The sequence below is a fragment of the Podarcis filfolensis genome (assembly GCF_964270895.1).
Source record: "Podarcis filfolensis genome assembly, chromosome: 7".
Taxonomy (NCBI): Eukaryota; Metazoa; Chordata; class Lepidosauria; order Squamata; family Lacertidae; genus Podarcis; species Podarcis filfolensis.
Genome location: NC_139603.1, coordinates 75,576,767 through 75,628,629, shown reverse-complemented (window position 1 = coordinate 75,628,629; position 51,863 = coordinate 75,576,767). Strand labels below are relative to the sequence as shown.

General features: G+C 44.4%; 1 protein-coding gene across 2 annotated transcripts; it reads left to right on the top strand.

Annotated features, from left to right (window-relative positions):
* Window positions 1-24,136: 24,136 nt before the first annotated feature.
* TNFRSF11B (TNF receptor superfamily member 11b) lies at window positions 24,137-44,703 on the top strand. Of its 2 annotated transcripts, none has more exons than XM_083622179.1 (6): window positions 24,137-24,154; window positions 30,740-30,796; window positions 34,844-35,213; window positions 40,847-41,044; window positions 42,822-43,046; window positions 43,269-44,703. In XM_083622179.1, exons 2-6 carry the CDS (start codon window positions 30,767-30,769, stop codon window positions 43,655-43,657), a joined length of 1,212 nt encoding a protein of 403 aa, XP_083478305.1. In that variant the 5' UTR covers window positions 24,137-24,154; window positions 30,740-30,766; the 3' UTR covers window positions 43,658-44,703. The 2 variants fall into 2 exon arrangements, 1 of the variants encoding a protein (XP_083478305.1); XR_014549947.1 differs by lacking the exon at window positions 24,137-24,154 and having other exon boundaries at window positions 30,540-30,796; window positions 43,269-44,268; window positions 44,404-44,703.
* Window positions 44,704-51,863: the final 7,160 nt, after the last annotated feature.

The following is a 51,863-nucleotide window of genomic DNA, read 5'->3' as shown; positions in this document are numbered from 1 at the left end:
CAGACTCCATGCTGCCCAAACGGTCCGCCCGCTGCCTCTCCCCCAGCTGTTCTCACATGAAGAAACAGGATAAAACTGGGAAAGTTGAGGGATGGGTATGCAATTTGTGAGGAAGTTCATCTCTTCCATCTCTAGCTGCAACCAACTCCAAAATAGCAACCCATAGATATGGGGCTTAGTTTGTTCTTTTCCAAAAGTTCTCATTGGCTTCTTAAGGACATAATGTTCATGGTCTTGGTGGAGTCCCGTTCCAGATTGCAAAGTGCAACACACGTTAGAGAGTTTTAGGGAGGCCTAGAGAGCCAACTGTAAGCACTTGGAGAGGCTGAGAGCACTTAGCTGGCCTGGTAGGAGCCAGAGACCCTGCAGGGGGTCCACCCAGCTGCTTTGGGAACGTGACGCTTGTTTCCTGCTTGCTCCCTTTAGGCTCTCTTTGTATATATTTGCCAATTAAGCAAATATTACAAAGGCGCCATTGTTCCAGAGCTCTCTCTCCCACATCCAAATGAAGCCCAGCAGAATTATCTTTGGACTTCTCGATGACTGGGGAGTAGTTATATAGCACGGCTAATTAAATTTGTTCACAAGAGGGATGCTTTCTCAAAAGACTTGCAGTGTTTGCAGCGCAGGTCTAATTTTATAAGATATAAATGCTGGCAAATGTGTTCCAAATGGCTACAGATCCTTCTTTTCCTTTGTTTCAGTTCATTGGCTTCCCTCCGGTTTCCTTCCCTTAAGCATTCCTGCTTCTTAGCATCCTTTCAGGCACATCTTGTTTTTGGCTCTGATATGGTATGAAAAGCAGAAAACATTCATTGTTAATGTGGACAAGCGTCCCTAAGGATGTGAGTATTTAATGTGAATGAACTGGCTGGAGCTCATTATTCTGAAATAGTCTATGTGGATTGGTGGAGGAGGTAATGAATGCTTTCCTTCCAGATGTTGTTGTAACACCCATCGTCCCTGGTCATTAGCTAAGCTGGCCGGAGCTGAATGGGAACTGGAGTCCAACAACTTCTAGAGAGGACCACATTCACTAAAGGCCTAGACCAGTGTTTCTCAAACTTGGGTCTCTAGCGGTTGTTGGACAACAACTCCCATCATCCCTGACCACTGGTCCTGCTAGCTTGGGATTTTGGGGGTTGTAGTCCAGGGGTCGGCAACAGGAGAAGGAGGAGGAGGAGGAGGAGGAGGAGGAGGAGGAGGAGGAGGAGTAGTAGTTTGGATTTGATATCCAGCTTTATCACTACCCGAAGGAGTCTCAAAGCGGCTAACATTCTCCTTTCCCTTCCTCCCCCACAACAAACACTCTGTGAGGTGAGTGGGGCTGAGAGACTTCAGAGAAGTGTGACTAGCCCAAGGTCACCCAGCAGCTGCATGTGGAGGAGCGGAGACCCGAACCCGGTCCACCAGATTACGAGTCTATCGCTCTGAACCACTACACCACACTGGCCAATGGGGGTCATTTAACCGGCTCACGAGCTGCCCCTGAACCAAGCCGCCCACTCAGTGAGTCCCCGTGTGCTGTGCTAAACCGGTAAACCTTGCCAACCCCTGTATGTAGTCCAACAACACCTGGAGACCCAAGCTTGAGGAACATGGTCTAGGCTAAGGGTTTAATCTAGGTTTAGAAAACAGTGCTACAGGAAGTAGAGCTGCTGGCATTGGTGGCTATTGCTCGTTGGGACTGGTAGGGCAGGAAACCAGGAACCCAACAGTAGGTGGCGCCAGAGGCGATTGCAGGCAGAGCCAGCTAATTCTAGTTTTGTCCCCACCCTCCTTCTCCTTGCTGAATTCTACAGGGGCGACACTGAGACCAAGAAGGAAGGTGTTGACAAGCAGTGTAACCCCTGGACTGGTTGTAGGTCAGAAGTCAGGCAGGTGGGGGCTGGCTGAGGGCAGACAGGTTGGTGTAGCAGTGCCTCATTTGCCCTAATGGACAGGCTGTTGGTGATTCAGATGCTAACCACATGAACCCAGCAATGGCAGCTTCCTTTGTTTCTGTGGGTGGGCGGCGACTTTCAGGTGAGTTGTGAAAAATGAGATCCTGACTCCGAAACCACTTCACAGGAGATCAGACAACTTGCGCTTGCAAGAATAGCAGTGTCTGTCCTGGTCTCCTGGCCAGCATTACGCTATGGAAAAATCACCTCAATTCTTTTATTGCTTTAGCAGGCCAGGGCTCGCTCGTCTTTATTTCCTTCCCATCCATTTGTGTGGTATTGCTGGCACCATGATAATAGCTGCTTGTGTTCCTAAAACAGCCTGGCTATTCTCAAGGGTAGCTGGCTATAATTTAATAGTTGGTGGAGCGATTTATGGGCACCCTGTTTCTCTCTCCCCGAGGCTTGCAGGCTTTCTGAAACAAGAATAGCTGGGAAAGGGTCTACAGTAGCTGAGAGTTTCGAGCAAGCATTACGACGCAGCAACAAGATGGGCTTTAATCCATCACATGGACACCCTCCCACATGGAAATGTTACATGGGGGCCTCACAATTTCTCAGATGCTAGATTTCAGGCAGCTCCAAAGAAGTTGCCTGGGCAACTCATAACCATGGAATTTTGGAGGCACTTGGGTGAATGTTTGAAGAATCACAACTTCAAAAAGAAAATGTCCACCCTGGGGTTGTATTAAAGGACCCCTGACCATTAGGTCCAGTCGTGGCCGACTCTGGGGTTGCGGCGCTCATCTCACTTTATTGGCCGAGGGAGCCGGCGTACAGCTTCCGGGTCATGTGACCAGCATGACTAAGCCGCTTCTGGCGAACCAGAGCAGCGCACGGAAACGCCGTTTTCCTTCCTGCCGGAGCGGTACCTATTTATCTACTTGCACTTTTATGTGCTTTCGAACTGCTAGGTTGGCAGGAGCAGGGACCGAGCAATGGGAGCTCACCCCGTCGTGGGGATTCAAACCGCCGACCTTCTGATCGGCAAGTCCTAGGCTCTGTGGTTTAACCCACAGCACCACCTGCGTCCCAGGGGGGTTGTATTAAGGCACAGTAAAATAACTGCATTCTCTCATTAGGTAGGCTAATCATTCAGAATAACCTTCAGACAGGAAGAGCTGTTCTACTGTGGAAGGGACTCCCTCAGAAGCTAGTGGACTCTCGTTCGTTGGAGGTTTTTAAACAGAAGTTGGATGGCCATTTCTTAAACTAGGAGCAATCCATGCCATACATTTAAAGTACATCTAATGCGCATCGTAAGCACATGACTTCCCCCAAGAGAATCCTGGGAATGTACCCCTCACAGGGCTACAACTTTCAGCAGCCTTAACAAACTCTAAACCTGTATTAGAGCTCTCCCAGAATATAATCCCTTTAAAGGAAACTGTTGGTTAGCGATATGTGTAGTCAAGGTTAAGACAGACAAGAGAAAAGCCTGTTCTTTGAAATGAGCAAAAATGCAAAGGAATCCAGATTAGTTAAGCTTCTGAACCAAGCCTGATTTTAGCGTGCAAACCTAAGCTTGCAGTATGTCTGGCTGTGCACTTAACGCACTAATGAATAATAAGCAAAGACTTGTGAAAAAGCAGGTATGATGGGGAGGGGAGCGAAAGGAATCACAGCACTGTGAAGTTACGTCTCCTTTTTCCAACTTCCTTGTGCTAGCCCAGCCGGTAGTAAGAGTAACTGCGAGATTTCCAGTATCCACGCCCCCTTAGTTTACAGCCTACAGTTCTTGGAACCAGGAACACTATTTGAATTCATGCTAAAACTGGAGAATAGGAGCTGGGATTTAGTCACTTCAGTCACTGCTATTTATAACGTCTATTTGTGGAGGACACAGGTGGGTGCTTTGACTCACTGCACACCATCACTAAATATAGCCAGGAGCCTTTTGGAAAATCCCATAATGATGTCTCTCTGGTGTCCCTGGAAGACAGCGAAGGAACCGACAAATGAATGCAAATTGCACCATGTGAATGCAGAAACCTCTTGTTGCCAAGATACATGTGGCCAGGTGGGAAATATTTTTTAAAAAGCAGCATGAAGGAGACTGACGTTCACTGGGTCATATTTTTTTCCAAATCTCTTTCTTCTTCTTCTGAGAATGCACCTGTTTTTTTGGCTCTAATTGTAGTCTGTCACGGACTTTACACTTGCCAGGAAAGGGAGTTTTCATTCCTCTATTGATCTAAGGAAATGAGGAATATAGGATGTCTGGAATGCTGCTTGATTAGGGGATATAGCTCATATAGCAGGGATGGGGGTCGCCTTCTTCTCTGGGCAACCTATCAAGGGCCAGAGCCAGAGGCCAAAGTGGATGGAGCAACTCATGTAAAATGTTCCTTTATCCCGTAGCCTAGCTTCTTCACACACTTGCACACCCTTTTCTGTCCTCCATGCAGGCATTCCAGAGAGGCAATAAATGCTCAGGGTGCAATGCAGGGCCAGTAAGGGGTGTGGCCTGGGCAGAGCGGGAGTGGCCTAGGGAGAGTATTGAAGGCCGGGCAGAGAGGACTGGAGGGCCACATTCAGTCTCCAGGGGCAGGTCTACACTCGTGGTTTTTAACATTAAGGAAGGGTTAAGGAATGGTTTTGATAATGTAGATGGACACATGATGTCCTACTTTTTACAGTCATAACGTGTTATTACCTTGTCTTTTTTATTGCTTAATTTTTTTAATCGTTTTATGCTGCTAAATCAGTGAAACACTGCTCATATGCAGTGTTTTACCTTTTTTTTACTGCATTCAAACTCCGACACACACACCCATGGTATTCGAGGGGCAGATAATAAAGGACACGGGAGGGGAAGGAGGGAGGGAGGAAGAATTAAAATATGACGCCAGATAGATAGACAGACAGACAGACAGACAGATGATAGATAGATAGATGATGATGATGATAGATAGATAGATAGATGATAGATGATAGATGATAGATGATAGATGATAGATGATAGATGATAGATGATAGATGATAGACGATAGACGATAGATAGATAGATAGATAGATAGATAGATAGATGATAGATAGATAGATAGATAGATAGATAGATAGATAGATAGATAGATGATAGATATGAAGAACTCTCCCGTCCTTGGCTATATTGAGACCCAGGTAGCCTGAACTCTGACAGGATCTACCTCTCCTGGCTCAGACTCAGCCCTGCCAGAACATTCCTGTCTTTCCCAGACCCCCAACCCAGTCTCCCTATCCAAGCTGCAAGGCTCTTGCTATGGATAGTCTCCTCTGTGTGTATGGTTTTTTTTTTTTAAAATAATATTTATTAAAGTTTTAAGGGTTACAAAAAGAAAATGTAAAAAACATCATTTTAAACAAAAAACAATACAACACATCACAATAAGTAAAGAAAAAAGGATGAGATACAAAAAAAGAAAAAAACAGAAAAATAAAATCCATTAAACAAAAAAAAAAGAAAAATACAACAAATCTTCCCATTACTTATCTTTCATTAGCTTATTTCCTTGACCGCCTCACACCTCCCTTTTTTGTATTCTAGTTCGATTATCTATTTCAGCAAATCCTTTCCATCTTTTCAAATTTTAGTCCTGTAATTTATCTTAGTATAATGTAGCTTTACTTTCCCTCCTTTCACCAATTAACAGTCAGTTTTTCCCAAATCCTTTGTATCATTTCTGCTAAAGCCACATAACACCATTCCAACATCCTTCTAACATTCATTAATTTTACAATGTTTCTGTAAATAGTCTTTAAATTTCTTCCAATCTTCCTCCACCGACTCTTCTCCCTGGTCTCGGATTCTGCCAGTCATTTCCGCCAGTTCCATGTAGTCCATCAACTTCATCTGCCATTCTTCCCGGGTGGGTAAATCTTGTGTCTTCCAATGCTTTGCGATAAGTATTCTTGCTGCTGTTGTAGCATACATAAAGAAAGTTCTATCCTTCTTTAACACCAACTGGCCGACCATGCCCAGGAGAAAGGCCTCTGGTTTCTTCAAAAAGGTATATTTAAATACCTTTTTCATTTCATTATAGATCATCTCCCAGAAAGTCTTAATCCTTGGGCATGTCCACCAAAGGTGAAAGAATGTACATTCAGTATCTTTACATTTCCAACATTTATTATCGGGCAAATGGTAGATTTTTGCAAGCTTGACTGGTGTCATGTACCACCTGTAGATCATTTTCATTATATTCTCTCTTAAGGCATTACATGCTGTGAACTTCATACCTGTGGCTCTGTGTGTATGTTTAACTTAACTCAGAACCAGTTGTCCCTCAGTCAAACCCTATCCTTCTCCCAATCTCACTCCCTAACTGCCCTCTCCAAGACTTGTCCTATCCAACTCTCTCCCTCAGCAACTGCTCCTTTTATTCTCCCCCAAAGTGCTGTTTCTTTCCCTCTCTGTAGCCAGCTGACTCTGTAGCCGATCTGCGAGAGGCTAAGCACCCTGGTTTCAGAGGAACAGCATCACCAGACCCATAGTCCAGCTCTGCTGTCCATCACAGCTCCCCTACTGGTCAACATGCTGCTAGAGGATATTTCTGGAGGACAACACAGCTGATTGGTGCAAAAATTCACCATAGCGAGAAAGACTGACCAGGTGACTTGCGTACCTTGGCAGTCTGCTGTTCAGAAGATGGGCAGCTCCCTTCTTGTGGTTCTTTATCTCTAAGCGGATTTGGAGCAAATACTTTTTTGGATAGAGGACACCAAGAAATATAGGACTGTTGTCTGTTAGGTAAGACACATGGTCACCACAGTTCTATTGATCCAACCAGGGACTGAATCTGGAGTCTTCTGCATGCTAGACCAATGCTCTGCAGTCTTTCCCGATCCCCTTGACCCTTCACACATTCTTCTGAATGTCTGAAGCAGGCTAGTGTGTGTGTATGCTCCACTAGCCTTAAGACGTCACATTTGGAACACATTCTAAAAGGATTGGCTAAAAAAATAACTGCTTCAACTAACATGCAGGGAAAACAGTAATATATGCAAGACTTAAATGCAAGCCAATAAGATAAGAATTTTCCAGAGAATGCGGAAGGAAAGGGAAATCATTATGAAAATGGGGTTGAATGGGAAATGTTGCCTCATGATCTCCACAGGGCAACTACAGCAACCTTGTCCTCTTGTTTTGATAACCAGAACCCTGCTTCTTATCAGGCTACATTTCTCACGGGTGCATTCAAACACGTGGCCCCTTTTCTGCATTGTGCAGGGATGTGGTCCCAAAAACACAGGGGCATTGCCAAGGACTCAAAAGACTTGAGGAACAGGTCCAACATGACACAGATTTGTGGAGGGGAAGGAGCAGGAGATCTGGAGACCAGCATAAATGACCTGGGGACTTGGGCTCTGGGTTTACCCCATATAGACACCCCTTTCAAGAGGACTGCACCACATGCCTTTTCTAAACCTGATTATTGGTTGTTGGAAATGGATTGTTGCCTTACTGTGCGCCTCTGCCAGTGCTCAGAGCTGCAGACTCATTCGGTGCAATCACAAAACCATTCTGAGAAAATGCTGACCCAGGAGAGAAGGCTGTTTGTTTGCTTCTTTCTTTGTCTCTCGGATTGCCAAGGATGGTCAGGACCACCAAGGGAGTTCTAGAGACATCATCATCCCTGAAGATGGATAATAGGCTTTGGTAGCATCAGAGGGGGACAAACTTAGCCATATCAACCTTATTACACATGTTGAATTACAAGGACCACACATGCTAGGACTTACTCAGTACCTAGTATTGAAAATTGAAGGACTGATTTTGGTGTCATCTCTGTAACGTCTTGGATGGGTTATGAGTTTGAGGTTATGGGTGGCGTTGCTTTTTCACGGCTTTGTTTTTAATATGTAACCTGCCACAGGAACTTTTGGTGTAGGATGGGAAAGGAATACTATACTATTTTTATTTATTTATTTATTTCAATCAATCAATCAATCAATTTATATCCCACTCTTCCTCCTGAAGGAGACATGGGTAGTAAACTTATCAATGACGTAAGACATTTTTAAACAGCGTTCTAAAAACAGTTAAAACCTAATAATTAAGAATACTGGGTGTTATCCAATTAACGTGTCCCATTAGCCTAAGGATTTCTGCTTGCACAACAGAACATTCTCCCCTCTCTTCCCCCTACATATGCCCCATGCACTCCGCAAATCTGCTGTGGAGGGCTGGGGGAACCCCTAGAGGGAACCCCCAGGGAACCCTCTAGAAGAGATTTAGAGGTTGAGGGGGGAGGGAAGGGAAGAAAGTTCTGTTACACAAATAGAAATACTTTGGCTGATGATACAACTTACTTAATACTACTTTGGATACGGCCAATAAAGCGAGATGAGCACCGCAACCCCAGAGTCGGCCACAACTGGACCTAATGGTCAGGGGTCCTTTACTTTGGATACAAACCATTATGTTGATGTTGATTATTCCATGGGGTGTATGGAATGTTAGGGAGGAGGAGTATCTCTGGTGTGGGACATGTCATCCTCCTTCTGGGGTAGTTTGTCCACCTTTGGTCCCCACTCAGCACTCACCTGTGGCTCCTAGAAGCTGTCAGCGTGCAACAGCAGCCACACACTGGGGAATGGCTTTGACTGGCCGGCTAAACCAGGTGAGGATAGCCGATGGATCTCAAACCCTCGGTGAGTTAGGGATTTCCCCTGCATGCAAAGACAGGCTCCAGCAGATTGACCGGACCAGACCAATAGTGGGTCCAATGGTCAAGAAGGCTGTAGAGAGAAGTGAGGGGCAGATGTGGCTTGTCAGCCTAGGAAGGTAGCCCATCTAGGAGAAGGAAGGCTCTTGTGGGATTTCTTCAGGAGAAGAAAAGGCTAAGGAGTAAACCCTACACAAGACCAGAGTGGAGTCCCTAAGACAGTTGGATGGCACCTCCTTCTGGCAACTCCTGCAGCCAAGCTGGTGCCAAATGTATTCCTTTGGACCACATCAGTGAGACCAAGAGGGGGGTCATGTTGTTTTTGTTAGGTTTCTGTTATGCGACTGTGCAGTTCTTGGAGTCATAAGACTCTGTTGACATTCCAGACTGTTGGAAGTCTCACGGGAGACGGGAGACAGATGTTGCAGTTACTGGTTTCCTGTTTCTTTGTTCTGTTGTTTTCTGTCTCTCACAGAGAGCAGACGCATATTCTTTTCTGTCTTAGTAGAAATAAAGGAGCAATGTAGCACATATTTCTGGCTCCTTCTGCTGCTGTCTGATTACTCTGCGCAATGGACAGCGTGCCTGAAGTCTCATTCAAAGACCTAGGTCATTAATCACTGTCAGAGGAGAGCCTGGATGGGGTTCTGAAGATACGTCCGGAGGAGTAGCCATTACAGCTCGGTCGTATGGAGGCTCCAACAGTCTTGGCAGCCCAGGACCCCCTTACACACTGCCCAAGCTTGCGTACCATGGAAGGTCAATTCACTACTGCTAATGGAGCAGTTTGACTTCACCTGTGGAAGAGCACTCCATTGTCTCTGGACAGACAGATGTCAACAACATATTATTCCGCATTATAATATAATATGTGGGCACCCAAAGTCTCCACCTTTCTTGCATGCAAGCCCTTATTCATCTGCCTAGAGTTATATGCCCCACCATACCCAAAGCTCCTGCCTGAAGTACAACTGTGTGCAGCACATTGGAAAGGAAAGAAACAGCAGTTATGGATGGACAGAATAAGTCTGGAGGCTGGCCTGCTATTTTTATAAATAGGGATCATCAAAGCATTTACATGAATATTCTGTGGCATAAAACAAATGAACCATTTTGCCAAAACAATTCCCCCATAGCAAGATATGTTTTGGCCATTTCTAAGCAGAGGCAGATCACTAGCAAAAATACCTTTGTCAAGACATAATAAGCTTTTGAGTCATAACTATCTTCTGCGTATAACTCTTGCACAAATATTTGAATAGCCACATAGAGTGGGAATCTGAGGGCCAAGCTACACATTTCATACAAAGGCCCATAGTCATAGTCCGACATCCGTTTAAAAAAATACTCTGGAAGGCCATTTGAGGAAGGGACAATTGAGGATCAGGAAGCAAAAGAGACAAAGGTGCATTTACTCACCTCTTTTCCTAAATGTTGTTTCCCTGCTCCAAATCATGGCAACCAGCAATAGCTCCCGCTGCTCAGAACTGTTACCAAATATTTGCAAAGTTGAACATGCGCCAGGAGAAGCCAAAAGTAGTTGGGGAAAGTGTTTGGACAACCACACTGTCCCCCCCAGCACCCTTGAAGGACCCCTCTAGGAATGCCAAAATCTACCCTGGGCAAACCATGCTGGGTGTTGTATGAGTCAGCGTGTGATTTATCTATTTATGGAAATGATTTGTCATTGTTCACACTACCACAGAGCCTGGAACGACCCTAAAAGGCAAGAAAATTGTTATTTCCTTTTGATATTTATTATTTCAACCTAGCAGTTCGAAAGCACGCCAAAAAGCGCAAGTAGATAAATAGGTACCGCTCCAGCAGGAAGGAAAACAACGTTTTCATGCGCTGCTCTCGTTTCAGTGTTCCATTGCGCCAGAAGTGGCTTAGTCATGCTGGCCACATGACCCGGAAAAACTGTCTGCGGACAAGTGCCGGCTCCCTCAGCCTGTAAAGCAGGATAAGTGCCGCAACCCCAGAGTCGTGGACTTAACCGTCAGGGGTCCTTGACCTTGACCTTTTTATTTATTTATTTACTTATCTATCACCCACTCACAGAACACAACAAGGCTGTGCAGGACATAATGTATCATGAAAGAATGCAAAGCTGTCACAAGAATGACTGACTCATCTAAACAAAGAAAATCTAACAACTGAATGGGCCTGTGGGCAATAGAAAAAAAGTCTTCAAGAAACGTCTGAAGGTTAAAAGGGAGGATACAACTTAATGTAAAAAACAGCTACTGTGCAATTCCCAGATTTCCATGTGAAGAGAAATTGATTGTTAAATCACATTGGGAGGGGGGAAAGGAGCCCCCTAACAACCCTCAGCTCCCTTAACAAACTAGAGTTCCCAGAATTCTTTGGGGGAAGACATGAATGTTTAAAGTGGCATCAACAGTGCTTTAAATGCTTGGTGCTAATGTGGCCATATGCAATCTGTGCCTGCAGGCGTTGAATAAAGCTTACTTACTTTCTGACATGTAAGAGCATCTGCTGAAGCAGTGGGCAGGGAGCCAAGGTAGTATTTCAAGGTTTTCTGTGTCAAAAAACAAGCGCTGTAAAGCTGGCTTGGTAATGTACTGCCCACTGTGTGCCCCATTGGCCTAGGGAATTGTGGGAAATTTAAATGGCGGCTCCGAGCTTTGATTGCAGTTCTGCTGTTCCTGCCCCTCAGCTGCCATTGCTGCGAAGGAAACCCCCCCTTCTCAACCCTGGGCGACTGCCCCCCAACTCTACTGGTGGTCTGCGTGTAAGTGCCCCTACCCAAAAATTATTTTTGCCCAATAATAAGACACCATTAGATGACAGTTTCAGGGAATTACATGCAAGGTGCCATTTGGCCTGAATTGCCAGGCAGCAAAGTTCCTGGGAAGCAGAAGTTAACTTGGTGCTACAAAAGTGGATTTCAGGTTTCGGTGACATTTTCCCATTAAGAGAGACCTATCAAATCTACACGTCTGACTTCCTCGGTTCCCTAAATGCCTTTTTTTATTTACAGCTAAACCAACAATGCGAAATAATGAACCGTTGTTATTTTTTAATGGGCATCAACCGAGACGCCCAGAGTCAATATTTGCTTTCCATTTGTGGAATATTCCCACCCCCTTTAGTTGGGAAAGGTAGAACGAGTTTATGTCAGCCCATAAAAGAAGAAGCAGTTTCGAGGAAGATGTAGCCTACCAGCTAAGAGAGCAATACAAACCTTCTCTTGCACTGGACTGGAGGGGTGTGTGTTAGGCTAAGCCAGCTTTCTGCTGTTAAATCCTCAGCTGTTTTCACTGCTGTTGTGCAACGACATCCGACCCATTCCAGGTCTGGCGGCTATACCAGCTCCAGCCTGGTGTGGTTATGTTCCTAGTCCCCCACCTTCCATCCTGGCCATTGTGTGGGGCAGCGCTTCTGATGGGGTATCGGCCCTGCTGTGCTTGCTGAGCTCTGATAGTTGGAAGCCAAGGTTTGGACTGCAGCCAGTGAGGTTTAACCGCCAACCACCAAGCCCCTAATAATGAATTTTTGCCTCAACCATGAACTCAAAACTACATCTAATCAATTTGACATGGGTTTCCATTCCTAACTTTTATAAATGCTTCTCTTGAGAGCGCCTGACCTTCAACTAGCCATGCTGGGTTTTGGAGCGGCTATATCAGATAGCTGTTTCCCATATTGCTCATCTGATTTTAATGTTCATCACTTCCTCCCCAATCATATCCTTTGACATACTTTTCCAATCATTTACTTTAACAACGACCCATGAGGGATCTGTAACCATTTGTTTCCTTACTGTTGGTTTTTTTTAATTGTACTACAATTTACAAAATAAAGTTATGAAAACGCCGCCATCACCATGAGCTCAGGGCAAAATTCCATGCAATGTTTAACACTGTGCATACCTTTTAAAGTTACAAAGAGCAAATTGTAGTACAATTTATATATACAGTGGTACCTTGGTTTAAGAACAGCTTAGTTTATGAACAACTTGGATTAAGAACGCTGCAAACCCGGAAGCAGGTGTTTTGGTTTGTGAACTTTGCCTTGGAATAAGAACATGTTTTGCTTCCTGTTGAGTGTGTTCCATTTCTAAATTGAGTCCCCCGCTGCTATGGGAAAGCACACTTTGCTTTAAGAATACTTTGGTTTAAGAATGGACTTCTGGAATGGATTAAATTTGTAAACCAAGGTACCACTGTGTATATAAAATTGGTGGGGATGCGTTATACCCTTGTAAGGCAAATGACAGTTTCTGAGAGGCGGCATTGATTTCCGATCGACCAACAGCAGAGGATGAAACATTGGATGCCCCTGCCAGTCTGTCACAACCATGATCCTGACTGATGGCTGCTGTTTGCATGTGTTAAGAGTCACATGCAGTTTGGACCTCAGTAGATTGTCTTGAAGTGATTATGGAAGTGATATTGAAGTAGATTATGGAAGTGAGAGCTGGACCATAAAGAAGGCTGATTACCGAAGAATTGATGCTTTTGAATTATGGTGCTGGAGGAGACTCTTGAGAGTCCCATGGACTGCAAGAAGATCAAACCTATCCATTCTGAAGGAAATCAGCCCTGAGTGCTCACTGGAAGGACAGATCCTGAAGCTGAGGCTCCAATACTTTGGCCACCTCATGAGAAGAGAAGACTCCCTGGAAGAGACCCTGATGTTGAGAAAGATGGAGGGCACAAGGAGAAGGGGACGACAGAGGACGAGATGGTTGGACAGTGTTCTTGAAGCTACCAGCATGAGTTTGACCAAGCTGCGGGAGGCAGTGGAAGACAGGAGTGCCTGGCGTGCTCTGGTCCATGGGGTCACAAAAAGTCGGACACGACTAAACGACTAAACAACGACAACAACAGATTGTCTTGAATGTGCTGCTGGTCCTCAGCCGAGCCCACTCCCTCAAATGCTACACAGAAGGGGTTATTGGAGATCAGAATCCCAGATCAATGATGCAGGGAGCTAAGACGGCAATTTACGCATTGTATGCAAAAACAATAGGAAGTGTGCTACTTTTTAAAAAATGGAAGGGGATGAAAGAGGGTAAACATTTACATATGTTTTTCCCTCCTTGTCATCCTCATGAGATGGGCCACATGAAGACCTATCTTTGCCCATTTTTTCCCACTTTGCTTGGAAGTTTCAGAGAAAACGTACCTTTTTAACTGACTGGGTTTTTCCAAAAGATTCAGTTCCTCTAGGGGTTTTTTATTATTAAAAAACCCCCAAAAGTTTGGGTAGTTTATACTAGAACACACACACACACACACACACACACACACAGAGAGAGAGAGAGAGAGAGAGAGAGAGAGAGAGAGAGAGAGAGAGAGCAAATACCCTCCCTTGTCTATTCCAAATGGAAATGAAAAGTATACCTGCTATTCTTCTGCAAAACAAAGTATACCACAAGACACAGAAATCTACTGTAGGAGGGACCCACATACATGCCCACCAACAGGCAGCTGAAACCGAACATAATTAGGCTTAAAGCAAACATTTTTTTATAGCTGTCTAACAGAGGCAAAATGACTGCGTTGCTTCTTCCGCTTCTAAACTTTCACGAACAATCCTTTTCTCTATTACCAGCAACGGGCTGTGAATGCTATTGCTATGTGGATCCAAAATGACAGCGCCCATTTTGGGCTTGGGAGAACCCCAAGGTTTGCAGAAGTACAGAAAATCCTTAGGGGAGACATATCGATGGGGTGGGGGACACCCACAAAAGAGCCAAGGGAGTACTTAGCATGCTACAAGGGACCTCTGAATGCCAGGCTGCAGAGACTGGGTTGACCACGTATGCCTTGCCAAAATAAATAAAGGAAAGGGATCACCCAAAAAGAGGATCAAAGAAGATGCATGTGTGCTTAAATTTTACATTTTGTTCTAATTTGCATGTATTGTTGTGGTTGTTTAGTCATTTAGTTGTGTCCGACTCTTTGTGACCCCATGGACCAGAGCACGCCAGGCACTCCTGTCTTCCACTGCCTCCCGCAGTTTGGTCAAACTCATGCTGGTGGCTTCGAGAACACTGTCCAACCATCTCGTCCTCTGCCGTCCCCTTCTCCTTGTGCCCTCAATCTTTCCCAACATCAGGGTCTTTTCCAGGGAGTCTTCTCTTCTCATGAGGTGGTCAAAGTATAATAATAATAATAATAATAATAATAATAATAATAATAATAATAATAATAATTTATTATTTGTACCCCGCCCATCTGGCTGGGTTTCCCCAGCCACTCTGGGCGGCTTCCATAGAAACCAAAAATACACTAAAATATCACAGATTAAAAACTTCCCTGAACAGGGCTGCCTTAAGATGTCTTCTGAATGTCAGGTAGTTATTTATCGCTTTGACATCTGATGGGAGGGCGTTCCACAGGGCAGGCGCCACTACCGAGAAGGCCCTCTGCCTGGTTCCCTGTAGCTTTGCTTCTCGCAATGAGGGAACCGCCAGAAGGCCCTCGGCGCTGGACCTCAGCATCCGGGCAGAACGATGGGGGTGGAGACGCTCCTTCAGGTATACTGGGCCGAGGCCGTTTAGGGCTTTAAAGGTCAACACCAGCACTTTGAATTGTGCTCGGAAACATACTGGGAGCCAATGTAGGTCTTTCAAGACCGGTGTTATGTGGTCTCGGCGGCCACCCCCAGTCACCAGTCTAGCTGCCACATTCTGGATTAGTTGTAGTTTCCGAGTCACCTTCAAAGGTAGCCCCACGTAGAGCGCATTTCAGTAGTCCAAGCGGGAGATAACCAGAGCATGCACCACTCTGGCGAGACAGTCCGCGGGCAGGTAGGGTCTCAGCCTGCGTACCAGGTGGAGTTGGTAGACAGCTGCCCTGGACACAGAATTGACCTGCGCCTCCATGGACAGCTGTGAGTCCAAAATGACTCCCAGGCTGCGCACCTGGTCCTTCAGGGGCACAGTTACCCTATTCAGGACCAGGGAGTCCTCCACACCAGCCCGCCCCCTGTCCCCCAAAAACAGTACTTCTGTCTTGTCAGGATTCAACCTCAATCCATTAGCCGCCATCCATCCTCCAACTGCCTCCAGGCACTCACACAGGACCTTCACCGCCTTCACTGGTTCTGATTTGAAAGAGCGGTAGAGCTGGGTATCATCTGCATATTGATGGACACCCAGTCCAAACCCCCTGATGATCTCTCCCAGTGGCTTCATATAGATGTTAAAAAGCATGGGGGAGAGGACGGAACCCTGAGGCACCCCACAAGTGAGGGCCCAGGGGTCTGAACACTCATCCCCCACCACCACTTTCTGAACACGGCCCAGGAGGAAGGAGCGAAACCACTGCATAACAGTGCCCCCAGCTCCCAGCCCCTCTAGACGGTCCAGAAGGATGTTATGGTCGATTGTATCAAAGGCCGCTGAGAGATCCAGCAGAACTAGGAAACAACTCTCACCTTTGTCCCTAGCTCGCCGGAGATCATCAACCAGCGCGACCAAGGCAGTTTCAGTCCCATGATGAGGCCTGAATCCTGATTGGAAGGGATCCAAATGGTCCGCATCCTCCAGGCGTGCCTGGAGTTGTTCAGCAACCACGCGCTCAATCATTGGAGCCTCAGCTTCAGGATCTGTCCTTCCAGTGAGCACTCAGGGCTGATTTCCTTAAGAATGGATAGGTTTGATCTTCTTGCAGTCCATGGGACTCTCAAGAGTCTCTTCCATCACCATAATTCAAAAGCATCAATTCTTTGGCGATCGGCCTTCTTTATGGTCCAGCTCTCACTTCCATGCATCACTACATACATGATGTATGTATTTGCATGTATGTATGTATTTGCATGTATAGTTGTACATTTAGAAACAAATTCATCTCAGAATGGAGACCATGGGTTCCTGTGCAGGTACTGCTAACTGCTGATCAACAACTTCAAGGGATCTGTTCTCCTTTCCTTGGGTTCTTTGGCATTAGACCTGACAGCCCTACAAACAGAGGAGAAAAGTGAAGAAAATGGTAACCTTGGGTATGAGGAGCAAGTGGGAAGGAAGTGTCTGGAACCCTGAACAGAAGCACGTCACAGAAGAGGAAGACGAAGAAGTTTTCATTGGAAATGCAGCAATATGTACTTGAATAGCACATGGAGGCAGAAGGGAAATTTCTAAAGGCGCCTTCTTATCTTGCTTTCAACGCATCCATATAAAAAGGAGATGCCTGCAGCAAATGCAGCATCCCAGTTTCTTCTCTCCATCTAAGGCAGAAGGAGAGACGCCAGATGTTGCTTGACAGCAAACTGCATTTCATAGCTGTTTCTCCTGCCCTTGTAACAGGGCAGTTTGGGGGGGGGTTCTGGAGAAGTGCAGCATGATTCATGGTTTAAGAAAGATTCTTTCCACCTTGACCTGTAAAAACAAAGTGAGTGCTATGGTTTGTTTTTAGCCTGTTTTCCTTTGTGTAGCCCATTTGTGTGCAGCTTAAAGGTAAAGGTAAAGGGACCCCTGACCATTAGGTCCAGTCGTGGCCGACTCTGGGGTTGCAGCGCTCATCTCGCTTTATTGGCCAAGGGAGCTGCCATACAGCTTCTGGGTCATGTGGCCAGCATGACTAAGCCGCATCTGACAAATCAGAGCAGCGCACGGAAACGCCATTTACCTTCCCACCGGAGCGGTACCTCTTTATCTACTTGCACTTTTTGGTGTGCTTTCAAACTGCTAGGTGGGCAGGAGCTGGGACTGAGCAACGGGAGCTCACCCCATCATGGGGATTCGAACCGCCGACCTTCTGATCGGCAAGCCCTGGGCTCTGTGGTTTAGACCACAGCGCCACCCGCGTCCCTACTGTGTGCAGCTTAGGGTGCAACAGATCTCCATCTCAGCTGAGCTCAGTGGCATTCAGTCCCCAGTCTATCCTGAATCAGAGAAACAGAGTAGGGTTTCATCAGCATACTGATAACACATTGTCCCAAACTTCTTCATGACCACTTCCAAAGCCTTCCTTTAGATGGGGATAAAATAGTGCCCTGTGGAATGCCATAACATAACTGATGTGGGTCCAAGGAACAGTCTCCAAATTTTACTCTCTGAAAATAAGAATGGAACCACTGAAAACAGCACCCTTAATACTCATCCCACAGAGCTGGCCCAGGAGGATACCATGGTCAATGGTATCAAAAGCCACCAAAATTTCAAGCAAGAGAGGCAGGGCCACACTCCTCTGGTCTCTTTCCCAATAATGGTCATCCATCAGAGTGACCAAGGCTGGTTCAGTTCCAAATCCAGGTCTCAAATGAGCTCCTCCCGTTATCCTAATGCAACTGATCTGATGCCCCCAAAGAAGAAAGGTATAGATTATAACTGTTCCCGAAATAACAGAACTCTGCTGCAGCTGGTTAACCAAATCACAGCCTCATGAAGCATAATTTAGCCAGAGATGAAAGGAGGTGGCGGCGGGAGAAATCTGTCAAGAAAATGTACTGGTCAGAGCTTATCTTGTATCACTTCCAACGTCCATAACTTGCAATAGATTTAGAAAAAGATAACACTTTGCTGCTTCTTTTGGATCAATGGCTTGTAACTGGAGGAGATGTTGAAACTGGCACCAGCCAAATCTGGCTTATCAGATACAGCCATGAATAATGAGCTTTCAGTGTCAAAGTGGGTCTTTGCGCAAGCGATTAAAGCTGTCTGGATGGATGGAGACTCTTTGAATCATATTGCAGGAATACTCCTGCCCACTTCAATAGCGCTCATTATAGAGTAAGCAAACCGAGGCCAAGAAGATCAAGAGGGCACTGAGCAAACATAGCAGTCGTTTCCCTGGAATTGGATTTCTCGGATATTTGTGCCATCTCACCAAAGCCAATGCACTATTTGACCTTCTAGATGGGTAGATTGGAGAAGAATGTTCTGGAAGAAGGTCCTTTCCCATAAGGGCACTTAGGAATTCAGCCTCTAATGGCAGAACAAGGTCGACCACATCAGTTGAGTCCCTTGGTGAGGAACATCTCTGAGCAGCTCTTTGATCCTGAAGGGTGAGAGTTCATGCCTGCCATGCATACATAACCAATCTCTTGGATTAAGTGGTAGGCTATCACTTTGAGTCTAGAATGGAATGGGCATTGCCCAGTCAAAAAGCCCAAAATAGTGGCCGACCAGATGCCTATAGAAAACCAAGTTGGTGGACATTGCTACATCTTGTGGGAGTTAATCCCATGTTTGTTTGGGGTTTTTTTGAAATAATTTTTATTTGATTTTACAAGTACAGAGCTATAACAATACAAAATACATATCCATATTTGGAGATTACTCTGAATCTCTAGACTTCCCACCATCCCCTCCATGGGTCCTATTATAAACCTTTTCAACTGCATATTATTTCATCATCCAAATTATATGCTTCTACTTTTTATCCATAATATCTTCTACATTATAAGTGTTATTGCAATCCTGCTACTGTTTTCATCTGCTTACAGTGGTTGCTCAAGTAAATTATAATTTCCCCCCATTCTTTACTGAAGTTTTGGTGTTCTTGGTTCCTGAGCTTTCTGGTCAGTTTTGCCATTTCGACATAGTCCAACAGCTTATTTTGCCATTCTTCTCTGGTAAAGATAATCCCATGGTTTAACTATACAGTGTGGAGAAGTGCTTTCTCTTATTTGTCCTGAATTTTCCAGATTCAGATTCATTGGATGTCTACAAGTTGTAGTGTTATGAGGGAGGGAGAGAAACTATTCTGCATGACTCAAGGGGCATGCATTGCCGTTCAAATGGTGTGTGTGTGTGTGTGTGTGTGTGTGTGTGTTGTGTTGTGTTGTGTGGGGTAGAGCTGACCTGCCCTCCCCAATATTTTATTCAAGTTGGCACCCCTGGTAAGAATCATTAACCCAGTTTCAAAGCAGTTCAAAATGCCAGCGTAGATTTATTCTAAAACATTTTTAAACTACCTTTCCAAAGCTCAAGGGTTTTATTTTTTTAAGTGAAAGCACAATTACAGCAGGAAAACAGGCCTTTGCACCTGAAGACTTTTCAAAGAAGAAAGGTTTTTCATTATTATTATCTCCAAAATGCCAAGAGGGGTAAAGAGGTCCAAACTCCTTTAGGAAAGCCTGTCTCAGCAATGGGGTGAGCACTCAGCAAAATGTCTTGTCCTCATCACTTACTATCTTGGCAAAGCAATAGTATTGGGAGCAGGACTCAGTCAGACGAATGCCAATGGTAGGAGATCTCCTATACAGTGGTACCTCGGGTTAAGAACTTAATTCATTCTGGAGGTCCATTCTTAACCTGAAACTGTTCTTAACCTGAGGTACCACTTTAGCTAATGGGGCCTCCCGCTGCCGCCGCACCATTTCTGTTCTCATCCGGAAGCAAAGTTCTTAACCCAAGGTACTATTTCTGGGTTAGCGGAGTCTGTAACCTGAAGTGTATGTAACCTGAAGCATATGTAACCCGAGGTACCACTGTACTAGGGAGAGGCAGCCTCTATTTAGTCCTCAGATGAATGGTAAGCACATTTGCCAGAACTTAAGGACCTTACACCAGTGTGGTGTAGTGGTTAAGAGCGGTAGTCTCGTAATCTGGGGAACCGGGTTCGCGTCTCCGCTCCTCCACATGCAGCTGCTGGGTCACCTTGGGCCAGTCACACTTCTTTGAAGTCTCTCAGCCCCACTCACCTCACAGAGTGTTTGTTGTGGGGGAGGAAGGGAAAGGAGAATGTTAGCCGCTTTGAGACTCCTTTGGGTAGTGATAAAGCAGGATATCAAATCCAAACTCCTCCTCCTCCTCCTCCTCCTCCTCCTCCTCCTCCTCCTCCTCTTCTTCTTCTTCTTTTGTATGGCTCTGCCACAGAGCTTCCATTTGGGAAGGAAGAAACATTGCATGTTCTAATCCCAATAAGGGCTTCCCATGAAAATGGCTCTGCCAACCACATGCCATGCCTTCAGATCCTTCTTCCAAGCTTCCCAGGGGCATCTGGTTGGCCACTGTGGGAACAGGATACTGGCCTAGATGGGCCATTGGCCAGATCCAGCAGGACTCTCCTTATGTTCTTATGTTACCATGTTGGCCCGCAAGCATCTGAGTTGGCCTTGGCTTGCTAAGTTATTTTTAAGGATGCGGCCGGATTCAGGAAAGCTGTTGTTTGGCTGCTGCTTGTTGATAGAGCTCCAGAAATATCCTTCTGGAAAAAAAACTTAGTTGCCTGGATGATACAATATTCACCTGCCGCCGTACATTGACTCACTGTTTTCAGCTTCCACATTCCCTTCACCGCGAGCGAAGGAAGGATTAAAGCGCAGGTCCATTTATAGATTCAGTTATTATAATGACAGGCCGGACGGAAAATAGATTTTCTTAACGATCATAACAGGCAAGACGGGAAGGCAAATACTGGGAGCAAGAAGAAGAGGAAAAGAAGAGGCTGCTGGCAACATGGATAGTTCTGAATCAATAAGGAGGTTCTTCTATGGACAACACTTCAGAGCAAAAGCAGGAATTTTCAACTTTCACGCTTCTGTTGTTTTCTGCCTTCGCTTGTGCATCCCAAATAGCCATCCCTGTAGGTATGAAGAAACAAGTGAAATGGGTTGATGAAGGCTTTCCTTTTCCCAGACTCCCCCATCTCCACATCATCCAGTGATCAAGCAAGAGAAAGTAGGGTTTTATTGAGTTTACATCAATAAGAAGCTAGTTAGAAACATCTACAACATTGTGTCCTAAGGTTAAGGACTTCTGGGAAAAGATCTTTAATGAGTTGAAAAAAATGTTGAAATACAGTGGTACCTCGGGTTACATACGCTTCAGGTTACATACGCTTCAGGTTACAGACTCCGCTAACCCTGAAATAGTGCTTCAGGTTAAGAACTTTGCTTCAGGATGAGAACAGAAATTGTGCTCCGGCGGCGCGGCAGCAGCAGGAGGCCCCATTAGCTAAAGTGGTGCTTCAGGTTAAGAACAGTTTCAGGTTAAGAACAGACCTCCGGAATGAATTAAGTACTTAACCCGAGGTACCACTGTATACATTTGTAAAGAAACCAGAAGCCTTTTTACTTGGAATAATAGGATTGGAATTGCCCCAAAAAGATGTTAGGTTATTTTTGTATGCCACCACAGCGGCAAGACTGCTGTTAGCTAAAAATTGGAAATCTCAAGAAATACCAACGGTAGAAGAATGGCAGATGAAGATGTTGGAGTTTTTGGAGCTGGCTGACCTGACTGGAAGAATCCGTGATCAGAAAGAAGAGGAACACCAAGAAGATTGGAAGAAATTTAAAGATTACTTAGCTAAATATTGTAATATAAGATAATTCGAAAGTACTTGAAAGTATCAAACAGGCCTAGGATTAGAATAAGAATGTTGTATAGTAATATGGATTTAAGTCAATAAGAAAAGAGATGAAGATAGTAAATTGAAGGAGTTAACTGTAGTAGAAAGATGATCTTGGAGAATTGTTACAAGGTGATACAATGAAACTCAGTTAGGGGGGATTTGAGGAAGTTGGTTAACAATGGAATTTAAAATGAACTTTAGAAGGAATATGTGTTTTTATTTTTGTTTTTTCTTTCTTTTTTGTAGTATTGTAATATGTTTTCTTTTGTATGTTTTATATGTTATATCTGTTAAAATCAATTAAAAAAAATTGGGGAAAAAGGAACATCTACAATGTTGCGATCATTACATTCTTACTGTATTGTGCTCTTTGTACAGTGGTACCTTGGTTCTCAAACTTAATCTGTTGTGAAAGTCCATTCCAAAACCAAAGTGTTCCAAAACCAAGTCGTGCTTTCCCATAGAAAGTAATGCAAAATGGATTAATCCATTCCAGACTTTTAAAAACATCCCCTAAAACAGCAATTTAACATGAATTTTACTATCTAACGAGACGACTAATCTATAAAATGAACAATGTACTGCAGTTGCACAATCAATCAATCAGTAGCTGAACTGGGTTCCACACAGTCACACACACACACAAAAGCCGCAAAAACAAAAAAGCAAAATAAATAGCAAAAACAGAAAGACCTCAGCATAACACTCAAAATGGAAGTGTGGCACTCAGAACGGAAGCTCTCAGAATGGAGCACATTCAGCTTCCGAAAAAAGTTTGCAAACCGGGACACTTACTTCCGGGTTTGCAGTGTTTGGGTTCCAAGTTGTTTGAGTACCAAGGCGTTTGAGAACCAAGGTACCACTGTATTCTTTTGTAACCACCCTGGAGTCAAGTGATGGAAAGCCCTTTCCTTGTAGATTTGTCCCTTGCAAATACGGTTTTTATTTACTCAGGCATTTAGTCCCTTTGGGGCAATGCAGAAAATTTGGTGCCGTCATCCTCCGCATCCCCACCTGTGGCTGCATCCCTTACTCTTTCCTGCTCTGCTACTTGGAAATTGTTCAGTAGCCCTGGTCTGCTACTGCTTTGCTATCATATTCTACTTAAACGATTGTCCGTTTCAAACTGCAGCCTCAATTGCAAAGCTGTTCAGAGGACACCTGGGGTTGTCAGGGTAGTTCTAGCCATTGTGAGAAAAGGGAGATCAACTGGAAGAGCTCCTACAGACAGTCTATATTCACCCTGATTTTCTTGCACAAAGCTTACACTGAGGTTAGACTATGCCTGGTCTTTATTGAGCACTAACTCTGATTTGCTCGCTGGGAGGTTGCACGACAATGAACATTTACACCGAATTCATCCCGATTCACTTGCAGGGTGTTTATCTGTGTCTTCCCATTAATCATTCATTCATCCCACATTCATTTCTTTCTTTTTTAAAAATAATAATAATCTTTTAAAAAAATTTCAGTCATAGAAACATTCAAAAAAGTTAACTTAAAACATAAATAAAATTTCAAATGTAACTGAATCTCCACGTTTTTCAGTCAATTCCCCCATCACTTTCTGAAGCACAAAAAGTTCTAATTTTTTACGTGGATTTGTTGTGCTTTAAAATCCACTCTAATTGTGCAACCCTAAATTTCCGATATGGATCCCTCCTGTAAAATACTGACAATCTGGAGGCGACCTAAATGTATTGTTCCAGTAAATGGTAGTGAATGTTAATAACTGTTTCATTTTCTGGTAGGACTGCCCCTACATTCGTGTGGGATCCTTGATAGACCCAGCTGGGGAACCATCTGTTCCTATTTCTCAAACTTCCAATAACTTCTTGCACACCAGCTACATTGTTAATTCAAGTTCCTCACACCCCGAAACTGCACTGGGTGGTTTCAGGGTGTAACCAACAATGCCTGATTCATGTTTAATGAAACTTTGGCAGAAGCGAGTGCTTGTAGTTTTTAGATGATGTCTCTCAGCATGTGACCCAGAGAGGCTGCTTTTTCTGCTCCATAGATAACATGGCAGTAAGATTCCATTCAGGCCGTTTTATTTGCTGAGAATATGGAGTAGGCTTCCCAGGAAACAGGTTGTCCTGGTTTTTTTCCAGGAATCATCCTCTTTTTTTCATGGGTAGAGTCGTCATAGTAATCCATAGCTAAAAGTTGGCAAATGTGTCCTCTTTTTTTGCTCTACAAAATATGGCAACCCTATAGGTGGCTGTCCTTCACACACCCTCCAAAAACTCAGATTCTCTCTGAGTCATGAGGGATTTCAGCAGGGGTCAGTTTTGTAGACATAATGGTTTCTATGCAAAATGGTTTCTAGTTTCTATGCAAATGCAATTCTGGTTCTAAACGCAGCATAAGGGGTTTCTACATTATAGTGTATTTTAAAATAGGGTTTTAGAGTTTTTAGGGGTTTTTGAATGTTTTATGTAGTTTTTATGTAGTTTTATGTAGTTTTAATGTAGTTTTATGTAGTTTTGTGGTAGTTTTTTTATATATATAAATTTTTATTAATTTTTCAACACATATTAAAAGACAATACAAAACAATACATAAACAAACAAACATAAAAACACGTATAATTTCTTAACCTCTTTTTCTTAAACCTTATTTCAAGGACTTCCCCATACCTCCCTTTTCTGCATCCCTGTTTTAAACTTTTTCAGCAACCCCTAATTTCAATTGTTTTGTGGTAGTTTTATGTAGTTTTGCAATTTCATTGTCCTGCATGGGACAATGACAATAAAGATATATCTTTATCTTTATCTTTATCTTTATCTTTATCTTTATCTTTATCTTTATCTTTATCTTTATCTTTATCTTTTCCTTCAGAAACCGCTTTGATTTTTTTTCTGCAATCGAGCAGTGTACATTGGTACCTCGGGTTACATACGCTTCAGGTTACAGACTCCGCTAACCCAGAAATAGTGCTTCAGGTTAAGAACTTTGCTTCAGGGTAGGAACAGAAATCGTGCTCCGGCAGCACAGCAGCAGCAGGAGGCCCCATTAGCTAAAGTGGTGCTTCAGGTTAAGAACAGTTTCAGGTTAAGTACGGACCTCCGGAATGAATTAAGTACTTAACCCGAGGTACCACTGTATACATTTCATGAAATAAATTAAAAAATTAAAAAACACCAGTGGTGTCTATAACCTACACAGGCCTGCTCACAGAAATCTGGTAGGAAATCCATAACAAAAGGCTCCCACCAGCCATTCTGATAACTAGAATGGCAAATGCAATTACAATCTACGGCTTAAACACCTGCTAGATCACCCAAAATGATTGTTGAGGCACTACAATGCACTACCCAAAGGGAGGCAGTTGCTTTTGGCGGTGACTGAGTTATCCATAATCCTTCATGTTTTTGACAGTGCCCGGGCCTGATTAGTATCTTGCATCACAAAGCCAAACGTGACAGTTTTTCTTCCAAAAACTGACAACGTCTGCACAGTCCAAAAGAAGACTTGGGTGGTGGCCCTGTGCCAGGATGGGCTCATGCACTGACTTCTAGAACGATTCTTCTGCTTTTACAAAATGATAAAATACATAGCATTCTTATATTTCCAGGAAAACGAAAAATTAAATCTAACTTTTTCAGCAACCTGGGTCTCTTCCCCTTTGAGAAGGCATTACAGTGGTACCTCAGGTTACATACGCTTCAGGTTACATACGCTTCAGGTTACAGACTCCACTAACCCAGAAATAGTGCTTCAGGTTAAGAACTTTGCTTCAGGATGAGAACAGAAATCATGCTCCAGTGGCGCGGCGGCAGCAGGAGGCCCCATTAGCTAAAGTGGTGCTTCAGGTTAAGAACAGTTTCAGGTTAAGAACAGACCTCTGGAACAAATTAAGTACTTAACCCAAGGTACCACTGTACAGCTGTGCACCTAGCTCTGTTGAATGCTTACAGCCCCGGCAATTCAGCAGTTGGCCTTTGTAGTATGTTCTCAGAAGCTGGCCCTGTGAATTTCCTTCTGATTGTCCCCAGTAGGAGGGAAAGTGTTTAACAAAGGGGAATAAAACTCAAAAGCCTGGAGGAGTGCAAGAGCAAGAGCTCTGCTGACCTCACTTATCTCTTGCTGCTGAGAGCCCAGCAGGGCTTCGGATGGGCAGTTAAACAGAACATAAGAAGAGCCTGCCAAGGGCTTGTCTAGTCCAGTATCCTGTTCTCACAGAGGCTAACTGGATGCCTGTGGGAAACCAACAAGCAGGACCCGGTGCCAGAGACTGGGAGGACTGGTGGGGGGCTCCTGCCAGAGAAACCCCCGGAGGAGCCTCAAAAGAGGAAGGCTGAGATCCAGGGGAGTGGTGTTGGGACATGAAAGGCAGGTCAGAGGATGAAGGGGGGAGGCAGAATGGTTGGATGCTGAACAAACAACAGACTTAAGTGAGAGAGAGGAAGAAGAGGCAGAAAGCACTGCAGACGTAGGACAGGCAGCTGAAGAAGAAGGGAAAGCTGAGGCTGCAACAGATTCACAGGAGCCTGCCAGTCCTACTGTATTCAGCTCCCCTCCTCCCTTGTCTCCAAGGTCTCAGCGACTTTTGCATGTAGCAGAGCAACAAGCACAGAGAGCGCAGCCCCCCCCCCGGGGGGGGGAGTTTAACATTGCATGGGAAACAGCCGGACAGGGAGAATTGGGGGGAAGTGGAAGGCCCAGATCATCAGTTCTGGCAGGTTTCTCTGTTTGTATTGTATCAACTTTACTGCTCATCTCTGAGCTGCTGAGCTGCAGCTGAACCAGCCCTGACACTCAAGCACAAGAAACCTTTCCCCTCCTGTGGTTTCCAGCAACTAGTATTCAGAAACATAACTGACCATGGCTAGTAGCCATTGACAGCCTTTTTGCCCATGTAGGCTTTGGATTTCCCAGCAGCAGCAGCCTTAGGATTGCAGAATTCATCTGCACATTAGATTAGTTTGGGGAAAAAGAAGTCCTCATTCATATTTCAGTGCAAATTTCTACTAATATACCGGTACGTATTTTTGCATGCAGTTTTGCCAAATTTGCAACATCACACACTTTTCTGTTCTTTTCACAAGTATATGCATTTATATGCCCAATGGTTGCCATTCATTTGAATTGAATTGATTTAAAAATGAATTGATTTTAGAATGCTGTGTTACCATTATTGTTGTTAGCTGCTCTGAGCAGCTCTCAGCTAGGAAGGGCAGGATATAAATAAAAATTTATTATTATTATTATTATTATTATTATTATTATTATTATTATTATTATTAGAATACCTAGTACATGCATTTCTGAACACATTTTGCTGGAGAACAACATTGCAAAATTCAAAATTTTGTACGTGGCTGTTCATGCAGTGTTTCAGGGAGTGCAAATTAGGTAGGTTCGCCTTAAAAATATTAACTGAGCCAAACTCCCCCTTCCATCCCTACCTTTGAGTCACCTGGGATAGCCATGGCCACATGTGGTTATATGATATTGCTCCTCTTCACCCCCATCCTCCTGAGACTTGCCCTCCTTCGGTCAGTTTGAATGCTGGGGGCTAAGTTTGGCGAGGCAAGGGGGAAGAGCATTTCCCTGTCAAAACTTTATGTTGTAGAAACTACTGTCGCTTCATTATTTGCGAATCGGTGTTTATGAATCCGGGGATTTATGTAAGATGTTTACGGAACCTGCGGTTGTGGTCAGGTGTTTGCCGTTGGGACCAGAGAGCAGCGAAAAAAATGCCCTGCTTTGATTTTAACAGAAGTGAATGAATCAAAGCTGAAAGTCAAAGCAAATTCAAAGCATTAAACTGGTGCGAATCCCAAAACCAAGGTTCCTGCCGGAAGCAAGTGTGTGAGTGCTAGTGATCTTCCAAGGAAAGAGAGATCTGGGTTAGATATGATGATGGTGATAATAAGCAGAGTTGTCAATAGCTGCACACCAGGTTGATCATGGCAAATATGAACAGACCTCTGGGAAGCCAGACAAGACACTTTTGTAACCTGGAAGAAAGTTACTTATTTTTTCCCTTTCATCCGTTAGCCACAAATGACTAACCTAGGTATATGTGGTCAGGTGAGCTAGCAATGACGTTTGAAGTCTTAGGACGGAACTGCATGTTCTGTGCAGCTTGGTGATTCTTTTTAGGCGTCCTTGTTGTTGTTTTCTGGAAATTCAGCCCGTAGAAGGAGTTTGGAAGGAGAGGACAGAAGGAGAGGTTTTGTAACCTTTCCCCTCAGGTTGTTTCCCCAAGGAAAATCCTTCCAAGCTGCCCCCACAACTACACCAATCCAGTGTGGAATGGATATGGGATCCTGTATATTTCCCCACCCGCCTCTTATGGGGCTGGGGAGTAAAAACAGCAGGAGGAGGATATTCAGCAGGAAAATTCTGCAAGAGGTGAGAGTAGAGAAGGCATTTCCCCCCCCATACATGCACACAAACACACACACACCTCATACTATAGATCCCTTTCAAATTGTAGCCTCAATAGCTGCATATTGCAAAAAAAATGAAAACAGCCCCTTTAAAGAATCACAGGCCTACAAGCAATGTGTTGTTCCACCTTATTAGCAAGGAAACTGAAAAACATTTTCATGTATGCGACAATGGCGGCAAGAGTCCTAATAGCACAGGGATGGAAGAATGAAGAAATCCCGACCAAAGAACTGTGGCAAGAGAAACTGATGGACTATGCGGAATTGGCGAAACTGACACATAAACTACGTGACAAGGACAACTGTGATTTTAAGGAAGAATGGGAAGCTTTTACAAAGTACTTAAAGAAACAACAAAATGAACTGGACTCCTTGGCAGGTTTTGAATAAACTTTTTATTGATAATAGCCAGTTAGATAAATTAAGGATCTATACAATTTTGCAACATGCAGAGAATAACAGTTGTTGTTAAACCAGAGAGAGGAGCTGAGGGAAGTCTGGGGGGGTGCTTTTTTTTGTTGAATTTCCTAATAAAAAATATTTTTTTTAAAAAAAAAGCAAGGCTGGAGTCAAGGTGGCCATATGAATCATTTGCCTTTTGTGAATGGTCATTTGAACCAACTCAGAGCGGGGCGGGGGGGGGGCAGGAGAAGAATTTCTGAGTTATAAATAATCAGTGACAGAGAGTCTGAGGAACACCTCTCCCCCCTCTCCCCCCCCCCACTGCCTGACTTGTTGTGAAGCCTTGTGGTCACAGTGAGTTCATTTTACTTCAACCTGTGCTTGCAGTCATAGTAGCAAGATGAAAGATGAATTGGCAAGTTTCTTCCCATGCTGAAGAGGTGTGTTAGCCTTTCTGCATCGAGAGAGCTGTCCGCAAGTTCTTTTTTAAGCAACACATTTCTTTGTGCATATTTGCTTATCCTCCTTGGGTTTGTTTTTTTTTTAAAAAAAAAACAAAACGAAACATGCATTTACGTTTTCGAAACACTTGCAAAACTGCTCTGAGGCTTCACTGTGTAGAGGAGTGTTGGTATGAACATGGGCACTAGCCAATACGTGCCAACTTTTCTCCAGTTCAGATTGAACCTTCCCCAAACCCACTAACCCCCGAACCACATCGCGGGACAGATAACTGTACATTTGTTTGGAGGAGGTCTGTAAATTCACTTTCAAACAGTTTCCATCTTCCACAGTTGGTTCGTGTCTATGTTATTTTGTGAAGGAACAAATTTAAACACCGATAGACGAATCTAATGTAGTAGGCAACCTTTATCTCAACATTTACATTAATCCCTATCTGAAATTGTGAGCTTAATTCCTCAGCCTTGTGAGTGGGGAGGAAAACACGGCCAAGGGGGAGATGAGAATAGGACATTCATCCTGAATCAGCTCTGGGGACAATTTCAGCAGAAGAAAGAAAGACTATAGCTCAGTTGTAGAACATCTGCTTTATATGCTGAAAGCATTAAAGGTTTAAAAGGAAAGTTTAATCTCTGTCATCTCCAGGTAGGACAAGAATGTCCCCTCGCACAAACTCTTAAGTAGCTGCTTCCATTCAGAGTTGGATATACCAAGCTACATGGACCAGTGGTCTGATGGTATAAGGCAGCTTCCCTGATATGTTCCTGCCCATCATCATTTCGAAATGATATTTCTATTCCGACGATTTCAAAGAAATAAGACACATGAGCCAAACAAAAATACTTAATTCCAAAGAACATCTGCTTTAGCTGTCTTAACCCTCTTTCCCCATTTGTACTGTAGGACTAAGAATGGGGTACTTTACAGGGATTATGGGGGCGTCAAACATAATGGAAAAAATGTCTTGAATGCATCAATAAAAATATGGACCTTCATAGCAGTGTCAACTAGATCAGGAGATAAAGTGTAAAACCATGTATCACAAAGTGAGAAGGATTGCTCGTTTCAGCTCTAGTTCAGGGCATTGGAAGCAAAAAAAAAAAAAACCCCTTTACTACCAGAAAGGGAAGACACCTTATGGATGAGCTGGTTGCAGCAGGATATTTTTAGACTTTTTTTTCTAGAACAGCCAGGCTGTAAATAACTCGCCCCTTGTTGTCCTGGAGGTGAGTCTGTTTTGGACAGCCCCTCTTCACCCAGAAAAGGGGTGGGCAGTAACACAGCAGAGGCAGTGACTGCCAGACAGTAATTAGTTAACCCATCGCTGTGCCCGGATCCTGACACTCCCTCCTTTTTTTTTTTCCAGCTTGTGGTTAAATACCGCTGAAAGGAGTTGCATGAAATCATCGACAGGTTCCTTTTAAAAAAAAAAAATCAAAAAGAAATTGCTCGTGGGGAGGGAATGAGTATTCAAAGCTGAGCCAGGGTTTCCTGTTGCATGGGGCTGCAGATATATATATAAACGAGTTTTTAATGTGCTGGGCCAGTGTTTGCAAGCTGCTACGAGACCAGAGCGCTCCCTAACTGCCTGATTGCTTTCCCAGATCCCTGAGGGTTTGAAAGCAACCACAATGAACAAGTTCCTGTGCTGCACACTTGTGGTAAGTCCTTGCCCAGAGACTGACGATTGCTTTGGAACTGACACGATCAGAGCGTTGATATCATTCTCTGTTCTCCGCTGGCTGACTTTTCCTCTTCAGGTCTTTCAGTAAGCGTGCTAGCTTTCAAATCGTAGTGGGCTGCAAAGTTTTAACAAGGGATGAGACATTCCTGGCTTCTGGGGTGTGGGGTGGAGGAAGGAATTAATATGCTGCATTTTCAAGAAATAGGGGCCATCTAAATCTCCTAGTTCTCACCCTCCTGCGAGAGCCTTAGGCCACTGCAGATGTTACGAATCTGCTTAATATTGTCAGGACAGTCTGTGGAGAGGAGGGCTGGATAGAACAGGAGCAAATCTGTGAGACTGGACTTGTTTGTCAGATACCATGTTTAGTTTTATATATTGCACAAATCTATGGATATATGGGGCTCACGTAGGCAGAGAGCACTGGATTATCTATCATGGTGCTCTGATGGTCTAAGGGCGGTAGCTGGATGTGGAACAGGTGCTGGTGACAGACAGAGCAGAAGGTTTAAGGTACAATCCCTGGAATCTTCCCATAAAATGATCGTATGATCTCTGGAGCATTGCAATTTCTGCTCTGCCACCAGTTCTCCTGATGCGAATGGTCATGGTTTGTGGATCTTCTGTGTCCAGCCAGTGTGGTGTAGTAGTTAAGAGTGGTTTGATTCCCCACTCCTCCACATGCAGCTGCTGGGTGACCTTGGGCTAGTCACACTTCTCTGAAGTCTCTCAGCCCCACTCACCTCACAGAGTGTTTGTTATGGGGGAGGAAGGGAAAGGAGAATGTTAGCCGCTTTGAGACTCCCTAGGGTAGTGATAAAGCGGGATATCAAATCCAAACTCTTCTTCTCTTCAACTGGGCAAATGTCTCTTACTGGCTCCCATTGCATGTGTGGAGATGTCTGTTAAAGAGAATGGGACAGCTCCTTCACTCATAAGGAGATCCACTGAACATCGACACTGCCAGGTGTGCCCCAAAATCAATGGGTTGGAATGTCTGTTATTTTTGCAATCTCCTTTCCCCTTTTCTCCAATTTACCCTTCTCTCAGATATACATTAGGGAGACATTTATTTATGCCCCGCTCTGGGAAAGCTAAGAATCCAAAATCTATGGGCAGCAGTCAAGTAGGTTATAATCTGAGTAAACCCATGGAAATCAATAGACCTAAGTGAATTGTGTCCATCAACATCAAGGGTCTTCTCTGAGTGTGATTAGCACCGATTACAACCTTACAAATACATTTTAAAAGTGATCTCATAGCTGAGAATAGTTTGCCTAGTGACTAATCAACCCAAGTTGTGTTTGATGTTACCTAGAAGTTGTGCAACGTGGAGCAACAGCTGATCAGATAACTGTGAATGCTTCCTGTTATCTGTCAGCTTTGCTTCATGTGAGCATTCGGTAGATCTTGTATTCAGTGAGTTATTATTGCCAATCATATAGAAACACTTAGGACAAAGGGATTTTCTGCTTCTTAAAAATGGGACTCAGCCCACTGGGTATGTTCCCCTGCATAAGCCCCATTTCTCAGTGGATTGTGCCCCATTAAAAACAACAACAGTATACTCAATATGAAAGGAAGAACAGAAATCAACAACCCAGTAGTTTGCATAAACTGAATTCATTATTAGAATGATGTTAGGATTTAAAGTCATCTCTAAATACAATTCTTGTTAGCAGATCAAACGACATAAATTGTGTGTGTGTGTGTGTGTGTGTGTGTGTGTGTGTATCCCTTTCACAGGGACATCTCTTCTGATTGAGGGGATGGTTCCTGACAGATTTCAGATTGACAGCTGCAGTGGTTCCCCTGCAAAGAGAACTGTTTTGGGGTGGGTACATTAGGAATCGGGGTGTGTGAGAAAAAAAGAGCATGGTTTCTTAGAAAAAGTGAGGGCAGTATCCATCTCCCAGCAAGAAACATGTTACCCCAAGGGTCTTTGATGGGGATTAGCTTCCCCACAACATGTTTTCAGGTACACAGCATTTTCTCCCTCAGATAAATACCTCTCTCCATTGACTTGCATAGGGAAAAGGTGGCGGGGAAATGGCATAAAACCCCCAGGGAAGACATAAACCCTCAGGGAAGGGGGAAATGTCACTTTCCAGCAAGGAGTCAGTGGGTCACTGGTTTTGGGTGGGCTTCTGTCCCCTCATGGGTTTTCGGTAACATGCTGGCATGGAAAGGGGAAGGCAAAAACCCAGGTGAAAAATAGATCCAGGTTTAGAAGCCACAGATAACAGAAAACTAGATCCTGGATACAAACAAACAGGGGCAAGGACTATCGCCCTGTATGTCTTGCTTCTGAGATCTCACTGGTCACCCGTTGTTGGAAAAACATTGGTGGCCCAATGGATCTTGGGACCCATTAGCACTTGTATTATGTAGAGCAGTGAATAGCAAGACGAAATATTAAAAAAAAAAATGTCCAGTGGCACCTTGTTGTTTTTGTTGTTTAATCGTTTAGTTGTGTCGTTTCCGACTCTTCTTGACCCCATGGGCCAGAGCACGCCAGGCACTCCTATCTTCCACTGCCTCCCGCAGTTTGGTCAAACTCATGCTGGTAGCTTCAAGAACACGGTCCAACCATCTGTCCTCTGTCGTCCCCTTCTCCTTGTGCCCTCAATCTTTCCCAACATCTTTTCCAGGGAGTCTTCTCTTCTCATGAGGTGGCCAAAGTATTGGAGCCTCAGCTTCAGGATCTGTCCTTCCAGTGAGCACTCAGGGCTGATTTCCTTAAGAATGGATAGGTTTGATCTTCTTGCAGTCCATGGGACTCTCAAGAGTCTCCTCCAGCACCATAATTCAAAAGTATCAATTCTTCAGCGATCAGCCTTCTTTATGGTCCAGCTCTCACTTCCATACATCACTACTAGGAAAACCTTAGAGACCAACTTCTTGCACACGAAAGTTTATACCAAGAACAAACATAGTTGGTCTCTAAGGTGCCACTGGACAATTTTTTAATTTTTTTATATATTTCAAATGCATCAGACCAACACGGCTACCTACCTGAATCAGTGAATAGCAGAGTTTAGGGATTTGACTTTGGATCCCATCCAGACTTTGACAGTCCTTTTCAAAGGCAAAGGAGACACCAGGATGTGTTTGTGATGCAAAACAGAGGCTGCTTTATTTGTTTCTTTCAGTAAATCCAAACATTCTTCTGTGGTCTGCGTGAAACCCCAAAGCCAAGACATATAATAATGTTTTTGTATGCTGAAAAACTAGTTTCTTTACTTTCACAAGGCTGTGATTGAAGGGAAAGATGCCTGTAGGAGCTTTGGCTGTCTTTGCAATTGTCATCCAAATCCACATTTATTTCACACGAGTGGGTGGAGCTCAAATGTCATTTGACTTCCATTTGGAGAATGGTGTGAAAGATCCAATAGAAAAGGAAATCAATATAATGTCATTTTCCCTTTCAAAATCCTTTTCTCTGTATGGGGGGTTAGGGAGGGACAATAAACCCCCTGTTGATCCTGGGATATTTTTGAAAACATGAAAACTGTAGGTTTTTTAACCAGAACTTTGCAACAACATCACAATGTTTGTTAAGGGTACTACAGTCCATTTAACAGTGCTGTAAGTTATATGAGTTGCTATGGCAGAAAATTATTTCATCATTAATGTTAAGAAAGGAAGTTGAAGGTTATGTGAAGGATTCTGTACTGTATATGGGCATTTCTAAGATGCCCGCTTCCTGTCCCTCATGAATCTCTGCCTTGTTGCACGTCCTTCACTGTTTGGCTGATTTCCAGATGGCACACACAAACAAAACTGCATCATTCAAAGTTTCCCTACATTTGCCCTCAAAACAAGGGGACCCTCTCCAAGTTCCCTCTCCGAGGGGTGTTTGGAGGGTGGCAACAAGGGGCAGGGCCTTTTTAGTGGTGTCCCCCTGTCTCTTGATACCTGCTTTAAGGGCAATGCCTCTGAGAAATGTAAATAGCAACAGCTATACCACCAGTGTGTTGCCAACCACGTAACCTAAAACACTGTGTTGTGTCTCTTCTGCTAGTTGTTGGACATATCTGTGAAATGGACTGTCCAGGAGGACCTTCGCCCAAAGTACCTCCATTACGACCCGGAAACCTCCCGTCAGATATTGTGTGACCAGTGTCCCCCCGGAACCTACATCGAGCAGCACTGCACGACTTCGTCGAAGACCAAGTGTGCCCCCTGCCCGGATCAGTTCTACGCAGACGAATGGAACAACAACGATGAGTGCCAGTACTGCAACGTGGTGTGCAAGGAGCTGCAATACGAGAAAGTCGAATGCACTAGCACCCAGAACCGTGTTTGCGAGTGCATCGAAGGGCGGTACCTCGAACTGGAATTCTGCTTGAAGCACACAGCATGTCCGCCAGGATATGGTGTTGCTGAGCAAGGTATGTGTCTGTTTCCCAGAGATGGCCTCGTGCCTGTTCGCCTGGGGCGAGGAAGAAACTTCTCCAGGAAACCAGACCAGGAAGATTACACACACACCCTTTGGTATACAGTGCTACCTCGGGTTACAGACTCTTCAGGTTACAGACTCTGCTAACCCAGAAATAGAGGCCCCAAAGTTAAGAACTTTGCTTCAGGATGAGAACAGAAATCGTGCTCCAGCAGTGCAGCGGCAGCGGGAGGCCCCATTAGCTAAAGTGGTGCTTCAGGTTAAGAACAGTTTCAGGTTAAGTACAGACCTCCGGAACAAATTAAGTTCTTAACCCGAGGTACCACTGTACTGGGAAACAATGGGTTCTTGCATGTGCTTCCCCCCCCCCCCCACAGGACCTTCAGCGTACCACAGATCACTAGCATTATATATAAGGGAGATCAATTAGTGAAAGCCTGTGTTGGAACAGGGAGAGCTGTATTGAAATCCCTGCTTGGCCATGAAACTCGCTGGGTGACCTTAGGCTAGTCCCAGTCTCTCAACCTGATCTACAGGGTTGTTGTGAGGTTCAAACAAAGGGGCACCTTTAGCTGTGCTAAACTCCTGTTGGGGTGCATAGGATTCAGTGTCAGTGTGGTATAATCTGGCTGGCGGTCAGGATCCGGAGCAAGTCAGCAAGGAATCAGAGTGCCAGAGGGAGATGAATGCGATCTGAGACAGACAGCAGGGTCGGGATACAGAGAGGCTGAAACAAGGGAGGGGAGTCTGTTTAACACTTTTGCTCACAGACAACTTGCTCGGTTTAAGGGTCCAAGCCTGGGGCAACAACTGTATGGTTTTATTTATTAGACAAGATGCATGTACCGTTTGATTGCAAATAGAACCTATAAGCTGCTTACCAAAAAAGAGAAAAGAAGAAAAGGACAAATTACAAACAAGTATTTAACAAACTCAAAATAGAATTATGGTAAAACTAACAGTTAAGATAAAAACAGATTAAAATGCACGCAGGCTTTCCGCATGCCTGGATAGGCTTGCCTGAACAAAACTGTCTTTAGCAGGAACTGCAAAGCAAAGGTGTCAATAGGCAGGGAGTTCCAGTGTTCATGTGCTGCATGCAACATGAATAGGTCAGTTTCATACAAATGCAGAACAAATCTGCGGCACCTGTAAACAGCGCCCGTTCCCCAGATCAAAGCAGTCAGGTAGATGTATATGAGGGCTGTGTATGTCTTGCTTTTCAGAGAACAGCCTCCTCTTTAAAGGAGTCCTCTGTCCCGTTCAAATCCTGTTGCAAATGGCAAGAACCCTAACACCAAGTTGCCTTGCCTTGCTATTTAAATTGCAGTTACCAATTCTAAATTTGCAGCTGTGCATATGAATCAGCCTATACAGATTCCATGCAAATCGGCATCTTCTTCTTTCCTTCCTTGCCCTAAGAGGGCACTGGTGCATGGAGTCGTGCTGACTCAACGGTGCAAAGAGTAAGGCATCTTGGCTTGCGCTCCTTTACAGCTTTTTGGAATGACAGCAGGTGGGTTGGGGGTTGGTAGTTTGTTAACTTTGGTGGACTTTATTATTATTATTATTATTATTATTATTATTATTATTATTATTATTATTTGCAAGGCTGGCTTACATCAGATATAGTGAACCTGTGGCCTTCCAGATGTTATTGGACTTGAACTTTGCATTAGCCCCAGCTGATAGTCAGGGTGATGGGAGCTACAAACCAGAGGTGCCTCAGGTTCCCCATCCCTGCTTCACAGTTATGAAAGTGCCTGCATGGATTGCAAGGCAAATGTATCCCAACAGCTGTGCATGGCAGCCTAGTCAAAATTTTCCAAAGCATCCTGGTTTTGCTGCTGGGTACAACTACAAAACCAACACACACACACAGTTGTGTAGCTCTCACACAGAGACCCTTGCATAGCTTTCAACTTTTGAGTACGCCCAGAGGCAACGCATGGATTGCAAATTTATTGCAGCGCCTGTGAAAAACAGCCGTTGTCCTCCTAAACATCTCGCTGGACTGCTGCCAAAAGTGATGTTGCTCACAGTAGCAAAATGTTCTGCTCTTACTGTAATGGGTAATTTAACGGCACCAGCAAATTCCCTTTTAATGAGAAACATGATGGATTGACCTCATTCACAGGGACATTATCTGGGATGCAGTATTTATGGGTTATAACTAATAACATTTTTCATGGGGGAAGAGTGCTGCTTCAAGCCTCTGTGCGCCTTGACAAACAGCAGAAGTGCGGACTGATAGAGCACCCAGAGAGTAATTATAACAATATTAGTGTAATAGCAAAAGTCATCGCAAATGTGTGGCAGTAATTAATTACCAATGTCGCAAATAGATACTCCTAGAAAAGCATGCATATATATATATATATATATATATATATATGCAGCCAGTAATTCTCAAACTGGTAATATTGTGCATTGCTAGAAGGGATAGAGACCGCAGCGATAGATTTTTAACAACAAAAACAGGAGGGGGGGGAGACAGATAAAAGAGGTCACATGTTCTTTATTGATGGAAATTAATACTGTCACCGAAGAGCACTATCTAGAAAATAAAGTCTAAAGGAATCCTTGTCTAGAAACGACAACAAAAAGATGTGCAGAAACTTTATGGATCTGCTTGAAAATGGCCCGGCACATACTAGTTTCATCATTTTGTGAAGCTAAGGAGGAGTGAAAACCAGTCTCCTAATTCATTTCAACTCCAGATGCATAGTGTAGGTTTTTAATATATTTCTTTTACTGCAAAAATATTAGCTAGCTGCATATAAAGTGGCTTCCAGAATGCCCGGAGGTGTGAAAATCCTCATAAATTGTACTTTAAACTACAGCTACATTTTAGACATTGGATTAAATGCTTTCAGCATGCCAAACAGGAAATATAAAAATATTTACATGAGCTCATGTAATGCATTCTTCCAAAATACATTCATTCGTTTTGGGGACTGGGAAAGAGACCCGTGTACATCTGCTCTCCCCTCCCCCTCATGTGTGGTTTGATCAATCCATTGTTTGCTGTTGTGCAAAAAACTTCAGGCTGTTATTTAAGCAGTCCCTCCATTCCAGGATTACAAACTGGTTTTGTTCTAGTAAGCAATTCTAGTTCAAAGGCCTTGCTGAAACCATAATCTGCCAGCCTGGATGTAACAGGAAACTATGGTTTGATCAAACCAGGAATTAATGTGTTAAGCCATTCAGTTGAAGAGTGGAAGGAAGGAGCATAGGAAGGAAGGAATATGCAAGCATTAGATCCATTCCTGGAAGATTGAATGCAACCCATTGACTGCATTCAGACTAATGCTGTGAACTACCCTGACATAGAAATTCCACAGAAGTGGGGCCAGTTCTGAAAAGGCCCTGCTGCTAGCTCCTGCACATAACCGTTGACAAAGAAATATAGAACAGAGAGTAACTCACACAGGGACCACTCAACCCATGCTCTTTATGAGCTTAAAAGTGAACACTAGAATTGAAGGCTAGAAATTTACTGGCAATCAGGGCGATATACTCCTAGAGTTTCTGTTGCGTTGAATATGGATGGATCACAATTCTTGCTTTTCTGTGAGAAGCTATGCATCTTAATAACCATGACAGCATTTGTTCCCTAACTGCACATTTAATTCATCATTGTAGATCTTTTAGTAAAGGACAGAACCCCAACTTTCTTGCTCTCCAGGATCCTAAAAATATTCTCATCCGTACACAACACCTTCTGTGTTGATTGCTTTACAACAGCAGTTTAATTAAATATGCATTCCTTAGAATTATTTTTTACTAAATATTAGCATTGTATTTTTAGGGCACATACAATAAATAATCCAGCTAGGCCCAAAGAGGAGAATCGATGCACATTCTTCACTGCGTCACATTCCTGAGCTATTCCTTACCTTGGAAACTCATTTAAGTGTATCCAGCAGCATAATTTAACTACAGAACTCTAATTTCATACTCTAGCTCAAATCTATATCAACTAAGTGCAAGCAAGAGCTTTCATTTACATAGGAAAGGCGGAAAATGCCAGCTTGATTTGAAAAATGCAACACCTGTTTTAATTCTATTGCCATTTATGTCGGAATGGGAAGCCGCTCAGAAGGGGCTTAAATCAGCCCTGTCCAATTTGCAGCCACGAACCACAGACCATCAGGTGTTTGATAAACCCTTCATTTGAGTTAAATCCAGATTGCCTGCACAGGCTGGGTTTATTAAGCCACCCAGCAGGTTATAACACATGGCTGGCATGCCACATCGAACGTGAGCGTGACAAGCCAGATTTTGAAGGAAAGAAGGCATTTCATTGAGTTATCCAATGAGTGCATTTCAGCGCTCTGGTGAAAGAATTCCTTCAAAGTTTGCGAAAAGAAATGCCATCGTCCATGGGCAATGCCAACTCTGCTCCAAGTTTGAGAAGACCTTGGGCAAAAATACCACCCATATCTTGGTGCCCTCCCTGGCAGGGGCAGAAGATCTGGACTCCAGGGAGTGCACCGTAGCTGTTGCTGCCACTGCATTCCTTGCAGGCTGGATCTTTTGGCCCTGTGGATCCTACCACCCAAGGTGGTCTCCTCACCTCACCTCACGCTTGGGCCAGCCCTGACCCTGCCTCCTCCTTGGCAGCCCACCTCCTACCCTTGCTCCTGACTCAGACCTTCACTCGCCCATTCTTCACTGGAGAGGGGGTGCCTCAGGTGCAGAAATGTCTTGGGCTGGCCCAGTTCTGGGTCACTGTGGGAAATATAAAATGGCAGCTCATCGTGTGTTGATGTGGTGGGGCTTCAGGGCAGGTATATGCTGGGCTGGTCCATAAGAATCAAACCTAGTAGCCAAGCAACTTTTCCCAACTGTCTGAGCGGAGTTGACTTTGGACCAGCTCTGGAGTATCAGAGATGGGTTTCTGGGGTTTATTTTTTGCTGATCCCCACCAGTCCCATGTTCATTTAACTAAGGTGGGTGCCTGCCCACAGCATGTGGTGTCGTGTTGCGCCAACCAAGTTCCATGTGAACCTTTTCCTTGTCCAGATTCCATATCTGAATACTCCCAATTTTAAAACGGCCTAATGGGCTAGTTTTAAATATGTAGGGAGCTTTAGACATGAAGAAATCACATTAGGAAGAACTTTCTCATATTAGGAAGTATGTTTTGGCAATAAGAGCTGTTCTCCCTCGGAAGATGTCATTGGAGGTTTTCATACAGAGGTTGAATGGCTGTCTGTCCAGGATTCTTTAGCTATGATTCTTGCATTGCATGGGGTTAGCCTAGATGACCCTCAAGATCCCTTCCAGCTCTACAGTTCGATAAATAATGCGGTCTTCCACCTACGTTTGAAAGTGGCTTAGTGCTTTGGGGCATGCACTGTCCCGTGTGAGACTTCTGAATGTGTCATTTACAAAAACAAAGCAGATGAGATTTAAAACATTAATTGGCAAAGCTATCCTGGGAAATGAGCTTCCCCCTTTGAAAGAGAATCTTTGGGAACACACAAATCAGGCACTTACCTGATTGCTTTTCTGCTCAGTCTTTCATGCTGCCTTTCACCATATATATAAGAAGCCCCTGAAGTGCTGTATACAAAGTGATTGCCAAGCGTATTTATTGTCTCTTTCTTTTGTCCCAAGGTACCCCTGAAAGCGACACGGTTTGTGAGAGATGCCCAGAAGGCTATTTCTCCAATGAAACGTCATCCAAGGAAGCTTGTCAAAAGCACACCAACTGCAGCGCGCTGGGCCTCAAAATGGTGCGCAAGGGAGACGCCACACGTGACAATGTTTGCCAGGGAGAAAAAAGCGACAGATCAGATCAGAAGTGTGGAATCGGTACGTGCCAGTTTACCACTTGTTGTATTTCTACTAGTAAAGTTTTGTGCTTCAAAGCAAGGAATAGTTTTCAGCTGACTGATGTGAAATAGAAGTTCTTCTCCATGTAGCTTGCTGGGTGGGGCAGAACTGCTACACGACCTTCCCAGCAGGTGGGTCACCGTTGCTTAACCCGAGGGAATGCGGAAGAGCTGAAGTTGGAATGGTGCAAACACTCTGGCAGGAACACTGGATTGATTCTGCCAGTGTGTTTGCACTGTGCCAACCTTCCCACCACCATAAGAACATAAGAAGAGCCTGCTGGATCCAGCCAACAGCCCATCTAGTCCAACATCCTGTTCCCACAGTGGCCAGCCCAATACCGGTAAAGGTAAAGGTAAAGGGACCCCTGACCGTTAGGTCCAGCCGCGGACGACTCTGGGGTTGCAGCGCTCATCTCACTTTATTGGCCGAGGGAGCCAGCGTACAGCTTCCGGGTCATGTGGCCAGCATGACTAAGCCGCTTCTGGCAAACCAAAGCAGCACACGGAAACACCGTTTACCTTCCCGCCGGAGCGGTACCTATTTATCTACTTGCACTTTGACGTGCTTTCGAACTGCTGGGTTGGCAGGAGCTGGGACCGAGCAATGGGAGCTCACCCCGTCGGAGGGATTCGAACCGCCGACCTTCTGATCGGCAAGTCCTAGGCTCTGTGGTTTAACCCACAGCGCCACCTGTGTCCCTGTTCCAATACCTGTAGGAAACCCCCAAGCAGAGCCTGAGCAAAAGAGAACTCCCCTAATTATGTTGAATACCAGCAACTGATATTCAGAAGCATGGCTGCCTCCAACTGTTGAGGCAAATCACAGCCATCATGCCTAGTAGCCATCAAAAGCCCTCTTCTCCATGAATTCGTCTAATCCTCTTTTCGCCTTGCTCATCCTTTTCGGTAAACTGCAGCAATCCACCAGCTGTGAAGCTAGTGTAGCAGCTCTGTTCCTCATCCAGAGTGACACTTCATTAGCTTATGGTAGGGAATCTTTGGACCCCCCCTAGGCGTTGCTTGACTCCAACTCTGGAAAGTACCTCCAGTTGGTAGTTTCCATAGCAACCAGTCGCTTGTACTCTTTAGTCATGCAAAGATACACCTGACTGTTAGAGCCGTTAACTTAACAAAGAGGAAGTTTTGGTCTGCTTGAGCAGTCTTTTTCTACAGAAAAAGCTTGGGGGTGCACGCCCAAGATTCTATGCAGACTAATGAGAGTGTCGGACCAGGACCAGGGAGAGACCAAGGTTCAAATCTCCCCATGCCATGAAGCTCACTAGGTGCCCTTGGGCCAGTCACCATCATAGCTGTCAACGTTTCCCTTTTTTTAAGGGAAATTCCCTTATTCCAAATAGGATTCCTCGCAAGAAAAGGGGAAAGTTGACAGCTATTGACCATCTCTCACCCGAGCCCACCTCACAGGGTTGTTGTGGGGATTAAATGAGGAAAGAGGGAACCATCTACGCCACCTTGAGGTCCTTAGAGGAAAAAATAGCATATAAATTTAATGAATAAATAACACAGGTCAAAATGTAGTTTCACAGAATCCAGGCTTATTTACTCAGGAAGCAAGTCTCATTGTGTTCAGTAGGGCTTACATCCAAGTAAGCATGCAGCGGACTCCAGCCCTGGTAGAGCAATACTGGGGATTTTTTATACTTTTCGAAAGGGCACAGGTGCAATGTTTGGATGGCTGATCCAGACCAGGCAGACTGTGAAAGATCAACACGCTTCTTCTTCTTTTTCTTTAGATGTGACCTTGTGTGAGGAAGCATTCTTCAGGTTTGCCGTTCCAACAAAACTCACGCCCAACTGGCTGAACATGCTACGGGATAGTCTGCCAGGTGTAAAGGTCAACACAGAAACTACAGAAAGGCTTAAACAAAGGCACAGTCCTCAGGAACAGACCTTTCAGTTACTGAAATTATGGAAGGAGCAGAACAATGGTCACACTGCGGTCAAGAACATTAAGCAAGGTAAGACCAGTATACAAGCAGAGCAGTGTATGCATACACTGAGCAAGCTCACATTTATTTATGAACTCTTCTTCCTTGGAGGTTTTTAAGTAGAGGTTGGATAGCCATCTGTCATGGATGCTTTGGCTGAGATTCCTGTATTGCAGAGGGTTCGGCTCCCTTCCAACTCTATGATCCTGTCAGTCCACGAAACAAACCAGCTTCTCTATTTGTCTTTCGCAGGCATTGACCACTGTGAAAACAGTGTCTCAAAACACATTGGCCACCTCAACATCACCTTTGAGCAGCTCAGCATCCTGATGGAAAATTTGCCAGGGAAGAAAGTGGGGAAGGAAGAAGTCGACCGTATTCTGAGGCTGTGCAAATCTTCCGAGCCGATTCTCAGGCTTCTCAGCTTGTGGAGAGTAAAAAATAGAGACCAAGACACCATCAAGGGCTTGACGTATGCGCTGAAGCATTTGAAAACATACCATTTCCCCAAGACGACTATCCAAGGCCTCCGGAAGGTGGTCAAGTTCCTCCACAGCCTCTCGATGTACAAATTATACCAGAAGCTTTTCTTAGAAATGCTCGGAAACCAGATCCATTTGGTGAAAGTGAGGCGCGCATAGTTTTAGCTATCCAATATTTCATACTCCACTTGCTGCTAGCAATAACGATTACATTTTTGTATGTGGATTGGGAGGGGGAATGTTTTTCTATATTATGCTTATTTATATTTATATGTCTGACTGGGATAGCTCAGAGCTATCCTAGATCATTTTAAAATAATAATAATATTTTTGTTGTTGTTACATTAAGCTCCTGATCTGGAATCTTAGGACGCCCAAGATTTCCAGTGAAATCAAACAGATGTGCAGAGAAATACCAGAACAAATATTTGCTATTTATATTCACTGAACTCCAGAATGTTGTACATATTTATTAACTTGAATGGCCGCAGTTTGAGATTAAGGGTAGAAACAGATGACCTGCTTGCTGAGAGGTCAGCACTGCAGCATCCCATATGGTGAATCTGTGGGGTGGGGAACAAGGGTGTCATTTCCTGGGGGCAGCTGCTCTTCCGCTCACTCCCCCAACTTAGTTCTTACTCAGATGCTCAAAAGAGTGTTTGAGGGCACCAACTGAGCAGGGCAAGGCTAGCCAGACTGGTGCACTGCAAATGCTTTGAACTACCTTATTTTTCGCTCCATAAGACGCACCTGACCATAAGACGCACCTAGTTTCTAGAGGAGGAAAACAAGAAAAAAAATATTCTGAATGAAACAGTGGGTGTATGATTTTTGTGGTTCATGCTGTGGCCACAGACATGTGATTTGACGGTGAGTTTGGGGTAGCCCAATGCAAAAATCCTGAGAATCCATGTGGATCCACTTTTTTGCGTCATTGTTGCCCCACACAACAGTGGGTGCGTGTTTTTTTGGTGCAGGCTGTAGCCATGGACGTGCTATGTGATCTGGTGGTGAATTTGGGGTGACCCAATGCAAAAATCCTGAGGATCTATGGGCTTTTACTTCCTCCCTCCCAGGCAGCCTCCTTTATCTCTAGCGTCCCTTATCTCCCTCCCGATCGCTTGCCGATCAGCTGCTTCCTTTCAACACTCCCTTCCCTCTTGTTTGCCTTAGTGTCTTTTCCTTAGCTGGAGCAGTTTTTTGCTATTTATTTTTTTAAAAAAGCATAATCTGCTTTTCGCCCCTGGGCAATTCATCTCCAGGGACCACGCCTTCGCTCCATAAGACGCACAGACATTTCCCTTTACCTTTTAGGAAGAAAAAAGTGTGCCTTATGGAGCGAAAAATACAGTACGTTCCCATCACCCCATCAAGCACAGCATCAGGGATGATGGGAGCTGTGGTCCACAGCATCTTCAGGTCAACTCCCATTGTAGGTGATGCAGGGCCAATGTTCATGCCCATGCCAACATCCCCTTCACTCCTGGCCTTTGCATGATGAGCATGAACCCCCGATAGGAACTCTGAAGTATGTCCTCTTGAACATGCATAGTAGGGTCCTCCCTGCCACTGGGAACTAGGGTTGTGCAAGATTTGAACCCAATTCTCCTTCAGGCCTTCACACTCAACACACAAAAGCAAGACGCAGAAGCCTGTGTTTGCAGCGCCAATGTACCCACCCTAGTTTGCAGCCTCGTGCCTTTTCCCCCAGTGCCTACACAGAGCTCGAGTTTCAGATTATTTCTCAGGAACACCTCTATCTCTGGTACAGAGCAGGATCCAAAGTAGTGTGAGGCGCTGCTTGACTCACGCACAAGAGCTTTTCAGCTCCCTCTTCAAGTGGCAGCTCCACATTAGCCTCCCTGCCCCCCAAAAACCCTCCCTTCCCAACCTCTAACGCAGCCTTTCTCAACCTGTGGGTCCCCAGATGTTGTTGGACTACAACTCCCATCATCCCTGAGCTCTGGCCTTGCTAGCTAGGGGTGATGGGAGTTGTAGTTCAACAACAACTGGGGACCCACAGGTTGAGAAAGGCTGCTCTAACACATCCATCCACACACCCCAACCATCTTTCCCCTAAACTAAATTAAAAATGCTTTCGAATACCAGTTGCTGGAAACCACAGGAAGGGTGAGTAACCTTGTGCTCCTATCCTGCTTGTGGATTTCCCACAAGCATTTGGGTGGCCACTGTGAGAACATGATCCTGGACTTGATGGGCCATTGGTCTGATTCAGCAGGGCCTATTTCCTAGGTATGAAATATTGCCATCCAAACGATTCCACCCCTTCTCCTAGGTGTGAGTGCTCACACATGGTGGATATGAATCTGCCCCGGGCCCCAAAAATTCTTAAAACGGACCTTTGAAAAGTTGTGTGTTTGGGGTTTATTTGTGGGGTTTGGGGTTAATAATAATAATAATAATAAATATTGACAAACGTCAGCCTTTGAACCATGCTGCAAACCTTACCCTCTCCCCGAGTAAAATACTTGGTTCTTTTTAACGAAATTGAAAATAGTGCTCCTGTGTACCAGGCAGGGCTGTCTTAAGCATATGCGGTGCTGGGGTGCAAAGATCCGCCCAGCGCCCCAGTCCCAGGTGCGCAGGAGGCCGCTGGGCGTCTGCCTCAGCATCTCGCTGGATTTGTCACCCCCAAACTCATGACAACAGAAGAGCCCACCACGACGCTCCAACCGGCAGGCGGGCTCTTCCCCGGACTCAACTTTTGGGCCCCAGCCTCTCGGCCTGGCAACCCTGAGAGCCCGGCAGCCGGGTGCCTTGCACCCCTAGTGCCTATGGGTAAGACGGCCCTGGTACCAGGTGTAGAGCAATGGGGAGCTCAATTGAGCAGGGACACAGTAAGGCAGGGGTGACCTCCTGCTGTTGTGGACTGCAGTTCCCATCATCCCTGATCATTGGACAAGTTTGCTGGGGGTGATGGGAGTTGTAGTTCAAAACAACTGGATGGTATTATATTGGCCGGCCGTGCAACAATTGTTGCATAGATTGTCGTTGGCCAACTTTTAATGCTGACCGAACTGCAGTGTTAGGAAGCTTTTCATCTGTTTCCACCCTCAAAGGAGAGAGAGAGAGAGAAATGGATTGTACACTGTCTATTTTCAAGCTAAAGGGAATGAGGAGGTGTATTTATAAGCTGCACATATGTGATGTTTCATATTGGACCCATCCTTCATTCTTATTCTGTGGATTTTTAAAGATTGTTTCTTAGGTTCGTCTGTATAGGTTGTGAGGTCTCGTGGATGTAATTTCCTAATTCAGCTCATTTTTTAAAAATAATGTTATATGGTGGAAATATATCATAAACAAGCTGTATATGAAGTATTGTTTTAGAAGATGAATGTACCATATTTAAAAAGGTGGATTTCCAGGTTGGATGTTGATCATGTTTTATAAACCATTTTTTCCCATAATAATATGACTTGTGTGGTCTTTTGGGCCGTTCACACAGAATTGGAGAGTTGCAAGGGTCATCTAGTCCAACCCCCTGCAATGCAGGAACCACAACTAAGTTAATGTCAAAACAAAAAAAAAAATTTTCTTCCAGTAGCACCTTAAAGACCAACTAAGTTAGAACTAACCAAGAACTAACTTAGTTGGTCTTTAAGGTGCTACTGGAAGAAATTTTTTTAGAACTAACCAAGAACTAACTTAGTTGGTCTTTAAGGTGCTACTGGAAGAAATTTTTTTTTTTGTTTTGACTATGGCAGACCAACACGGCTACCTATCTGTAACTGGAACTAAGTTAATGTCAACAACAATAATAACAATAATAATAATAATATAATTTATTATTTATACCCTACCAGTCTGGCTGTGTTTCTCTGGCCAATCTGGGTAGCTCCCAACAACATATTAAAAATACAATTAAACATCAAACATTAAAAACTTCCCTAAACAGGGCCGCCTTCAGATGTCTTCTAAAAGTCAGACAGTTGTTTATCTCCTTGACATCTGATGGGAGGATGTTCCACAGGGTGGGTGCCACTCCTGAGAAGGCCCTCTGCCTGGTTTCCTGTAACCTTGCAGTGAGGGAACCTCCAGAAGGCCCTCGGCGCTGCCACTCCTGAGAAGGCCCTCTGCCTGGTTTCCTGTAACCTTGCAGTGAGGGAACCTCCAGAAGGCCCTCGGCGCTGGACCTCAGTGTCTGGGTTGAACAATGGGGGTGGAGACGCTCCTTCAGGTATACTGGGTCGAGGCTGTTTAGGGCTTCAAAGGTCAGCACCAACACTTTGAATTGTGCTCAGAAATGTACTGGGAGCCAATGTAGGTCTTTCAAGACTGGTGTTATGTGGTCTCAAGACTTCAGCTCAGAAGAACCTCCCATACCCGAACCTGTACCCTAACAGCCGTCTTTCCTTAAGACTGAGGAACCAAAATCCTTCCTCAATAGCTCACCAGGCCACTGGCTCAGCGAGCGCATCAAGTGAGAGGTGGAACAGAGGAGGAATGCCTCTCTTCAGGCAAAGGAGGTGGAGACGGTGGGCAGAAGTTTTAAAAAGTTGCAGTCTGTCCTCAAACTTCGTTGGAGCAAATCGCTGTCAGCACAGTCAAGTAAATAATGCAAGCATAGACCAGAGAAAGAAGACACCCTGATAATATTTTGTTAAGGAAACTGGATGGTAAAGAGTCTATAATTTGAGGAGAAACAGAGTGAGAGGTTTTGTCTTGCTGACTTCAGGCCTTGTACAGAGCACGAGATATTCAACCAAGCATACAGGGAGGGAACTCCCTCAGAACTACACAGCCAATTAGGGTTTGTACTTTCTCAGTAGAGATCATACAACTCTGCTTGCTAAGTGACACCTCCGCGTATACCCTGTCTAGCTGACATACTGATAACAGATTTAACCCTTAAATTACACACTGTTTCACTTCCACCAATTGCTCACTCAGAGATATCTGTGGTTCTGCAACTTCTGACCTTCTTTACTGCAACAGTTATGAACATGTGAATATACCCTACACAGAATTAGACCATTGTTCCGTCAAGCCCATTTTATATACACTTTTTGCTAATGCACACATTTTTGCAAGCAATTTCCCCAAACATAGTGCATTTTTATGTTCTTTTCACAAATAGGTTCATTTTCATGCACACCTTCCCCTAATATGTGAGTTTTTGCAAACTCGGATCGGAGAACTACATCACACAATTCAGATAAGCACAAATTTCAAAAGATAGCTGTGTTTTGGTTCTTGTTTCAGAAAGTGTGAATTTGATAGATTCAATTATAAATGCAAAAAAGGAAGCAGATGACACTCCCTATATAATGCCCCTAATACATGTTGTTTCCCTATCAGGTAATGGCCCTTTGTTGTTGTTGTTTGGTCATTTAGTTGTGTCCGACTCTTCGTGACCCCTTGGACCCGAGCACGCCAGGCACGCCTGTCTTCCACTGCCTCCCGCAGTTTGGTCAAACTCATGCTGGTAGCTTCGAGAACACTGTCCAACCATCTCATCCTCTGTCGTCCCCTTCTCCTTGTCCCCTCCATCTTTCCCAACATCAGGGTCTTTTCCAGGGAGTCTTCTCTTCTCATGAGGTGGCCAAAGTATTGGAGCCTCAGCTTCAGGATCTGTCCTTCCAGTGAGCACTCAGGGCTGATTTCCTTCAGAATGGATAGGTTTGATCTTCTTGCAGTCCATGGGACTCTCAAGAGTCTCCTCCAGCACCATAATTCAAAAGCATCAAATCTTCGGCGGTCAGCCTTCTTTATGGTCTAGCTCTCACTTCCATACATCACTACTGGGAAAACCATAGGTAATGGCCCTAAACCCTAACTTATTTATACTTATTTATAGGTTTATTCTGCAAACCTACACCCACTTACCTGGTACAATGTTTCTCTCGGGACATTCTGAATTACTGCTCTGCACATGGCGCAATTCTTTCTTAAAGTGCTGATCCTGGAGTTTTCCGAGACGGCGTCGAATCCATTCCTGCCATCTCCCGGGGAGAGCGCTGGACGGAGGGATATAAAAAGCCATCGGCTTAACCCTGAATGCATCACGCAGTGCAGATGCTTCGAGATGCCTTTCTGAAAGCTTTAATCAAATCCATATTGATTCATTGTCACAAGACATTAGACTTGCTTTCTCCCCAAACGGCCCTGTCTAATCTGCAGGGAGTTTTTAAAAGACTGTCTAGCAGAAGAATGGATGTCTTTAGTGAGAAGTGACATTTACTGGAGATGTGAGAGAAGAGTACTTGAGAGGGAGAGAGAAAAAGTGTTGGATTGGGGGGAAAGGGACTCCACGATTTTCATCTTTTCTTTCGATTGGATTGTCGTGAAGAGTCTCATGGGCCTGGGGTGAGAAATGGCCACAAACAGGCTGCTACGAGCACCTCAGGCAATGGAATAAACCTGACAGTTTCCTCAGAAACAAAGGGAGAAGTCGTTTATGCGAAGTGCCCTCAGGGTGGCCCCAATGTTCAATCTTTCTGACTAAAAGTATCTCAGGAAGCAATACTTTTTTTTTAAAAAAAAAAAGGCTCCTTCAGACCCTGGAGAGCTACTGCTTCTCTGAAAACACAATGTGAGGCATGGGCAGAAGACGCTTTTTATGCTGAGGGCCACATTCCATTCCAGGGAACTATTTGAGGGCCACAGGCTGGTGGTGGATGGGGCCCGAGTCAAGGCCCAACAAGAAGTGTACACTAGTGGCCAAAATTGTGGAAACCTTTTAGAGAAAGTGTATTGCCGAGGTTTGGTGGCTCATAACACTACTTTTTTTTTTTTTAGTAATACAGTGGTACCTTAGGTTACAGACGCTTCAGGTTACAGACTCTGCTAACCCAGAAATAGTACCTCGGGTTAAAAACTTTACCTCAGGATGAGAACAGAAATCGTGCGGCAGCAGCGGGAGGCCCCATTAGCTAAAGTGGTACCTCAGGTTAAGAACAGTTTCAGGTTAAGAACGGACCTCCAGAACGAATTAAGTTCTTAACCCGAGGTACCACTGTACCATAAACTTATATATCAATGGAAGAAGCAAACCAGCAACAAAACCCAGTTAATAGAGGTAATAATTCAATCTTGGCTTCACATTGTTACAGCTGCAGAACTAAAAAACTTGGTTCACTCCCTTCAAAGGCGTTCATTTTTATATGTGTTTCATGTTTCTTCTTTACGACTGCTGTTGTAATAAATAATCCTTCATAAAAGTTATTGCCTTACATTCTTCACTAAATTATCTTTCCATTGATATATAATTTTTATGGTATTACTCCAAAAAAAGTGGTGTTATGAGCCATCAAACCTCGGAAATACACTTTTTCCGAAAGGTTTCCACAATTTTGGCCACTTGTGTACATTTCAACTAGACACATGCTCCCACATCGATCCTGCATCCAGATAAGCGAGAGGCATTATCAAGTTCAAGGTCTCCGGCGAAAACACTTGAGGAGGGTGGGAGACAGGACCAGTGAGGGATGTGGCCTGAGGAGATTTCTGAGGGCCACATAGAAATGCCTGGAGGGCCACAGTCAGTTCCCAGGCCTCAGGTTGCATGCCCCTGATAGATAGAGTACTAAATGAACCAGTAACTTGTTTGATCTAATTACAGGTAGGTAACCGTGTTGGTCTGCCGTAGTAGTCGAAACAAAATAAAAAAATTCCTTCCAGTAGCACCTTAGAGACCAACTAAGTTTGTTATTGGTATGAGCTTTGGTGCGCATAGGTATCTGAAGAAGTGGGCAAGCACACAAAAGCTCATACCAAGAACAAACTTAGTTGGTCTCTAAGGTGCTACTGGAAAGATTTTTTTTCATTTTGTTTGATCTAAGACAACCTCATATGACTGTCCCAAGACACATCAGTGTTTGAGATGGTGGGTGGAAAACAAATACTGCCTCCAGTGTGAAATAATAATGAATGACAAAGTGTGGCACTTCCACGTGACAACCTCGCTTTTTGTCCTGTCTCAGAATAATATGGCAAAGCTATCTTGCTCTACTCCTGTTCACCTGCTGGCTTTCACTGAAGACCATAAAAGAAGGTGGGAGGGGGTTGGGGGTTGTTGTTTTGATTTGCGATTGTTTTTATTTTGTGTTTTTATCTTGTATTTTTACGTTGTGAATCATCCAGAGATCTGTGGGTGAAGGGTGGTATTCAAATTTAATAAATAAAAATAAATAAATAATAGAATTGTAGAGCTGGATGTGACCCTAAGGATCATTCTAGCACAACTTCCTGCAATATGCAGCTGTCCCATGTGGGGATCAAACCTGCAACCTTGGTGTTATCAGCAGCAGGCTCTAACCAGCTGAGCTATCCAGTGAGTGATACATAGTGGAGAGATGGTAGGGAGCAAAGCACTGGCATCATCAGGGACAAAAGTGGTGGT

Excerpts from the sequence above, each read along its gene's own strand:
- TNFRSF11B (XM_083622179.1), top strand. The coding sequence starts at position 30,767 with ATGAACAAGTTCCTGTGCTGCACACTTGTG. Across the intron at positions 30,797-34,843 it reads TCCTGTGCTGCACACTTGTG|TTGTTGGACATATCTGTGAA; the intron begins GTAAGTCCTTGC and ends CTCTTCTGCTAG. Across the intron at positions 41,045-42,821 it reads AGATCAGAAGTGTGGAATCG|ATGTGACCTTGTGTGAGGAA; the intron begins GTACGTGCCAGT and ends CTTTTTCTTTAG.